At 47.3% G+C, this 71,465-nt stretch overlaps 1 protein-coding gene and 1 long non-coding RNA gene across 15 annotated transcripts; one reads left to right on the top strand and one right to left on the bottom strand.

Annotated features, from left to right (window-relative positions):
* Positions 1-5,545: 5,545 nt before the first annotated feature.
* Positions 5,546-10,931, bottom strand: LOC149122443 (uncharacterized). The gene is made up of 2 exons (XR_016220885.1): positions 9,867-10,931; positions 5,546-8,072 (listed from the first exon to the last, which is right to left on the bottom strand). It is a non-coding gene; the product is annotated as an uncharacterized LOC149122443 (long non-coding RNA).
* A 15,676-nt stretch (positions 10,932-26,607) lies between these two features.
* Positions 26,608-49,046, top strand: LOC108175803 (uncharacterized). Of its 14 annotated transcripts, XR_016220882.1 has the most exons (4): positions 26,608-27,982; positions 43,021-43,118; positions 46,328-46,461; positions 46,577-49,046. XR_016220882.1 is itself a non-coding variant. In XM_070056860.2 (3 exons), the coding sequence occupies exons 1-3, from the start codon at positions 27,586-27,588 to the stop codon at positions 46,343-46,345; spliced, it is 513 nt and encodes a 170-aa protein (XP_069912961.1). In that variant the 5' UTR covers positions 26,608-27,585; the 3' UTR covers positions 46,346-49,046. The 14 variants fall into 14 exon arrangements, 10 of the variants coding, with proteins under 10 accessions (XP_069912961.1, XP_089169437.1, XP_089169438.1 ...); XM_070056860.2 differs by having other exon boundaries at positions 46,328-49,046; XM_089313311.1 differs by having other exon boundaries at positions 43,799-49,046.
* Positions 49,047-71,465: the final 22,419 nt, after the last annotated feature.

The following is a 71,465-nucleotide window of genomic DNA, read 5'->3' as shown; positions in this document are numbered from 1 at the left end:
TCCTCATTTCTTTGTATCTGGAAGCTCTGAGCTGCTCTTCTAGTTCTTCATAATATATAAAACAGGTTGTTGTAGGCCACAGTCAACCTACTGTGCTATAAAACACCAGAACTTTTTCCTCCTATCTGAATATGTTGGTACCCATTGTCCAATCTCTCTCCATCACCTTCCACCTACCCTTCATGGCTTCTGGTCATCACTGTTCTCCTCTTTTCTTTGTGATCAACTTTTTTAGCTTCTACATGAGTGAGAGCATATAGTATTTGTCATTCTGTATTAGTATCTGTCATTCTGTATTAGCTTAATTCACTTAAAATAAAACTTACAAAGACATTCATTTGTATTTAGCTTCCTTGATGATACATTTTGTGAATTTTATTTTATATTTTAAAAAGCCTGTGGTTTGGCTGTTTCTGTTCCAGTGATTTCCTTTACAATTACAACATTATATAGTACCTTTCATCCTTAATTAGGCAGTATCACTCACCCCTCATAATGAGCAGTGATAGCGTTAGCATGCTTACTTTGTCTTCCCTAACTTCCACTGGCTCAGTCAGTAACATTGTATTTCAGTCATCTGGTCATTAATGTTGTATTTTAGCATTACAACTACTTTGTTAAATAATTACACTTGCCTTCACATTCCACCTGGAAAGGCATCCTTGTCCTAAGTCATACTATTTCTTCTGTCTTGGCAAACTCTGTGGGTGGCTTTATTTGTGCATCCTGAAAGCATCTGAGAGATTCAGTCATCTTGGCTGCTGAAGGCATCTCCCCCAGGTTCAGTCATCCTGGTGAGTCACCGGTGGCTCAGCCCCAAACATGCCAGATTGACAGCTAATTTTGAGGGTTCGGTTTTCAGAGTCATTTCTTGACTGTCTGAAGTCAGTCATCTGATAACTATGGAGTTTACGGGTGAAAAAAATACCTTGGTATTTACAAGCCTAACAATAATTTTGCTAGTATAGATCTCAACTTTTGGTGGAATTTTTCCTGTCATCAAAATTTGGCCGCTAAAAATATAATTTCACCTCTTCTTTCAGGAAAACAAATCCTCAAATGGACACATCAACAGGAAGCTATCTCTCTATGGCACATTTAGTGAAACATTTCGGATTTTATAGTCTGTAACATCCCTTCCCACCCCAAGGAAAAATATTCTCCTGTTCCTTTCTTTGTCTCATAGTTTTGGAGACTCCTTTTATATTTATATTGGATATCCATATAAATTTTACAACTGGTGGTTGATTTCAACAAAAATGACTGCAGGGATTTCGCTGAAGATTATTTTGAATCTATAAATCAATTTAGAGAAATTGACATCTGAATAAAATTCAGACTTGTAATTCATGAACCCTATATACATTTTTCACCTAATCTTTTTATTGTTCTTTTTAACAGTTCTGACTACAAATCTTGAACAGATTTCCTTAAACCTATTCCCAAGTATTTCAAGCTTTTGTTCTTACCACAAATTGTCCTATGAAAAATTCAGTATCTACTTAGGTATTCATAGCACATGAAAATACAATTGACTGGTACCTACTACCTTTCTATACAGCACCACTGCTGAACTCAAATGTTCTATCTGGAAGTGTTTTTTGTAGGTGTTTTGGGGCTTTTTCACATAGATAATCAACCAGTCTCTGAATGGACACAATTCTACTGATTCCTCCCAATCTTCTATTATCTTCTTTTTCTTTTCCTGTTTACTATACTGGAGAGTTCTTCCACGGTGATAGTGCAGAGGCAGAATAATATCCCCTCCCCAAAAAAGAGGCCCACGTCCTAATCCCCAGAAGTTGTAAATCTGACATTTCAGTAGTGAAAAGGCCATTGCAAATCTGGAAAAAGCATGGGTCTGAGGATAAAGAGACAGTGACCTAATCACACAAGAGAGTCCTCTCAGGTAAGATGACATAGGTGAGAGAAGAAAGAGGGGAAGACTCGCAATGCGTGAGGTGGGCATGGCTCGCTGTCCGGTGGCTGGGAATACAGGAGAGGGGAGACATGAACCAGGGCCACGGGCAGTCTACCAGGGCTGTGGGAACGGCCCCGGGTGCACAGCCCGTGAGAACACGAAGTGCTGGTGGTTGGAAGACGCTGTGGTTATTCATTGCAACAGCTAGGGAAAACCCAGAGACACTGAGTAGGAGCAGAGAACGGACTCGCTGGAGTCCCGCCTGAGAGGAAGAGCCCTCGCCAGGAGGCGCGGGTTGGCTGTGCATTCTTTCTGGATGGCCCTCCTCAGGCTGCCTTGGTTTTCTTCCACCCACTTAGCTGATTTTTATCAGGAAAGCTGTTGGATTTCTGTCAAGTTTTTTCTGCACCTCTGGAGCTGATTCCGTGGCTTTTCTACATGAACACATCGCTGTAGGGAACTACGATGATTAACTTATAAATGCTGAACCAGCTGTGAATCTCTTGCCTTATTTTCCTTTTTATATATTACTTGATTTTATTTGCTTATGTTTGGTTAAATATTTTTGTGGGTATACTTGTGAAGGTTATTAGTCTATATTTTTCTTTCCTTGTAGTGTCTTTGTCTGGTTTTTGTATTATAATACTGGACTCATAAAAGTTAGGAAATCTTCTTGCATTTTCTGGAAAGGTTACAGAGAACTGGTATCATTTCTTCATCAAAGGTTTGAGGAATCTGCCAGTAAAAACACCTGGCTCCAGAGTTTTATTTGTAGAAATACTTTAACAAAAATTTTCATTTCTTTGATATAATTATACTTGTCAGCATATTTATTTCTTCTTAAATGATACCTATTTTTACATATTTCTAATAATATTCCCTGATTATCCTTTAAAGATCTGCATTTTTAGTGATTTCACTTCTCTTAATCCCAATATTAGCAATTTATATCTCTCTTTTTTCCCCCGTCACGCTGACTAAAAGATAATCAACTTCATTGATACAAAAAAAAAAAAAATTCCATTGATTTTTTTTTTTTTTTGCTTCTTTTCTTGTTTTTAATTCGCTTGACTTCTGGTGTTATATATAAGAACTGACTTCAAAAAGTTGAGGAAAAGTGGAATTAAAAGCTAAGTTCACTTGGGTAGCCCAAGCACGTGAAGCTGTTTTTTCACAACACCGTGACCTCTGAAGATTCACGTTATGCCCTTTTGGTGCGTAACTTAGGTACATTTTTCTTTTCCTCTTTACTTTCTCACTGTGAAAGCTTTAGCTATTGATTTGTGACCTTTCTTGTTTTTAACTTAGTTCTTTAATGCTATAAATTTCCCTCAAAGCAGTGCTTTATCTATGTCTCACACACTTTTATATGATGTATTCTGATGACAATTCATTTTAAAAGCTATTCCAATTTTCTATGAGGTTACCTCTTTGACACACAGGTTATTTAGAACTGCATTGTTTATTTTCCAAATGTGAGGACATCACAAACATACTGGACATGTATTTCTGGTTTAATTGTTTACAGCCAGAGAATACGCTGTGAAAGAACTAGCTGTTTTAAATTTTTGAGATTGAAGTATTTATTTTTTAGAGGACTACCTGGTTTCCTCAATGCTACTTGGCAGACAATCTATTTTTCACACTAATTAAAAGTGTCAGCATTATGATGCTCATAGATGAGCACATTGATTTCATATGTTATTGAGCCACATAAATAAACTGCAATGCTGAAAGAAGCTCTGCAGAAAACCTGCGCAACTGACTTCTTGGTTTTTGCACGGGAATTATAGTCCACCCCCCAAAAAAAACACCATGGGCACAAAGCCATGAGAAGTCCTGTGGACAAATTTATTTTTTCATATCCTTTTGAATCAGGCTGAAAGATTTTTCAGGGATTTAGTCACATCCTTCAAAATAATTATTTTTTTTTGCCAAGTTCACTTGTCTAACATACTTTCAGAAATTCTCGGTTCTTTCATACAATACAAATTCAAGAACGTCTGCATCATTAAAGGAGGATATTGTTTTTGATCTTGGCCTGACTTGCAGAATTGTGAATGTCAAGATACTGCAGATCCTGTTGATTTAAGGTTGCACATGTTTCTGTGGCCTGCGCTGTGCTCAGAAAGAATGTTCAAGTGAGACTTTAAGATCCAAGGACAAAGGTGAGTATCTTCTCAAAAATTCCTAATCATTTATTTTTTAAAGCACTTGACAAGGATAGTCAGTGATACACAAAAGGCACAAGAAAAGCTGGACCTGCCCCCGGGGAGCAAAGACAGAGAGGCAGGCTCCACAACCACTCTCGCTCCATCTATATATATCCACAAAGGGCACAAAGCAACCTTCTGAAATAAATTCTCCCTGCGAAAGAGAGGAAAAGCATTCCAGAGAAAGGGCTTTTAAATTCATAGTAGCTCAGGGGGTCTCTGAGAATCTACCTTGAGAGAGAAATCCAAGCTCCTGACAGAATGAAGGAAAGCGACTCTGAGCTAAAAATCAGTTTATTGTCAATTGAAATCCTCCTTCCAGAAGCAGATGCATGAAGGGAAGAAAGCAGTGCACGGAGAGGAGTGTCCCTGTGGTGCCCTGGCTCCTGTGTGTGTGTGTGTGTGTGTGTGTGTGTGTCGTGCATTTGTTTTAAGTGGAAGACACATTTCAGGAAGTGAGGGAGTAGACGGAGAACCTAGCAGGACGTGCATTCGTGGAAGCTCCTCCCTAGCGAGTGACCGTGCCCCTGGGTGTTCTCTGGAGGTCGGCCTTTACTTCTCTGAAGAGCATTTCCAACAACTCCTCTCATCATTCACACACACCTCCCAGTATGTAAATGCAAGTGCACAGGCAGGGGTTCCTGGTTCCTTTTGTTTTTAGTTCAGGAAAGCATCTCCGCCTCCGATGACATTTGCCACCCTGGTGCCCTCCCCAGATCTGCTCCCCACCGTCAGGAGTCCGGAAGAGGGAGAAAAGCTTTTCCTGGGGACCCCTGGGCATGACGATCTGGCATCTTCGCAAGCGGCCCAGGGCAGAGGACCCTGGCGCTATCTGTTAGCACCAGAAGGTTCTGCATTACATATTTTATGTTAAGATGCAAAGCAGTGTCACCCAGGGGCCTCGGATCTTTGAGGGAAAACGGTATTTTTGTAATGAGTGTGTCCTTTCCCTTCATCAAGGCACTTTTCCAAGCACGAAGAGATGTTAATTTTTTGCCCCTTCATCCACAGTCATAGTAAGAGGAATTTTCCATAAAGGATTTATTGGATATAGTTAAAGTGAAATCCATGCATGAATTAAGTGTTAAGAAAATGGAAAGCCCTCGTTGTGCGTTGCTTTATAATTAATGTCTAAATATAGTCTGGGTAGCACAGGTCCATTTATCTATTATTTCAGCTTTCACCAAAAGTGTCCACGACTCACCGCCAGGATGCCTACAGCCCTTCTCACAGGAAGCTGAGGACAAAACTGCACTCTGCTGTTTGCAGACAAAACAGGCGTGGACCAGCTACGGAGCAGCCACAATCTCACCATGTTGTTCTAAATATAATATCACCTGTGCAAAAAAAAAAAATCTTGGGGCGGGGGGTGGGGGGCGCAAGGAAGCCACAAATGACAGTTAGTTCTGACTGTCAATCTACACTTTTAATGAGAAACTCTGCCCGATTTAATGAATCCGGGAGCTTCGCTCTGGCATCATCTTAAGCAGAACTTGTGCCTGCGACGTGCCGGTGTCAGTCTGCGGCCTGCATGGTGGCAGCTGGATGTACCCCTAATGGAAAGTGTTCTCCTTGTGAACTACCACTAGGCACATATAAGCAATCACTGCTAATTTACTCGATGGAGAGGCCAAGGAGGGGTGGGCGTGTGTGTGCGTGGCTGAGCTGTGCAGACAGGCAAAGGTTTAATCAGGACCGGGAGTGGCCTGCATGCGCTTTAACACAGGGAGCGAAAACAATGCATGAGAGGCTGTCGCGCTTTATGACACAAGAGCCGTGAGACAGCAAAGCCTAATTGGGTCACAGCCAAAGGTGAAGCCAGTGCGCCGCCTGCCGCCTGCAGGTGCGCGCCAGCCAGGGCAGCCAGGGCTCCGGCCGCGGATCTCATCTACCGGCTTCCTCCAGCCCCTGTGCACTGGAAGGAGGAGGACACTGTTGTCTGTGACTTTGCCCCCTGCGATCTGGGGAGCTTGTTTTGCTTCAGCCCGTCATGATGTGACTCCTGTGCGGCCCTCTGCGGGTTGCACATGACCAGGGTCAGAAAGAGCAGAAGCCGCGAGGCCTTTTATCACAAACACTTACAGCAGACAAGCAGGAGTGGGGAGGGGGGCTCCCTCCAACACCGCGGTCAGGGGTCCAGGGTGTGACAGTTTCTCAGCCACACTTCCCCCTGGTCCTCCCCACCCTCCATTCCACCTGGCTGATTTTTGTTGTTATTTTCTGGCTCCTGGGTATTTTGTTTTCATTCTTTTTAAAATTTAATGAACAAATGAATGCATTTCTAAATGGACACATAATGGGCTGTCTTCACAGGTATGCTAATTACCTTTTTTTTTAAGCTGTGGGGGAGGTGGTCTCAAGACCTCAGTCTGGCAAATCCCAGGAGAAAGAATTCAGGCTGCGTCAAGCAGGGAAGACAGTGAGAGGAACAAGTAATTCAGACAAGTCACTTCCAAGTGCTGGTGACTCTAATTACTGGGTTCAGTCACAGGCAAACAATGGAGCCCTGGAGGAGGTGACAGTACATTCACAAAGGTCGAAGTACCCTCCACACGCAAAACTTCCTGCAGGGCAGGCGCGTCTGCCAGCAGCCGGGCTGCAGCCTGGGCAATGCTGCCACCTGCTGCTGCTGCGGCTGCTGCGGCTGCGGCTGCTGCTGGCGGAGGCAGCAGGCAGGGAGGCCGCTCCACGCGCCTTCTTCAGAGCTGGGCGCCTTTGTTCAGGGCGGCTTCCGGGTATCTCATCTCTGCCTGCATCCCAGCCTGCAGGGCTGCTGAACTGCTCTGTTGGGGGAACTGTTAGAGGGCCCCTGCCCAGTCCAGTTGCAACCCCCACGTTAGGAGCCACCATGGTGCACACCCACAGACACTCGTGTTTGAGGCCGGGCGGCCGCCTCTGCTCCCCTGTGCAGATGGAGCCGCAGCTCGGCTCTGCAGGTGGCACCTGTACCATTCCCACGCTGAGCAATGGGAAAAGCTGGGGCGGCTGGCATTGTCCTCCTCGACAAGATGGAGGCAGCGCTTGGAGAGTTTGGCTCCTGCTGTCTTGGGATGAGGCTGCGTGGCTGTAAGAGACACTGTGTGACACACTCGTCTGAGAGATGAGGTCAGCCTGGGTGGGCGCGTGTCAGCTTCCCGGTCTTCTGCTCACTGAGCGCTCTTTCGCCCACCTTTCCTTAGGAACGAACTCTGCTTCCGCGCCCTCAGGTTACTTACACAGCGACGCTCTCCCTCTCTTACCAGATGCTTACTTAGAATGATGCTTGCTATCAACAGTCAGATCCTTCTGACAACAGATCAACTTCGGTATTTTCTTTTTAAGGGCTCCGTTCAGCCCCTAAGCGTCCCCAGGGTTGGTGCAGAAGACGAGACTGATGTTCCCAGCCACTGAGAACAGAGAGAGGACATTCAGAGTGCCTCCGCTGCTCTGTCTCACCAAGGGCTGGCTTATCCTCAGTCAAGATGATTTACCCATCCAGGGTCCGGGCAGCACACTAGACAGAGCGGATGGGTAACGAGGGGCAGGCAGGCAGACCCAGGCAGGATCCAGCAGGGAGCAAGAAGAGGGGAACATTCTGACATCACACAGGCCAGGAACACGGACTTTGGGCTTCCCTGAGCTGGGGAGAAATCGGGCTGAGCGCATGGGCAGGAAGTGTGAGGTCAGGGCAGGATCTGTGATGGCTCTCCCAATGTTAAGTAGGGAAAAAGGAAGCCACAAGTGGCCACATCAATCAGCTGCCGGGAAATCTGCCTGAGATCCATTTCCAACACAGACGGAGGAAGCGTGTTCCCAGCTCGGAGAAGCCTGCCCCGGCCAGCACGCCTGCGTTTCCTGGGCAGAGAAAAGACTCCTGCAACGCTGGTTTCGGAGGAACACTGCAACATAAGAATGCCGTCTTCCCTTCTGGTAGGAATGGGTGCTCAGGAAGAGGTTACCTGAAGAGACAGATGCTTATTCCATAAATGGGACATTTGCTAAAAATTAGGGGCCCTAAATTCATAGTTATTCACATCAAAAGTTTAATGATTACTGGATAGTATTGTTAGGAGTGAATTTTTGTGATGGTTTTTCTGCTTGCCATGAGAGCAGGATGCCCTTTCTTCTTGCTCATACCTCCGTACTTCCCATCATGTGATCTGTTTTGATTTTAATAAGCGAGTCAAAAATAACACGAACTCCCCAAAACTCTATCAAGCTGCGTTAGGAGCTGCCTCTGGGTTGGGCTACAACCTCTTTAACCCTCTCTTTCATCTCTAGGCTTTTAAGAGACCCTGCCCTGCAGACACACACACACTGTGGCCACTCTCACACACACAGGCACTTCCCTCTCAAGGCAGGACCTGCTTGTGTCCAGTCACCACGAGAAGTGTTCAGCGGACTCAGCTTGCAGGGAGGGGTCTGAGAACCAGAAAGGGGATCACTTCAGAGGGAAATTGCAAAAAATCACCGCAAAGCACTGAGCACTCTGTTTTACAGAAACACATGTGCTCCTGCAGCACTGCACGTCAGTGAGTAAACAGGGCTTTTCTTTGTTTCCAGGTGTCAGCAAGTATCAAGCCCCAATTGATATTTACTTGATTCCCAGGGGTGAGACTGTCAAATAGTTATCCTCTGTAATAAAGTGTGGAGCCAAGTGCATAGAAGGGGAAAATGATACTGATTGCCTCCTGCAAGACGCAGCTCTGACTCTGATCCCGGCCAATTCTCTGCTGCGGCTTCCCTCACAGGTCTAATGGGCTGAGGCTCCAACTTAGGATTTACATAAATCACTTATGTAGTTTCCAATTGGCTCTTTACAGTGCAAATATATAGTGTTCATTCATTTTCACTTAAAAATAATGTTCTGTAATGGGTCTTCCCCCGGGTCCTCCAGTGATGACTGTGATTTCAGAATCTCAAAATCAAACAAGAAGCTTCCCACGGCAGCTAGCCACATGGTGCTTTTTAAAATGCATTTCTTTTCACTTCTTTCTAAGTTTTCACGGTGAGGAAGAGTCAGCCCTGTTGTAGTTTTCCACCTATTTTTTTCCCTGCATTCTTCTGCCAGTGTCCCCATTTAGCATTCCCCGAAGGCTTACCTAAGACAGACCAAATGCAGCTCACTATTATCTACGGTTCTTTTCATTCTTTCTCATAAATCAATCCTTTCAGCTCCTTCACCATTTTTCCTTCTCTTCTTTGTGCTCCTGAGTTTGCTGGCATCATTTAGATAATGAAGGGCACGGACTTGGCGGGGGTTACTGGGCGATGGATGCTGAGCTCTCCCCACACAGGAACATCAGGCAGAGCTTCGTGATGTCTCTCTCTCTCTCTCTCTCTCTCTCTCTCACACACACGCACACACACACACACACACACATTCCTGCAGTCCAATCAATCTAAAGACCTGTCTTGCTTTAACTCTCAGTACAGACGGAGGCCCCTACACTTCAGCGTCATGCCAGAGGGCTTACCCATAAACCCCTCTTGACTTGGAAATCAAAGAGAGGTGAGAAGAGTTCAGATTTTCTCCTGCTGAGGTATGAGGCTTGCCACGAGACAAGACTGGACTAATAAGGTCTGGAACCGGTTTTATCTAGTTAATAGCAGCCTTTGACATCACAGGACAACACGCTTTCTCCCTGTGTTTATGTCCTTAAGAAGGGCCGTGGTGAAGGTGAGCATTAAAGACGTTAATCTGTGCACTTATATATTTAACAGAGATGTGGAGTGAAAGCAAGAAATCTTACAACTGCTCCGGGCACAGCCGTTCGGGGAGGCTAATTCACGATTCTGAAACTGCTATGAAGGAGTTTTGCCATCTGCGTTTGTTTCTGATTTCTCCTCTGCATCTGAAGGCTTCAATTGCCCTTTGAAGTTGTTCACTTCCTCCTGAAATATGCTCCCCTCCACGGCACAACTGCCCATTCTCTCCAAGGCACGTCTGGCCTGGGAGACTTCAGAGGACTTCTGGCTGGGCCTGGTTGCTCCCTGTCCATCGTGTGCAGCACTTGGGGAGAGACCGTCTGCGTGAGAATTTAACCGATCATGGCATATCAGGCAGAACACTTACTAATGCTAAGCCTGCAAAAACACACTTCCCAGATGTGCACAGGACAATCCCAGGACTGCAATCACGCTTGCTGTGCGCCATCCACGAAGTGTGGAGCATAAAGCCGCCCACGCTGCAGCCCCGAAGTGGAGGACCTTGCCCTCTAACGGGATGCACAACAGTGCACAGAGAACAAGTGGAGGACCTTGCCCTCTAACGGGATGCACAACAGTGCACAGAGAACAAGTGGAGGACCTTGCCCTCTAACAGGATGCACAACAGTGCACAGAGAACAGCTGTAACAGGGAGACGACACGAGACGAGAAAAAAAGGACCAAAGTCGCGCTCCAGGAACACTTTAAGCACGTGTTGACATCTCTTCTTTTTACACACATCTCAGGAATGTATTTATTCTCCTGGTATCTATGGAATGTCCAGTACACGGAAGACTACATGGAAATTCTAGGCTTAATACTCACACATATGCACACACAGTAAAAAGAGTCTGACATTGCTGTTACACATGACAGCGCTGGATACATCACCGCAAGGCCAGTCAGTTCACATCCCTACCACAGGCCCAGGTCAGTTCAGGTCTCAGGGGTTAAGATTTGGCTACCAGCGCCGGGAGGTGTGAATTCCTACTCTAGCTCCCTACAGGGATGGGCTTGCAACTCTGGGACAGTTGATCAATCTATGTCAGCTTCATCACACTGCAAAGGGCTATCCTGAGAATTTAATCAATTCATTCTTTTTTAAGTTACCTGGGTAGATCTTAATGTCTTCTGTTAAAAAATAAATAAATAAGCCTTGAGATAATTAAATGCTTAGCCTTGGTTTGCTTAATATAAGAACTCCTCTTCTTTCCTGTTTTCCTTCCTTTGTCCCTTCCTGCTGTGCTGTGGTGGCAGTGGTGATGATGATGATGATGGTGGTAGTGGTGGTGGTGGTGACGGAGATGGTGATGATGATGGTGGTGGAGGTGGTGGTAGTGGTGGTGGTGGTGGTGGTGGTAGTGATGGTGGTAGCTGTGGTGGTGGTAGTGGTGGTGGTGGAGGTGGTGATGGTGGTAGCTGTGATGGTGGTAGTGGTGGTGGTGGAGGTGGTGATGGTGGTGGTAGTGATGGTGGTAGCTGTGGTGGTGGTGGTGGTAGTGATGGTGGTAGCTGTGGTGGTGGTAGCTGTGATGGTGGTGGTGGAGGTGGTGGTGGTGGTGGTGGAGGTGGTGGTGATGGTGGTGGTGGTGGTGGTGGTAGTGATGGTGGTAGCTGTAGTGGTGGTAGTGGTGGTGGTGGAGGTGGTGATGGTGGTAGCTGTGATGGTGGTGGTGGTGGTGGAGGTGGTGGTGGTGGTGGTAGTGATGGTGGTAGCTGTGGTGGTGGTGGTGGTAGTGATGGTGGTAGCTGTGATGGTGGTGGTGGTGGTGGAGGTGGTGATGGTGGTGGTGGTGGTAGTGATGGTGGTGGTGGTGGTGGTGGTAGCTGTGATGGTGGTAGTAGTGGTGGAGGTGGTGATGGTGGTAGCTGTGATGTGATGATGATGGTGGTGATGGTGGTGGTGGTGGTGGTGGCAGTGGTGGTGGTGGTGGTAGCTGTGATGGTGGTGGTAGCCGTAGTGGATGCCCTACTCATCCTTTTATACTGCTTCTTATCTTGAACTGTCAATGAGCACAATGTTCACCCTCCAACCCCTGCCACAGAAGCAGAATTAAATGACAACTACACTACTCAGTCACCCTAACTCCCAACCTCATTTCAAGAGAAAAAATGTAAGATAGAAGTGGTTCAAAAGTGCATCACGTCCCCATGTTTTACATTTTTCTAAACGTGTCCCAGGTGCACGTTTGGTGAGGCAGTAGGGCTGTATAAACAGAAGTGAATCTGAATTCTATTTATAATGAAAAAGGTGTTAGTTTCTGATGTTACTTTAAAAATAGCTAAAATGCCTCCAAATTGTCTTTTTCTTTATTGATTCTTGTAATGAAAATCTGTTTGGCTAAAGTTACATTAAAGCCAAGTGGCCAGAAAAAGCGTTTGTTCTGAAAACCCCCCAGAATCATTTCCTGTCCTGAGGCCGTGCAGACCTGGAGGATTTCCATGTCTAGGGGCTTGCCAGGCTCAGGGCTGCAGCCCTGGGACAGATGCCCTGAGTTCACACTTCCTTCAGAGCCCACAGTCAATCTCAGGGGACCCCATGCTCTAGTGGGAGTGACCGGCACACCACAGAATCCTGGAAAATTTGCCTCTTCACATCATAGCACACAGACATTTTCAGAATCCCGAGAAACCTTCAATTTACAAGAAAACAGTGAATATTTCCTATTTTTCATAAATTGTATATACTTGATTGTGATGTTTGTGAAGCAAAAAATATTCAAATGATTACCTTATAAAAACATTATCATCCACTTAACTAAAAACTTTGGCTCAGGTGGATTATTACTAAATTTAAACATATAATTTTATCAACAATATGAGAACTCTAAAGGTAATTTGATAGAGAGGCACAGTCGGTGTTACTTATTTAAAGAACTTTCCCTACATGTTTTGTACTTGAAACGTAAGCTGTAATTTCAGCATAGCTAACAAATTAATTAGGACATTCACTTGGAATATAGTTGCCTGCTAATGAAAATGCTTAATTTCAATAGTGATTATTTGTTTAAAGACTTACAGGATTTATCTATAATAGTAACATAAAAATTACTTGATTGCATCATTTAATAATATTTTATAGATAGAATTCCTAATTGAAAGTTATAATTTAACTGTTAAAACACACATCTACAGAAAAACTTTGTAAAGTCAAAAGCAGCCTAATTAATGTTGGTGTTTTCAATATAATGTTTCATTAAAGAAACTGCTCATATTAAAAAAATACATACAATGACATCATTTGAAAATCTGACAAAATCTATGCCATAATATGTACCCCAAAATTTAATCTACTGATTTTTCTTTGTATATATTTCAAATATAAACAAGTCCTTCCTTTACAAAATTAGTTTAAATATTATTTAAAAATATGCAGTCAATTATCTATTTTCAAATCAATGATAATAATAAGACACCCTTTTCTGTTCCACAAATCTATCAAATTACAGAAAAATGAAAATTCTTAAAATTTACATAATTTGATATTTTACCTCTGTAAAGCTAGTCATCTTTCCCATTCAGAATTTTTATTTAATAAAGATTGCACTGCAGAACAACCAAGACGTCCCTTTCATGCTAACTTATAAAACTGCACCAGAGAAAAAGAAAAAACTCAAAATTTCCGTGTGCATCATCCTGTCAGACACTGAACATGTGAGTCTCCTCAGTCAGAAGGGCGATCCTTTGGAAAACCCTCACTGCCAGAATCACGGTAGAAACTGGGGATGAGAAGGAACTTGTAAAGAGACCGCGCTGCCCCCAAATGGCACCGAGCCCCTCTCTGTTTTCTCCTAAGCAGCCAACAACTGGGATCACACTATAACCTAGCTTCCTTAGTGGATGACTTTGCATTTAAAATGGTATTAGAATAGCTTCCTAATTAAAAAGCACAAATCATACTCCAACCAAAAGTCTAAATGGAGAAGCACTAGGCTCTTTCACATTGGTGTGGGAGTCCTGGAGAGCATCTATTGCATTTTAAGTGGTGTCATTATACAGGCCCCTCTGGTCATTTGGGGAGTGGCATTCCCAGAGACCTTGGTGGGGGGGGGGGGGGCGGGACTGGGCTTGGAATAGCATGAGGGGTTACAGAGGCAGTTTGGTGTCCTTGTTGCTGATTTCTGAATTCAAATATTAGCATACACAGCCAACAATCAAAAATAGCATTCTACTCTGCCTTCTCAACAGGAATGAGATTTGGAGCAAACTGGTTAGAGTAAGATGGAGATGAGAGTGTTTTCAACTCAAAAGAAAAGGGCCCCCACCCTTCCTGAAAGTGATGTGTTGGGGAAGAGACAGATCCTAATGAGAAGAGAAAAGTCACCTGGCATTTGCATGGCTCCCTCCAACTGGAGCCCTGACTTGGAGATGGTGTAATTAGAGCTCTCTCTGTGAGGGGAACAAAGGCCTGTCACGATGAAGAAAAGCCCCAAGCTAAGCAAAACCCTCACTAGTTACATCTTTCAGTTCCTTCTCACTGCCTTGAAAAGAGGCAACATAGGAAAACAGGTGCAGGAGGCCTTTCCCTAATGTTTGGACTGGAAGGATCCCTCTTATATTCATCTCATTACAGAGAATAATTATACGTTTTTGAGGCCAGAGGACAAGTCAACATTCACCGGGCCAAATAACTGTGGTAATAGGATTAGGGGGTAAATCACAGCACAGCACACGCCTTCGTCTTGCTAATTTTTCAAGATATTGAGGACTGGATTGATTAATTTGTCTCATGAAGTCACACAGGGTTTCCCTTTCCCTTGACCCAGCAGCATAAAGTTGAATGGCACATCAGGGACAGATGGCAGTGGGAGCCACTCTGCCGTTCCTTCTTCCATGCTTCAAACGGAGGACATGGAGAAATAGGAGTGACCCAGAAAGTACACATTTTCAAACAAAACATAGCTTGCTTACTCCATTAAATAATAACAACATAGGCTTCTCCAATGACTCTGATATCTGTTTTATTTAAGTAGTCATGATCTCCCTAAATTCGTTTTAATTCTTACATCTCTCAGGACAAAAGTCTTGTATTCAGAGTACATAGATGTCACTATTGGGGTTGAATAGTTACATTTCTAACTCTAGTAAATTTCATCAGGAACAACGTACTTTCAAAGGACAAGAAAAGATGATTCGGCACAGCCTCAAGGCAGTCATAACCGGTTAACAATGCAGGTGATAGTCTCTCCAGGTGTTCACTGCACACACAGATCAATCAGCCCAGCATTTATACTATAATCTCACTTCACTTCCAAAGCAGCTGGCCAGGTCCCACACAGAGATTTGTCTCCTGAGTGCTTCAAAAGGTTGTAAGTAACAACATGCAACGGTTTCTGGGCCTGGAAAATGTGCATCACCAATGGGTCTACCATGGGTTCAAGTGCAATCATTATCCGATTTGCCTTTTAAATTCCCGCCATCTTGGAAGGGAAACTTCTCACTCATTTCCATCCCACTATTCTCATGAAAGAGATAACAAGATATAAGAGCCTAATGGTGATGGTATTTAGAGGCTTCGGTGACAGAATTTTCACATTTTGGTGACAAGACACACTAAGCTGGTCTTCACTGATCAGACATGCATAGTTTTCTTTGGCAATGCTCCTAGGTGGCAGGGTGACAAAGAAAGATGTCCTCAGTTCTTTGTCTCCTGTGAAAGAATTTCTACATAGACAAGGCAGAGAGAAAAGCAAGATTTATTTAAGTCAGAAACCTCCTGCCGAAGCTGCTTGGAGGGTGGCTCCAAGAAAAGCAGACCCCCTGTACTGTGAGTGTCTGAGTCTTCTAAGCACACTTTTTCTGGGGGGAAAAAAATAAAAGAACAGCAGCTAACAATCAGTTAGAAGGTAGGGACAAAACCCATCAACAATCTGGGTTCCTATTCGTGCCTGTCCTGGTAAGACAAAAAAAAAAAAAAAATCATCAGAAGGGAAGCACCACTTCCTCCTATTCTCATGCACACTGGAAGCTCCCAAGGAGTGGGACAGGCACTTTGGTCTCAGAAGAGAACTTTTGGGGGAAGCAAGCAGCTTGTACCCTCTTGGAGGGACTTCCTTTCCCTCAGTTTCCACCAGATCAACCTAACTGCCTAGGGACCCATCTGACTCCTCATGGCATTACAATACCTGAGTTCTGAAGACGCTCAGTATCCTAACCTTAAGAGACAGAAGATATCTAGAACCATCAACCTTGAATTTTGACATCTCCAAAGATACATAGCAGGTTGGCTAGCAGCTGGCCATATGCAGTTCCATCACCAACACAGAACCAGGGGATAAATTTGAGTGTCCCACAAATTGAATTAATGGGACAAAGTTGCTCTTCTGTATTGGAAAAGAGGTGGGAAGAGAAGAGATCTTAAAGCCAATTTTCTTCCCATGGTATCAAAAGGCCATTTGTGGGATTATAATTTCATTCAACAATATTTCATGTAATTTATTAAGGTCAACTACATAAAACCCAGCATGACAACATGCAGGATATAGGGCATGAGCATTGATTATATTTTTTATTTTTGTCAAAGTAAATTTTTAGAATACTGTAAAACATTTTTTTTCATTTAATTATGATATAATGCTCTTATAAATTAGAACATTCACGTGGGAAATTGGTTTGGATATATGGACAAAGAAATCTGTTACACTGAGGAATACTGACCCAGTGCTTCCGTTGTGTAAATCTATCCTGAGGAAGTGATGTTAAATGCAATAGCAGCAATGACCCACATGAGTGACAATGTACAAATGTACCATATGTTATGCTCATGTGACACAATCCTAAATAAAAACCAAAATAATGAATACTGTCTAATAAGCTAGGAAACTCATCACATTAAGTGCAAAATCAGCACTAGAACTGCAAAAATGGCATTTACTCATGTAATAATATATTCAATACTTTGAGACCAGAATAAACTACCCTGAAATATGCACAAAAGTCTCATCTAGTTGACAGAATTTTGGATAATATTTTCTTTGTTCAAGTGTTAAATTTTTTCCTGTAAGTTCATGTTTTCAATGTAATAAAATTATTTTAGTTAACATACCATTTTGTTTTATCAAAAAAATAAAAGATTGAGATACACAATGAATCTCAATATATATGTATACACATACACACACATGCACACACACGTGTTCATATGCATAATGAATGAGAAAATTTCTGGTTCCTTCTATACCAGTATTCAGGCTAACGCAAATCACTGAACTTCTCTAGTTGGTACTTCTGTTTTGATTTTTTTAAATCTAAATAAAGTGAAGGTAAAACAAAATGATTCTTATGATTTTAAAATTCTAAAATTTAGAAATTAACAGTGTAGTATAACACAAATCTACAAGCAACAACTTATAAAATTTGAATTCCTATACACGATAATCAAAACTTTACACATGAGATGTTTTATAGGTATGTGTGTTAATCATTTGCATGATATCATTCAGCAAGGTACTCCTCAACTATATTATACATATATTAGTGACTACTAATGAAATAAAAAGTTCTTAAATTTTCAATTTGCAAAATGCCATAAATACATTTTCTCCACAATGACTGAGACTTGTTTTTAGTCTAAGAAACCACTCAACAAGTGCCTGGGTGTGTTAGTGTGATGCTGCTGCTGACCATGTGACTAGGAAAGGTCAGATGTGACCCTGTCCTCAGGGAGCTTCCCGGCAATCAAGGCACAGAGACCTGATGGAGGCTGCTGCCGGGCACAGCCTTGGACAATCTCGGGGTAGACCAGGGAGCACCACGCACCTCGTGGAGCAGGTGGTATCCGTGTTCAGCTAGGAAGGTAGATCAGGGTTCACTCTGCAAACGGGAAGGGACAATGCTGCAGGCAAAAAACTGTGGTGATGCCAGGGTTATTCACACATGGAAGATTCCAAAGACTTGGAGTCCCTTCAGTGTCAGGCAGGGAGTGTGGTGGAATCAGAAGGCTGTGCCAAGATGGCCGCTGGCAAGCGAGCATCAGTTACCCAGGAAATGGCTTCGGAACCCACCTGGTAAAGGATCCTATCTGGCAACAGGCAGTGATTGGTTAGGGCATAAACCACCCCTTGACCAGATTGGCTGCCTTGGCTATATAAGCTGCTGTACCAATTGAAATAAATGAGTCTGCAGGCTGCTCACCTCTGGCCTGCTTTCACCCAACTCCCGGGGTCTGGGGGTGACTCCATGCCTCTTGTCCCCACCATGCTTCTCCTCTCAGAACGAATCCACAGCAACAGGGGAGGACTGTGTTACCTGCCTGACAGGGCTATTTTGAGGATTACATGGGAAAACAAGAAAGCACTTGGAACAGCACCTGCAATACAGGAATATGCAGGAGATGTGAGCTACAACAGCAAGAAGAGGAAGACAAGAAGGAAGAGTCATGGGAAGGCACAGACACCAAAACACAACTTCCTCAAGGAACTGGAGGGAGTGATGGAGCTGGAGTAAGGCTCTAGGAAGGGGGGCTGCTGAAATCCAGGGAGACAGGAGGGCAGCCAGTGGTGTATACAAGTGGCTTCCCAGGTAGTGGCATGAGGAGCAGGAAATCTAAGAAATATGCAGGAGGGGAAGTCAACAGAGCCGTATACAGAGAAGGAGCAGGCGGGAGAGCAAGGGCTCCGCGGGAGCTCCTACATCTCTGGTTTGGGCAATGGCAGGGCCTCCGGTCCTGAAACGATGCTGATGCATTGATGCATCTGTCCTCGGTTCTGGAACACAGACTTTGTTTCAGGACGTGGCGTGCATCAGGTTATTAAGCGAGGCACCTGCGGGGCAGCCAGCCATGTTTGCCATCTGAGGAGTGAACTGGATGTTTGTACCTTGAAAGAAAGTGAATTGGTGCCACAGAGGTGGGTGGGGACACTCAGAATCTATCCTGAAGAGAGAAGAAGTGACACAGGACACAAATGGTCCCAGAATAGAAGCCAGGGCTACAGGAGTTCATGGTGGGGAGGGGATGCAGAGGTGCAGAACTAAAGTGGGGTATGTGATGAGCAACCAAGAAAAAAACAAGTGTTTGAAGAAGAAAGGGATGGCTGACGTACCCAACGCAACAGAGAGGCCGAAGGAGCAAAGGAACAAGAATTAGTCAGTGGATTATGCAAATAGCGTCACTGAAAGAACCATTCCACAAACTAGTGGAGGCTAGGAAATGAATGAGAACTGAAGACAGCTGTAAAGCCAGCCTAAGCCTACGTCTGCATGTGCAACTGTAAGGAGACTGTGAGTGTGACTGCTGTACCTCTCTCCATATCATGTCACTGTACCTGTGCCTGTATTTCAGAGTGTCGAGATGAACTCCCAGTTAGTGCAGTCATAGTAGACAAACGCTCTGGTAAGGATGGCCTGAAGAATGGCCTCTTTGGTGCCATTAACACATATATTCCTCCTCTGTCATTGATTCTGGTTTCCTTTTCCTCTGCCCTACTTCTAGTTTAGGGTCAAAACTGTCCCATAAGCCACACCAAGGGGCTTCATTTTCCACATATTTCAGATCAGCCTCTTTCCTGGCTGCATCCTCTTTTCCTAACTTTACTCTTGTTCTACTTACAGTTTTTCCAATATTTGAAATTCTGCCACTTTTCACATGCAGTAAGGATGGAATTTGTAACCACTCATCACCTGCCTCGTTAAAAGGCGGGAGAAGTACGTAAATGAGTTAGTAATGTTAGCTGACGTCACAAGCCCACACTGTGTAACAGGTAAACACAGTAAAAGCAGCTGCTGTCTCTCACAGGGAAAGTCCATCCAGCTGGACCTCACCGGGAGCAGGCTGTCCCCAAAGCTCAGGGACCCCCTCAACTGCATCCCCTGGTTTCCATGCTTGTTGAGCTTTTCCACCAACTGACAGGAAGGAGAAGTGCATGGAGGTCACCTGTGGGAGGTCTGGATGCAACAGGCGTGACTTCCCTCCCTTTCACCAGCCCAAGTACAGTCCAGTGACCACACAGATGGCCAGGCAGGCCAGAGGAAGGCTGGAGGTTGGTGAGAGCTAATCAGACACCCAAGGACACTACCCATCAACACTATCAGCACAACAACTAATGTCCCTCCATGACAGAGAGGGAAAAGAGTCATCAGAAAACTTCATCAAAGCCTCCATTAAAAAATTTAATTTATTTGAGAGACAGAGAGGGAGAAAGAAAGACACAGAGTGGGGAGGGAGGGCTCTGGTGTCCACTGGATCACTGCCCAATGCCTGCAACAACTGGGGCTTTGCTAAGACTGAAGCGGGGGTGGGGGGCCGGCACCGTGGCTCACTTGGTTAATCCTTCACCCATGCACTGGCATCCATATGGGCGCCGGGTTCTAGTCCTGGTTGCTCCTCTTCCAGTCCAGCTCTCTGCTGTGGCCTGGAAAGGCAGTGGAGGATGACCCGAGTGCTTGGGCACCTGCACCCGTGTGGGAGACCAAGAGGAAGCACCTGGCTCCTGGCTTCAGATCGGCGCAGCGCCATTTGGGGAGTGAACCAATGGAAGGAAGACCTTTCTCTCTGTCTCTCTCTCTTACTGTCTACAACTCTGTCAAATAAATAAATAAAAAATATTTTAAAAAAAAGACTGAAGCAGGAACCCAGAGCTCAACTCAGGCCTCTTACGTGGGTGACAGGAGCCCAACTACTCAAGCCATCACTGCTGCCTCCCAGGGTCTGCATTAGCAGGAAGCTGGAGTAAGAGCTGGAGCTGGGAGTCAAACCCAGGAACTCAGTTGTGGGATGCAGGCATCCTAGGCATTATCCTAATTAAGCCAAATGCCCACCCCACCCTCAGCCCTTTCACCCTTTTCCATTCTCTAATTCAGCTGCAGCACTGTGTTAGCACTGCCTCAAAGACCGGTGTCATAATTCTCCCAGCTTCATCAACGCAGGAGATGATGGAAGCTACATGGTGAGAGTTGAGTATGAGGGATCCCAGGTCCTGCTCACTGGTTTACTTCCAGTTCCACTCCTTCAAAGTGCTGTGACCTTGTCCAGCTCCCTCTGCTTCAAGTCTTCAATCATAGATTGGACAAGGGAAGCACCTGTGTCATAGGCTGTGAAGCCCCAACAGAATCAGAAGGGCAACGATGTAACGAATCCAGGCTAAATATGTTAGAAGCTTTTTGTACAAAATTTAAGGACTGAGCAGTGATACAATCAAAGCCTACACAATGATGAAGCCTAGAGACAAAGAAGAAAGGGGAGTTCGAGGGCAAGGGCAGCCCTTACACAGAGAGAGACCTATTCTCCACCAAATGAAAAGAAACTCCACCGTGACCAGCAGGCACTGGCAGATTAAGCATCACTCTTCCCAAGAGGATGCAGGGCTTCAGGGCCTCAACATCAGAAAGCGACTGATCATCCCAACTCACAGACAAGGGATTAAAATGGAGAATTCCTGAGAGATGGGAGAGAGGCTCTGAGTCCCTTATCCAGCTTTCCAACTCAGTGATCAGACTGCATATAGAAGCCACTGTCTGAGCAGAAGACCTGAAGCACTGCATGGCCTGATTATTAATGACTGAATATTCACTTATGTATTTGAGACAGACAGACAGAAAAACAGAAAGAGAGAGCCTTCATCACTGCCCAGATGTCTACAATGGCTGGAGCTGGACCAGGGCCTGAGCCAGGAACTCCAGGTTGCCCACATGGGTGACAGCAACCTAACGGAGCCATCCCTGCTGCCTCCCAGGGTCTGCTCTGGCAGAAAGCTGGAGTGAGGATCTAGGGCCAGGAATCAAACCCAAATACTCTATTAGTTAAACAGCTAAATACTCTAATAGCTAAATAGCTAAATACTAAATAATTCTCTAATACTCTAATAGCTAAATATTAAATAATAAATACTCTAATAGCTAAATAGCTAATGATGTGCGAAGTGAGCATCCTAACCACCAGACAGACATCGATCCCAAGACCTTATGTTTCTGTCATTTGAAAATGCAGTATTTGTGCCTAATGTTTTCATGCTATATTTGGCTGAAATAGAATTTAACAGCTACGCTGGACACCTAGAGATGTCTGCAAAAAGTTCACGCAAATGCGCATTATAATAAAACTGCATAGATCTCTAAAGTTTTTTTTGCATCAAACTAAACATCTTTTTCCATGAACTTATCAAAGTCATTTAATGCAAATATATGACAAAGCTACTTAGAAGCATGTGTGTTTCTGGGGTGGGAAGCTTGCATTTCATTAACATCATAAATGAAATGGCATCATAATAAAGTTCACCAGCATTTTTAATATTTATTTATTTATTTATTTGAAAGGCAGAGTGACTGAGAGAGGGAAAAGACAGAAACAGAGAGAGAGAGAGAGATCTTCCACCCCCTGGTTCACTCCCTAAATGGCTGCAACAGTCAGATCTGGCCCAGGCTGAAGCAAGGAGTCAGGAACTCCATCCTGGTTTCCCATGTGGGTGGCAGGGGCCCAAGCACCTGGACCATCATCTGCTGCCTTCCCAGGGGCATTAGCAGAGAGCTTCGTTAGAAGTAGAGTAGCTGGGACTTGAACTGGCACTCCTGTTTGTGATGCCAGTGTTGCCAGCTGTGGCTTAACCCACAGTACCACAATGCCAGCCCCACCACCAGCAATTTTAGAACAAAATCAAAATGATCCCAAAGTTCATCCAGAAAGGAAGTATATGACTATACTAAGGAGACTCAGGAAGGGAAATACAAGGAGGATCACAGGACTTACCAGAAAATAAAATGTATTTTAAAGCTAAATAGCTAAAATGGGGTAGTATGGCATGAATGTACTCAGAGATGTTGAGACAAGCAGTAACCAAAGAGTCTCAATGTTTCCTATGAACATGCTTCCTATGCAAATCTCATATTTCACAGAGAAGGCCTTTCGACTCCAGGGAAAACAGACATACACCCCTACAGGGGATCACATAGACTATCAGGTACAACACGCAGCTGACATTCACAGAAGACACTTCCAAATGCCTAATTTAAAAAAAAAAATTGTTTTGCGTGATTCTTTATTATTTAAAGAGGGAAACAGTTACACAGACAGAGATCTCCCATCCACTGATTCGCTCTCAGAATGCCTTCAACAGTCAGGTTTGGACCAGGTTGAGACCAAGAACCTGTAACTCCACGCAGGTCTTCCATGTGGGTGGAAGAGGCTAACTGCTTGAGCCATCACCTGCTGCCTCCTGACTGCACCTCAGCAGGAAGCACACACCTTGGCCTCACTGCTGCTGGCCAGCTCTACCACGGGGGAGGCATTTGTCGGGGATCAGCTACTTCACTTCTCTATGCTTCTGCCCATAAAATATTAGTAGTAAATAAAAATCACTGTTGTTGCTACTGTTGTTTATTAATTATTAATAATATGGCAATCATTATTATACTCATGAGTATCTATTTAATAAGAATGTGGCCAGAGGTAGATAATAAACTGAGTCACCTCAAGAGAAAGTTTCCATTTTCGTGGAAAATGGAAAGAATTACTATTGTATTTTTCTATTTAAGATGTTATTATAGGGGCTGGCATGATGGCACAGCAGGTCAAGCCCCTGCTTGGGACATGGGCATCCTGTACTGGAATGCTGGTTTGAGTTCCAGCTGCTCCATTTCCAATCCAGCTTCCTGCTGGGAAGGCAGCAAGAGATGGCCCAAGTACTGGGGCTACAGACACCCATGCAGGACACTAGGATGGAGTTCCCGGCTTTGGCACGGTCCAGCCCTGACTGTTGTAATCATTTGGGGAGTAAGGCAAAGGATGGATGATTCTCTCTGTCTCTCTCTCCTTTCTTTTTCTCTCCAACTCTGTCTTTGAAATTAATAAATCTCTTTTTTTTTTATTTGATAGATAGAGTTAGACAGTGAGAGAGAGAGACAGAGAGAAAGGTTTTCCTTCCGTTGGTTCACCCCCTAAATGGCCACTACAGCCAGAGCTGCGCTGATCTGAAGCCAGGAGCCAGGTGCTTCCTCTTGGTCTCCCACACGGGTGCAGGTGCCCAAGCACTTGGGTCATCCTCCACTGCCCTCCCGGGCTACAGATCAGAGCTGGACTGGAAGAGGAGCAACCAGGACTAGAACCTGGCACCCAAATGGGATGCCAGTGCATGGGTGGAGGATTAACCAAGTGAGCCACAGCGCTGGCCCCTCAAATTAATAAATCTTTTAAATAAATCTTTTAAAAAATCAAGAAAAGTCAGTAACATTTTCAAAAAATATAATATATAAAATTTGTTGTTGTTGTTTTAGACTACTTGTCTCAGAAAACCTTACCATAGAGAAGGTTCTGGTTAAGCCATCATCTCCTTCTTGGTAGTGATTTGCTGAACATACAGGCACAATGCAAGAGAAGGCAGCAGCTACATAGGTTTAGACTAAAAGGAGATTCCATGTACTATATTTTAACGTTGTGCTTCAGAATTTCTCTTCCACTTGAGTTTGGTATTAAAGATATACTCTCTCCTGATGTTCCAAAATTGTTGAACACGTGGGAGAAAGAGATGAGAAGATGAAACCAATTCAGACTGATAAAAATGTTTATGAAAAACAAGACCAACAGTTGGACACTAGACTATCAATCATGGCTTTTCCTTTGTCTTAGAAGACTTGCTCTATATGTGGCTTCCCTGAGGCTTTCATTGTAAACATCTGAATACTGCAAATAAAGTAGTTGTCATTATGGGTTGGTCAACCAGTACAGACAATATTAATTCAACTCTTTAGAAAATTTCGTGAGATTGAGATCATCATCTCAATAAATAATAAGGAATTTAAAATTAGAGAAGTTAACTCCAAATCTCATACCATCCTGCGGCTGACTCCTGGCCCATTGATTACTAAAAACTTGATTTCAAATAAATATTCTGAGTATTTTAAATTCAACCCACTCACTGTTGACCATTTTCCTTCAGCCAAATGGTGAAGTGGTCATATTTGATTACTGTTTGTAGCCCTGGACTATATTCCTTGCAGAACTAGAGTCCTTTCACTTTTTTTACTTGTTGAACTATTTAGCTCAGCACTAAGTCTTTGACTATGATATAAATAAAAAATATTATTTCAAAATTAAGAGAGAGAGGCCAGCACTATGGCATAATGGATAAAGCTGTCTCTAGGGCCGGTGCTGTGGCATAGCAGGTAAAGCCACCACCTGCAACGCCAGCATCCTGTATGGGCACCAATTTGAGTCCTGGCTGCTCCACTTCTGATCCAGCACCCTGCTAATGTGCCTGGGAAAGCAGCAAAAGATGGCCCAAGTATTTGGGCCCCTGCACCCACATGAGAAACCTGGAAGAAACTCCTGTAACCTGGCTTCAGATTAGCCCAGCTCTGGCCATTGTAGCCATTTGGGGCGTGAACCAACAGCAGATGGAATCTCTCTCTCTCTCTCTAACTCTGCATTTCAAATAAATAAGCCTTTAAAGGGGGAGGGGGTATTGGGGCCGGTGCTGTGGCTCACTTGGTTAATCCTCCACCCATGCACTGGCATCCCATATGGGTGCCGGGTTCTAGTCCTGGTTGCTCCTCTTCCAGTCCAGCTCTCTGCTGTGGCCAGGGAAGGCAGTGGAGGATGACCCAAGTGCTTGGGCACCTGCACCCGCATGGGAGATCAGGAAGAAGCACCTGGCTCCTGGCTTCGGATCGGGAAAGTTCCGGCTGTAGTGGCCATTTAGGGGGTGAACCAATGGAAGGAAGACCTTTCTCTCTGTTTCTCTCTCACTGTCTAACTCTATCTGTCAAATAAATTAAAAAAGGGGGGTGAGGGGGTATCATATTCTTAGAACTGTACCTAGAACTATATTGAATCTGTTGTTTGCATCAATATCACATTAACCTGAGAATTGATAAGATCTGTGTTGCAGTAATCATGCATTTGCAATGCCCCTTAGAATCTAATGTATTAATAAATTCTTTAAATAAAATTTAAAAATAAGCCAAATAGGTAACACTCTGAGCCACAATGCCTTTGATTTTTATAAAGTTATTATGTAGAAGATAATACACTTGTGCAGTGGGGCCTAGACTCCTATTCAGGTCCTTGCCTTCTATCTAGATAAGCACTCTAAGTACAGGCACATACACGGTGCACAAAGTGGTAAAGTTTACTTAAAAGGTGAGAAAGCATACATACATGTGGGCATAGTTGAGGAGTGGAGTGGCCAGGAAGGGGAGGGGGTGGGGGAGGGAAGTAGACAGCGCCTCAGCACCCTGCCCTGTCTGCCTCTGTAGAAGAGAGCCCCTCCCAGTTGCCAGCCTCTTTTTATGAGGTTGGAAGGGGAGTGGTTCCATGGCACCTCCCCCAGGTCCAGCAAAAGGGCTTCTTCCACTGACAGGTAGGCAGATAGGATTACACAGGGTGGGGGAGGTGTAGCTTCCAAAACATGGCCCTATTCTAGTTACCTGCCATATCGCCTATCACTTTCAAATATTTCCAGATAACTACAAATTCACAAAGCTGGATTACGGACGATTTATGAGAAGATGGCAATAATTTTAAAGAAATGTCGTTACGGGATCACTGAGAGCTCACTGAACCCCACAGTATGCGTGATCACAAAGACAAATGTTCCTTCAAAGGAGCAGACACCGGAATAAAACCAAACTCCTGTGCCGCAAAAACAGGCCCCAGCTTCTTGTGTCTGCCTCAGCCCAGGATGTCCATCCCTGTCATTCCTCCAAAGGAATTCACGGCTTGAGAGTGGCCCCGCTGGCCTCCCAAGGTTCCAGTCACTGGACCCGCGGAGTCTCTTGCCTCTCCCGTGGTGAGAACCTTGGTGGTCAGTACTGTCCCGAGTGGCTTCTCTGGGGGGATTCCAGGTCCCTGCAGAATGTAAATGCCACCTCCAGGTAACCACAGACCCGCTGGAGCCCAGCGGGCCACCACGATTCCCGGAAGAGCAGAGCATCCCCACCAATCAACGGAGGAGCACCAGCACCGGTGACCAGCCAGGAACGTGGACACGAGCCGACCACGCTCCTCTCGGACCCAATTTCCGTCTACACGACCCTCAGCCGACCACGCTCCTCTCGGACCCAATTTCCGTCTACGCGCCTCAGCCGACCACGCTCCTCTCGGACCCAATTTCCGTCTACGCGACGACCCTTAGCCGACCACGCTCCTCTCGGACCCAATTTCCGTCTACGCGACGACCCTTAGCCGACCACGCTCCTCTCGGACCCAATTTCCGTCTACGCGACGACCCTCAGCCGACCACGCTCCTCTCGGACCCAATTTCCGTCTTCGAGACCCTCAGCCGACCACGCTCCTCTCGGACCCAATTTCCGTCTACGCGACCCTCAGCCGACCACGCTCCTCTCGGACCCAATTTCCGTCTACACGACAACCCTTAGCCGACCACGCTCCTCTCGGACCCAATTTCCGTCTACGCGACGACCCTTAGCCGACCACGCTCCTCTCAGACAAATTTCCGTCTACGCGACGACCCTCAGCCGACCACCCTCCTCTCGGACCCAATTTCCGTCTACGCGACGACCCTTAGCCGACCACGCTCCTCTCGGACCCAATTTCCGTCTACGCGACGACCCTTAGCCGACCACGCTCCTCTCGGACCCAATTTCCGTCTACGCGACGACCCTCAGCCGACCACGCTCCTCTCGGACCCAATTTCCGCCTACGCGACCCTCAGCCGACCACGCTCCTCTCGGACCCAATTTCCGTCTACGCGACGACCCTCAGCCGACCACGCTCCTCTCGGACCCAATTTCCGTCTAAGCGACCCTCAGCCCCAGCTCCCCAGGGAGCCCGGGGGCCTCAGGTCAGCGGCAGGTCTCCCTGCTGGGCACCTGGCGATGAACAGCGACTTCCTGCAGCACCCGCACGTCAGAGGGCGGCTTCCGGCTCCCGGGCTGCGGCACAGGCGCCGCAGCACCGCCTCACCCAGCGCGGGCGTCACTGCGGTCTCCGGCCGCCACCGTCTCACCTTCCCCACAGCTGGGAGCGCCGGGGTCGAGTCGGCCCTCGAGGCCCCGCCCCCGCGGCACCGCCTCGGCTTACGTCACCGGGCGCGCGCGAAGCCGCCTCCCGCGCCGGTCCTGAGGAGGGGCGGCTGCCGCACGCGGAAGGCCGCGTGGAGCCCAGGGGCCGGGACGCGAGTCGGCGTCGGCCCGCCGTGTGGGACGGGTGCGGGTCCCGCAGCTGCTTCTCGGAGGAGAACGGAGCCTGCGCCTCTCCGGGGCGGGACTTCCGGTGAGCTGACGCGGTCGCCTCCGGGGCGGCAGGCCCGCTGCGGGTGACGGCAGGCCCGGTGCGGCAGGCCCGGCTGTGGTGACGGCAGGCCCGGTACGGAAGCCCCGGCTGTGGTGAGGGAAGCCCCGGCTGTGGCGGTGGCAGGCCCGGTGCGGGTGACGAAAGGCCCGGCTGTGGTGGTGGTAGGCTGCCCGGCTGTGGCGATGGCAGGCCCGGCTGTGGTGAGGGAAGGCCTGGCTGTGGTGAGGGTAGGCCCGGCTGTGGTGAGGGTAGGCCCGGCTGTGGTGACGGAAGGCCCGGCTGTGGCGGCGGCAGGCCCGGTGCGGGTGACGGAAGGCCCAGCTGTGGTGAGGGAAGGCCTGGCTGTGGCGGCGGCAGGCCCGGCTGTGGTGGTGGTAGGCTGCCCGGCTGTGGCGATGGCAGGCCCGGCTGTGGCGGTGGCAGGCCCGGCTGTGGTGAGGGAAGCCCCGGCTGTGGTGGTGGTAGGCTGCCCGGCTGTGGTGGTGGTAGGCTGCCCGGCTGTGGCGATGGCAGGCCCGGCTGTGGTGGTGGTAGGCCCGGTTGTGGCAGCGGCAGGCCCGGCACAGTTGGCCTCAGGCCCCGGCCATCGCGACGCCTCATTAGGGGTGACCTTGACGATGCAAGCTGGGCAGAAAAGCAGTTTCATCTTTGAAATTACAGGCCACTGTTCTCATTCATCTTGATAAGCACTTTCAAGGAATAATAATAGTAAAGAAGTGGAATATCGCTTTTCTCAGGGTGATAGAGGCCGGCTGGCGACCCGTTTAAAGTGAATTTAGATGTTCAGAGATGCATTTGATTCTGTTATGAGGCTGAATCAGCCAATTTAGAAGGTTTTAAGAAGGAAAAAATTGGCTTTAAAAACAAAATTACATTGTATTCTGTTTTTAAAATGCAAACATACCCTGATTGTAATGTTTATTTAAGCTGTAGCTAGCTAGTTTGTTCTACTTGCAGTTGAGACAGTCGTGTGTCTGTGATCCTTGCCTTGAGAACCAAACCCATGGAACCTGGGTCTCTCTGGAACATGCCCAAAGGACTGCAGCACGGGACACAGAATCTGCACTCCTCCCTGTGGTCTGGAGCATTTTGCTGCTATGGGACTAGGGTGCGCATCTCTCAGATCCAACACTGGACAGTCCTTTCCTGCTGTTACCATGATTGCTTAGAGCAAGAACCTGAAGACTGTGGTTTTCTTTTATCCAAGGGGAGACCATGCAGGAGACACCAAAAATAACAGCTTTAAGCAGCTCCTGCCCTGATTAGAGGGAGCAAAGCCATCCCTGAACTCCTGCTGAACACAGTGAAAAGCCTGCAACTGGCCTATATATGAAAGACAGCAGGGGTTCTATGCGGAAGTCTTTGTAGTTCAAGAAGAGAAGGAAAAAGGCAACTCCAACAATTCTCTTTCCTGAATGGTTGGAAGGAACTGTGATGACCTGCCAGAGTTCGTAGTCATGAGGCAACCCCAGAACCTGCCTGCTCCACTGTGTACCATGCCCTGTACTGGAAGAATCGGAACACATTCAGTGACAGCATAGAGGACAAAAAAACTAATAGGTTCTGGAATCTTCCACCTCCTGTGCAAAAGTCAGGAAGGTGGCAGAACCTCCTTCTGGACCTATCTCCTGGTTTCCCCTGCCATGTGCATGTGAGGCATTTTTGCACAGATCAGTTTGCTGTTCCTCTGCAGAAAGTTTCACACCATGGACAGCAAATAGGCAGAGCAGCAGGGCAGATAACCCCTAGGCCAACCAGATCTCAGGGAAGTTGATGTTGGAAGCCATCCTCCCTGACCCAAAGTGGTGCTGATGGGTGTGCAGGTACAAAGAGCATCTTCATGACCTAGAAAACAAAGTACAGAATGATTTCTTCACTGATATTTACCTGAATTCTCCTGCCAGCCATAAGCTTTGGGATTTGGTGTAAAATCTGTCACTTCTTCACTCTCTTCTTTTTGTGTGTGTAATGGGTATAAAAACAATTCATGTCACACAAAGTCCTGAGGGTTCGGGTCATCTGGGGTAGTGCAGAAAGCAGGTTCATAATAAGAGTATCATTACTTTTCTTATGGATATGCATTAAAGAACTTTGCTCTTCTTTTTAAACTCAAAACTTTTAGCATAATGATAGTAAGAAAGATAGTAAGAAATGATAGTAAGAAAGATATGATCAGGAGAAGAGCCACTGGGGCAGGCATTGTGATGCAGCAGACTAAGCTGCCACTGTGACATCAGCATCCCCTATTGGAGGCTGATTAAGTCCCAAATACTGTGCTTCTGATCCAGATTCTTGCCAATGTGCCTGGGAAGGCTACAGAAGATTGCCCAAGTGCTCGGGCTCCAGCCTCCCACATGGGAGAACCAGGTGAAGTTCTTGATTCCTGGCTTCAGCTTGACCCAACATTGGCTATTGTGGGCATCTGGGGACTAACAGATGGGAAACAATATCTCTCTCTCTCTCTCTCTCACTTTCTCGCTATCTCTCATTCTGCCTTTCAAATAAATCAATAAGTCTTAGAAGAGGCAGAGAAAAGAGCAGAAGGTAGAAAAGGAGAATTAGAAGACAAAAGAAGAAGAATCACAATTGTGAGCCTCTTAGGAGACACCACCCTTGTACATCACCATTCTACATGCCTCCCCAGCTTTATCTGGTAACCCTTATTACATGGTAAGGGGTGTGTATATCCATACTTAAAAATATGGAGATTAATTTAATGAGCTCTTGTATTCAGCTCGTTCTTGTCTACTTAAGAGACTTTAGATTTGAAGTGAGAAGGAACACTGTTACCCTCCAGAACCACAATGCCAAAGCTTAAGAATCTGCTAGCATCAGGGTGTCCTCAGTGAAAGAAGTCATAATGGGGCCATTGGCCACATCCCAGAGGACTCCGGGAATTCCCCACTTGCTTTCTTTACCTGGGATTTGTGTTGACACCTTGAAATTTCTAAGCAAGTCTTCTCATAGGAGAAAAGAATGAAGACTATTTACTGTTGGGAGAGAATTTATTTCCCCTTTGAAGATAATTATCCTTTTCAAAAGCTAAGAAGCTGCTCTCTCCTTTAAAATTGCTGAAAACCCATTCCAAGATCTCTAGACTTGAATAGCTCACTCCACGGCAGACGTCGCTGATGAGTGATTCGTTTTCCAATTAAGAATCTCAGACATGAAGAACAGATGCTCTCATGCTTCGAATCCTGAAGCTGGTGCAACAAGCACTTTATGAATTGACTGAAGTGATAATCTGTAGATAGAATTGGAGAGATTAGGGGAAAAAGCTGACTTCTTGGATAATAGGATATTAATTCAACATTACTGGAGCATGTTTAATACCCAAAGAGATATTTTCAGTAATATTTTTAAAATCGTTCTTCATTTAACTTATCCACACAGTATTTCATCCTCGACGACTGATTAGAGTAAATTGGAACTGGGACTTGATTTCATGTAAAACTGAGTGAGTGTGCAAAATATATAAGGCAGAATTTGTTCCTAAAGAGTTGGTCTTATGTGATATAATTATGGTGTGAGCAACACAGACCTTTGCTCAGAGTGGAGTCTGGTTGTTCCAGTGGCACAGTGGAGGCTTTGGAGGATGTCCCAGTGGGAAGGAACAGACTTGCCCATGCAGAACCTGGGGTTTGGAGATGTCTGGTGGAACAGTAGACACAAACACTTGACCCCATTGACTGCCAGTGGGGGAAAGGGACAGGTAAGGGACAGTAGCTGTGTGTGAGCCAGGAGGCCTTTCTGAATGCATACAAAGAATTTCCTCTCTTGAAGGGAATGGACAGGAAGTACTAAATACTGAGTCTAGGATGCAATTGCCTGAGTGGCTGAATTTAAAAAAAGAAAAATACAAATGCCCAGCCAGAGCTGGTGTGTTTTGCTAAGGTAAGGGTCCTGGCTGGAAAAGCCTGGGGCTCTGTCCTGTTATTTAGAGACATACCTTGGGAGTTTTGACGTGTTTTGGCACCCTGAATCTTCAGATGGCAGATTTGTCCCATTGTTCACCAGCGGAAGGCAGCACAGGGAGAAAATGCAGGAGCTCCTCCCATAAGGCAACTAATACCCCTCAAATTGTGTGAATATCTGTGTCCTCCCAAAATTAATATGTTGAACCCCTACTCCAAGGTGATGGTATTTGGAGGTGGGGCCTTTAGCAGGTGATCAGGCAGTGAGGGGAAGCCCTCATGATAGAATTAGGGCCTGGATGTAGGAAGGAGCTGCCAGCCACCAACCAGGAGCAGCCAAATCCACTCATGCCTTGATCTGGGACGTTCAGCCTGTAGCACTGTGAATAACAGGTGTCTGTTGTTGATAAGCCATCCAGTCAGTGGTGTTGCATAGGCATCCTGAAGGGACCGAGGTGACTTGTACAGCATAGGATCTACCACTGCTTTGCATCTCATCCACTGTGCTTGTGACCAGGGTTAGGTTATAGCATAACCCACCTAGGAAGTTTCTAGGTTCCATGGATAGAATTGTGTCCACCAAAAAGATACATGGAAGTCATGAATACAGTCTTTGTAGACACAATAAATAAAGGTAAAATGGAGTCTTCAGGATGGCTCCTAACTCAGTGTGACTGGTATCCTTATGGGAAAAGGAAAACATGTAAAAACACGTACAAGGAGAAGGTCATAAGATGGAAGAGGCAGAGACTGAAGCACCTGAATCCTAATGAATGCCAAGGATTGTACTCAGAGGCTCAGGGAGTATGCCCATAGACACCTTGATTTCAGACTGGTAAACTCCAGCACAAAGACAAATAGATTTCTGTTGTTTTAAGCCCCCAAGTTTATGGAAATTTGTTACAGTACCACAAGAAACTAATACAAGTGGAAAAAGACTAAACCTCAAAGAATCTTCAAGTCCTTGTTCCAACAGGTACCAAGGAATGTACATAGAATTGGATTGTGAAGGAGCTTGGTCCAGGAGGCTGGAAGGTAAAACAGCTGAGATGCCAGAATTGACGTGGTAGACTGTGGAAGGCTCAGAAAGTGGGCAGGCTATAACGGATGTGTTATACAAGACAAATGACTTATCATGGTTCTAAGAAGCCAGGAAGACTGGCCTTTCTCCAGAACTGGGAAGGACACAGCATCAATAAAGGGTTCAGTGGTGCCTCTTACTTTGAGGCCTGGGCTAATTACAGGCACAGACGACAGAGGATAGAGATGGACTTGGTAGGGCCCTGAAATAGTGGCGGTGAAGTGGCATCCTCTGGAGCCTGGCACACAGCTGGTGAGATAGTTAATAGAATACAGCTGCCCTGGATGGGCTTCTGGCTAAGTCTGGTCAGTGTATAACAGGGAGGGTAACAAGCATGGATGACAGGGAAGGTGAGGACAGTCATCTTGCAAAATGTCTTAATCCCTTGCCCAGTTTCCAGACCTGAGTCAGGTTAGGATCTAGGTTGCCCTAAGAGCTGGTAACTGCCTGGGAAAGAAGAGCCTGCCTCACCATGACAAACAGCAACGGGAGATGCATCTTCCTGACCTTCCTTAGAAGACGTGTTCATCCTTAATCAGGTGACCATATGCTGAGAAAAGGGGAACATACTGCAACTCTGATGATGACTGGATGTTGTATCTGAGATCATATTGCTATCCAGAGACCAAAAATGTCGCCATGCCTCTTCCACATCAGAGTAGCATGTGGTGTTAGCTAAGAAACAGAGTCTTGTCCAAGATCCAGATTACAGCGAGTCTATTGGGTCAGTGACCCCAGTCTGTGTCAACAAGCAAATCTGTAATTGGGATCAACAACCCTGGCAGTTGATTCCCATGCCAAAACCTGTCCTTGGTTTGCAGAGGAAAAGGTATGATAATAGGAAGACCAAGCGAAAGCCCTCCCTCCTCGACCATAACCAAGATAGAAGAACCAAAAGCAGTGAGCAGTGTTGCATCCAGAATGCTTGATGGAAATCAGTGACAACACCAAGGTCAAAAGGATGCAGGGACAGTGCTTCCTGAGCTCTGTAAAAAACGAAAGCCTCTGGAAAATGGCATAGACTGCTACAAGCTCAACCATGCATTCAACCCAACTTCAGTCACTCTATCATGTTTGCCAGAGGAGGAATGCATGGCCCAGGTACATTGTATGTGGCCACTGATTTGGCAAATATTTTTCCCTATCACCATCAAAAAATAGCGTGAGAAACAGTTTATTTTCATATGGAATTGACAACAGTAGGCATTTACATTTTTCGCCCTACAGCTGTATTCACTAAACCATCTGCCAAGCCGTAGCCCAAAGAGTCCTGATTGCTTTGACATTAATCTGTTACATTGAGACCATTATGTTGACAGGGCCAGGCAGAAAGGAGGTGGTTAGCATACTTAAAGCCTTTGAAGACTTGCACACCTAGGCTGGCAGATAAGCCTTGCAAAGCTCCTTGGACCTGCCACACCCAAAGCACTTTACAGACTGATGGCCGGGGACACCTTAGGACAAATGCTTACATCTTGCACTCCCTTCCTTGAATAAGCACCATGCCAGTGGGCCTGTTTAGTTGTGTAGGGGGCATATTCCATTCCCCACCAAACTTCTTTTGTTCATAGCCTGAGTGACTCGAAAGGCTGCCAGCTGTGAGTGGTGCCAGGAACAGGATTTAGATTTAGGGTTTAGAGCAGGTTTAGATTTCAGCACAAGAAGCCTGCTGTGTAGGTCATGTGATAGGGCAGATAGCAGTGATGGGAAAATTTACTCTGGGAAGTGCACAACATATGCCAGTCTGAAGTTCTAATATATCAGGGCTCTGGTGGGGGCAGGGTGCTGACCCAGAGCCATGGCCTGTGCCACAGGACAGCATATTTTTCCAAAGCAATGGATGTGCTATCGACTCTGGCAGAGAAACAACTCCTGACCTGGTTTCAGTGAGTGACCATGCATCCAGACTGTCCAGGGACCTGTTAGGCCATTGAAGACTCAGGCAAGAGAAAACCAGCAGCAATTTGCCATGAGACAGAGGTGGCAAATAAGGATGGGGCATGGATAGACTGCCTGGGCAGGTGGCCTGGACTGTGGCACACAACGTTATTCCAAGGCCCTCCTCATCTCATCCGTGGCACTGGGGGATTCTCTGACCAGCTGAAGAAGGAACAAAAACCCCATCTAACTTAAGGATGTGTTCATGAGCAGCAGTCAAATTTCACACCCATTCAGGAGCGACTTTGAAAAAAATCAAATGGAGAATGACCTCAGTAGGTCAAAGCTGCCCATCTCTTCTGTGTGGAAAGAGAAGTGGCTGAAAAGAATGCAAATGAAACCGTGGGCCATGCCCAGTGCACCATACCTAGACAGAAGAAGGCTGTCAGACCAGGGAAGACCTGTGACAGAGACATGGGGTGGACACAGAGGAGTGACCCATCAGAAGGGTCACCTGCGGAGAGGATCTTGAAACAAACTACCGGTGCTGGTGCTGTGGTATAGTGGGTAAAGTCACCACCTACAGGGCTGGCATCCCATATGGGTACCAGCTTGAGTCCTGGCTGCCCCACTTCCAATCCAGCTCTCTGCTATGGCCTGAGAAAGCAGTAGAAGATGGCTCAAGTCCTGGAAGAAACTCCTGGCTCCTGACTCCTGGCTACTGGCTTTGGATCAGCACAGCTCTGGCAGTTGCAGCCATCTGGGGATTGAACCAGTGGATTGAAGACCTCTCTCTATGTCTCTGCCTCTGCCTCTCTGTAACTCTGCCTTTCAAATAAATAAATCTAAGGAAGGAAGGAAGAGAAGAAGGTAGGAAGGGAGGGAGGAAGGAAGGAAGGAAGGACGGACAGAAGGACAGATCGACTGGAAGCAGTTTCCTCCTGGCCACACTGGCTCTGTGCTGAGTGGTCAAATCTGTCCTGGTAGGAGATATGCATGTCCCAACTGCATGGACACTGCTGAAACTGACCTGGCTACTGCTGCTGCTGCTGCCAGTCCTAGAGCCCAACACTGACTCCTGATGAGGCAGATTCCTGAGGAGGCAGATGGCTGCACTTGGTCTACACTGGGCCCTTTCCAGGCCAATGGGCCAGCAGTTCACCCCATGGGAGTAGACAGAATTCTGATGTGCACTTGACTTTTCTGGAACAAGTCGTCATCCAGCACCACTGTGCTAGGCTCACAAAGGGTATGACCCACTGATCTGCACTTCCACATAATACAGCCCCAAACCACAGTGGTCCTGTGAGCAGGGCAGTTGCAGTGGCAGGCCCACAACTGTGGGATCTGCCATCACATCTTGGGTTCCAGAAAGCACTGCCCTATGAGGACTGGTGCCACCCTCGAGAGCACAGTGTCTGGACTGAACAAAAGATCCATGGTGTTGATGTGTCACCAGCAGGAACATTGAATGGGCTTGGCCCTGAGGGGTCTGAGCCCTCTAGCCATCCCTCACAACAACCCAGCCCCATAGTTCTGAGCTATACAAAGTTAAATGTACTTGTCCTCGAAGGTGGCACACATTCACCAGAAATCTCAATGAATGACAAGTTTCCTGGATACTTTAGGGTTGTTGAATTCAAAGGCCAGTGGGCAAGAAGAGCTCTCACCATTTTTGGCAAAGGGTAGTGGATTCTTTACCAGAAGACGGAGGAAGAGGGGCTGAGGCAGATGGGGAAAGAGATGAACATGCGCAGAACTGGGTCATCTGCTTGGTGCCTGTAGGAATCCTGGGGGCAAGTGGCTCTAAGTGGAGAGGTATGGCAACACCCCCTGAGGGGAGCCTGGAGGTCCTGGAAGTCATGCTGACATGCAGAGGCTTAGATCTGACCCCAGGCTGCCTGGCTGCTGGGCGAGCTCAGTGCTCCGGCTATGCTGGGGCACATATGTAAAGAGACTTGCAAGTTCAGTAACCTCACACAGACCAGCTGTCAGAAACCCCACACATCTCTCAGGTACAGCAGAATTGTCATCTCATTCTGGGCATCTCGTTGGAGCTCACACTCACCACTACCTCCCAGCAGGAAATTGGAATCAGCAGCTGGCACTGGGACTGGAAGTCAGGCACTGGGGTGTAGGACATGAGCACCCTAAACTGAGCCTGTAACTATGAAGATAAATGCCCTCCCTCACATTGCACATGTTGTTTAAATTCCAATTTTACCTGGAAATTACTTACAGCAATCTGAAGAGTTTTCAAAAAGTTTATGAAAAAATACATATTCTGAAAATATTATGCAGGAATTTCAAGCTTGTTTTGCACCAAAATCAAAGTATCTTTTAATTCCATTTTCCATGAACCCTTTGAAGTGCCCTCATGCTAATCCCATAGGGATTTTGGGAAGGAAAAAGATGTTTTACATTATATTTAGCATAGCCTATTACATACACCCAATATTATACTTTCAAATATTATATTATTTATGCATATTATAATAAGATCTGTACGTACAGCTCTATAAGGAAACAGGCACTACCAACTTTGACCCAAAACAACGCGAGTGGAAATTGAAGCCTTCAACAAAACTCATTATTTACCATCTCATTATTTTTTCGACTAAAACACAGGATTGAATTACATCCTGTTTTCCTTTCCTTCTGTTCTGTGAAAGTCACTTGCCTGTGAAAATTTCCTCTTAGCTTTTCTCTGTCATACAGGCCTCAGGCCAATCTTCCCAAGACTCCAGCCCACGCGGGACTTCCAGTGAGAACAGGAAAACCCAGACACTTGGGGAAGCCAAGCCAGGAGGTCAAAGCCTGCCACATGGGCTTGGGGCTGCTTCTGCAGAAACCCAGCTCAAAGACAGCACTGTTTGCTGGGTTCGGGAGGTGGAGAGAGGGGCACAGAAGGGAGGGGAAGCCAGTTTCCTGATGAGTGAGGGGTCCGGTGTGTTCTTTCCTCAACTCAAATCGTCACCCAAGCTGGAAACAGGGGCCATGGGGTCAGTTCCTGCTCTGGAGAATGAACTCAGTGTTTTCCTACGGTAGCCAGGACTGGACATGAGCTTCTGCAAAAAAAACCCAAAATGCTGGCATACAGATACAACTTAAGACGTGTCCAGTAAGAGAGGCCACCTTACTGTCGAGCGCCTTGGTTCACCATTTCCCAGCGTGCAAACACGTCTCACACTGTGCCCAGGAAAGCCACCGGGGTGTTCCCCAACTTTGACATTCTCCCACGACAGCCAGGGCGCGGGTGAAATGATGGTGCATGGCTGGATGGAAAACCATGGCCCCAAATGTGATTTATGCAGGAGGGATGCAGACTGCCTCCTGTACCCCCAGGAGGAATGAGTGTTTACCTTCTGGAGGTACAGGTTCCAGCTAACAAATGGAGCATTCTCTGAGCGTGCACTCCAGGCCTCTGGAGGAGGAAGCCCTGGTGATCCTTCCTAACATTGGACAAGGACACATGGTATCTCAAGTGTGTCTGGATTACTAGCCCCATGCTCGGACGGGTTGATCTCAGATTTAAGTGTAGACAGCATGTTTTCGAAAGGAACTTGATCCCTCCTGATTTTACTGCAAACCAGGGAACCATGGTCACAAAAGGCTCCTTTCACAGACAGGAAGAGTTTTCACCTGGAAAAATAAACTGACAAAGCCAACATTTACATATTGCTGATGATATAGTGCCCTCAGAGGAAACCCTACCCTGCCTTTTAGCTAATGGTGCATTCTAAAAGATGGAGACGTATGGTAATACATAATCTGTCTGTTTCCTGTCCCAGTGTCTGTGCGATTCCCACCGAGTGCTCTCTGGGAGACTGCCTCCCTGCCTCTGTTCTGCTGAGCCAGCCGCTGTTAGAGAACAAGACCCGTGCCCCTCACGGCAGATCTTCAAACACTTGGCCTTGTCCCGTGTTTTCATGCTTCCTCCAAAGGCTACACAATGATTTTTCACTACCAAAATCTTGAGGAAAAATAAAATACACAGGAAACAGACATCGTGTAAGCCGTCCTTGGAGAGAGGGCTCATCTTGAAGTGGCCTCCAAGAAGACAAACGGAAGTGCTGGGTTCTCCTACCAGAGGTGACATCTCGGATGAAAACCTCTCATCTTACACGTTTTTAGCAGACTTTGATACACATCAACCAGAACAGACTGGCTTGGCCTGATTCTGGCTACTGGGATGAAAGCAGGTACAGCAGGTCTAGAGTGAGAAGGACCTTGGTGTACATGTCTGGGAGGGGAGGATCAGCTGGGTCCTGTTGGAGGGGGGTGGGGGAAGGTGTCACAGGTTAATAGACACCACTAATAAGGCCATGATCCTGAGACTCAGCCTGATCTTTCCAGGGAGGTTCTGTAAAAATCCACAACCACGCTGAGAGATGGGGTGCCATGGGCTGGCACCTGCCCTTCCCATAGACCTGAAGCTGGGGGTTGAGGCAGCATTCTACAGAGGAAGCCACAGGAACATCGTTATTCATCTACACTCATCAGTCTATCCCTTACCATATTACAAGATATCACATGTCCTTTTGAAGAGTGCTACCTGAATTCATGAATTCATGCTGTAAAAAATTAGCACAGGCTTGTTCGGGGTGTGATTTGGAGGAGAAGGGGTGTGTAACCGCTCTGCGACCCTGCTGGCCCGACTCTGACCCCGGAAGCCCCGTGCTGCTCTCCTCGCTGGCACTCTAAGGCTCCGTGCACAGCAGCCAGTTCCAACGTGGGCCCCGTAGGAAGCCTCTGGAAGCTTTCAAAGCTTACATCAAAAGCCCAGGTTAAAAATCTACACTGCCTGTTTCCAGAGTGGCAACAAAAGTTCTTTTTTATCCCTTGATCACGGAGCTCACCTGTAGGAAATGTTACACCTTTTTATTAAACCGATGAATTGTCTCTTCTGCGTGAACTGGAGACACTCTTGACAGGCCGAAAGTCATTAACACCTCCCAGGAATGCCGGGTAGAGCCGGGAGCACTCTCCCGCCCTTGCCTCTGCATGTCTGGAAACCAAGCCCCTCCACTCACAGGACCCTCGAGCGTATTTTCCTCTTGATACTTACCTGGCTGATTTATTGAAATGAGCAAAAGCTTCTCTGTTGGCAGGATGGTCCCCGACACAGATGTGTACAATAAAACACATTTGCTGTTTTCAAATAAAGACCTTGCCTTAAATTAGCAAACGATTGGATTACTCTGACAGGTTGGCAAAACAAACCGTCATTCAACGGTTGTCACGGCCTATCTGGACGCATCTTCCTGGGGTCTGGCCAAGGCGCTCACCAGAGAGGAGTGAGCGAACAGTCAACACTGTGCCTTTGTTGCCTTCCTTTAAGGATACTTTGGAAATCAAACTTGCTTCATTGTAAAGAACCTGATGAAAACAGACATTTTATTTTAATCTACTCTCAGCCAATAAAGAGTGGTTTGTTCTCCCCCTCTTCCTTCCTTCCTCTCTGCTCCCTTTAAAAAAAATCTAAGCCTTGAACACTTTCCAAGGAACAATGACCTACCATTGTGAGCAATACTCATCTCCCTTTTCTTTGCCTAACAAAATAACCTCCAAAATCGGCAAATACATTTATGAATTTTACTTTCAAATATTCAATTCAACAGGTAGAGTCTGTTCGTTTCTCCTAGGCACAGCCTGTTGGAATTGATTGGGATTTTTTTTCTTTCTATCAGGAAAGTGATTGGAGTAGTGCTCGATATGACCAGGTGTGGACTTCAGAAATGTTTGCATCAAAATGGTTCTATCTTTTATTTCCATTCTCCAGGGACTATTTTCCTGTACCTTCAGACATTGGAGGAGTCAAGTACTAAAGAGCATGAAGCTAGCTGACTGCACATCGTGCACCGTTTGCTACTTCCTTTTCAGGTTCACCTACTGGGCCCTTTCAACTCATCTTTGAGTTTGTATAGTTCATAAATCTCTTTCGATGATGACAGGACAGGCAAATTGCATCGTTTTCAGATGATGTTCAGAAGGATGCTGCCTTGTTGGGGGTATTCAGGATGCCTTCAGTGCTGCCTCTGAGTACAGGCTGTGCTAGAGGGACATTGACTCCGTCACAGCAGAGTGCTGGGGCAAAGAGGTGCACAGTACACGTTCCCTGAGTGAATGAAAACACACAGCTAGAGTGGACTCACAGGCAGACAGCCACCAGCAAACACCAGCTGCTGTCTTGTACGCACCATCAGAATACAGTGGAAAGGGGTCGAATCCAGAGGCTGCTTCCTTCTGGGTGTTGAGGAAATGCCGTCCAATTCTAAAGAAAGCTCAGACAGCCTGCTGCTCCAAACTGTAATGTCTCGGAGATTCTGGAATGAATGGGAAGGAGAGAGGAAGGTGGGGAGGGGGCAGCTCTCCCCTCCCAAGCAGCAGGTTCCACAGCAAAGCAGAAAGACAGTCGGAGGCTGGGTCTGACCAAGAGGAAATGACTCGCTGAGCCTGGGAGGAAGCAGGTTTATGCACAACCTGCCACTCCAGCGCCCCAGGTGCTTGCAGAGGGCCCAAGCAGTGCGAGGTGGGGCTTGAACTTCAAGGACAATTCCAGAGGCATCCTCAGGCAGGCACCACCCACCAAAACCTGCCGGTGGGAAAAGGCTCACTTGCCTGTGTTGTATGCACACTGTTTATTGCAGAGTGACATCATACCTGTGGTAGTTATTTTATCACTGCAATTAGTTCATTTGACTGTCAGGTCTGCATCTAGTATTGGGGAGGGCGGAAATGATGATTTCAGCAAGTTGTAATCACAAGGGAGCATCTTAGAAGATTTCCCAGCCCCATACCCAATGTAGCACAAAACATGATAAAGTCAAAATAACTTCAATCAATGCAGCCTTGCAAGGGGTATAACAGGGCTGTGTTTTTGTGGTTTTCTTTCATCCACTTTGCAGCTCAGTCTCCCCTGCCAAGTTTAAGGTCAGAGTCCATATGGACCTGACCCTCAGCCTGTGGTGTTCACACAGCACCTGGGTTTGCCATGCTGTGAGTCCCAGCATCTAGCATGTGTCACTGTGCTGTCTGGACTCATGCATGTGGGTTACAACTCTACTCTGCAGCATTACTCTAAACTCACTTGAAGGCGAAGGGAAGGGTGGAGGACTGGGGGGAACCGGGGCTGGGAAAACACTGCCTTGCCTGAGAGGAACAGCACAGAGGATACAGGTAACCCAGCATCCAACGCCAGCCACAGGCTCACTCTTGCCTTTCCGGCTTCCTCACACCCCGCAAGGCTGCTGATCATGGATTCTCTGCGAAGGGAGTTCTGTCTGCTCACATGCCTGATGATTTTCTCTCCCTCTTGCCTGTCTCTGCCTCTGCAATCAAACCCCAAGAGGAGGAGGCTGGCCTTCCTGGGCAGGGAGCTGGATGCTGGCACTTCTTATGTTGAGCAGATGCAGAAGCGCCCCTGCAGCCTCTTGGCATGGAATGGACAAGCAGCTCTTTTTTTTTTTTTTTTTTTTTTTTTTTTTTTTTTTTTTTGACAGGCAGAGTGGACAGAGAGAGAGACAGAGAGAAAGGTCTTCCTTTACCGTTGGTTCTCCCTCCAATGGTCGGTGCGGCCAGCGCGCTGTGGCTGGCGCATCGCGCTGATCCGAAGCCAGGAGCCAGGTGCTTCTCCTGGTCTCCCATGGGGTACAGGGCCCAAGCACTTGGGCCATCCTCCACTGCACTCCCAGGCCATAGCAGAGAGCTGGCCTGGAAGAGGGGCAACCGGGACAGAATCCGGCACCCGACCAGGACTAGAACCCACTGTGCCGGCGCCACAAGGCAGAGGATTAGCCTATTGAGCCACGGCGCCGGCCGCAGCTCCTTTAATTGAGTGACCTGTGCCAGGGAAAAGGAGGAGAAGAAGGAAGAAAAGAGAGAAAGGGGGGAGGAGACAGAATTTATTCTGCCTTTGGGAAGGACCTGGACACTGTGCATACCTGTTTGGGCCACAATTAACCTCAGAGGGACTGTCTTAAAACCCTTGAGGTTGTCAAGATGGGATCCTGGCCTGATTATCAGCCTGATTCCAAGGCAGGGTTCTCTGATGGAGACTCCAGTGTTCACTTCATTATGACACAGGTTAAAGAGATCCCCTTGTCCCAACCCAGTGACACTGACGCTAGTCCTTTCTACTGCAGAAAAACATCCCATAGCAAGTGGCCCTGTGAAGAGTGGCAACATGGCAGGTGCTGCCTGCTCCTCAGGCACCCCAGAGAACCGATGTGTGTGCTTGCTGGTGAGTGGACCAGGGGCCCAGGGTGGGTGACAGGCAAGTGCTCTGGCCTGAGCCCACAGCGTTTCTGACTCCAGGTTCCCCCAGAGAGGCCTGCAGACAGCCTGAGTCAGGTGCTGCTCTTGGCGGGCTGCATGGTGCAGTGTCTAAGGGTCCTGCGTCTTGACTGTAACTGAATTCTGAGAGGACACAGTGGTCCCCTTTTAGCTCAGCTTTCAGAATTCTCCCCCTGGAAACCTCAGAAGTAAAATGCAGCTTGGACAAGATGTTCTCAGGGTGCGCACCCTACTCCCCTTTGTGACGGCAGCTTCATATCAGGTTTAAGGCTGCTGTGGTCTGCATGTTGGTGCCTCTGCAGTTCTCACTTGGGGATCTTCACCTCCCTTCCAAAGTGATGTTGTTAGGAGAAGTGGGCTCTGGGAGGTGGTTGGGTCAGAGGGTTGTGATGGGATCAGTACAGCTGGACATGTTCATAACGAAGTGAAGTCTTTGTTGCCTGCCGACATCTTCCTTGCTAGAATTCAAAGCAAGTTCCTGCCAGATTTACACAAACTTACAGACCTAATTATTTTAAGTTTAGGGAGGAGATTAGGTAGAATTTTGTAGCTAAACTTGTTTGGGAAACACTTGAAAGGTACAGAAACAACAGGCCAATTACACAGGAAATTCTTGTCCCTTCAAAGGCAGAGGAGGAGAGTGGAGACCAGGAAAGATGGAGGAAAGGGGCACTGCCCCCATGAACAGGCAGGAGTCACCGCCCCCCAGTGGGGAAGACCCAGCAGTCATCGCTCCGTGAGCCTGTGTCACTGCAAGCCTGGCGGCCGAGGCGTTTCACAGCCTGTCCCGCACTTGCTGCACTCTCGTCTGCAGATTCCTGTTCTCTGCTTTCACTTCATGGCTTCCCTGACCTGGAACAGGTAGCATCAGCCAACATTCCCCGAGTGTGAGGTTCGCCCCGAGGACGTTAGCTTAATTCATCTGCAAGTAATACCTTGGAGAGACGTGGATTTATTTAGACCTCTGTGCATGAGGAAACTGAGGCATAAGGGAGCGGTGTGCACACCCCTGGGCTACACAGGACACAAGAGCGTGTGCTCACCCTGGATCTGGAGCCAAAGTCCCTGCTTTCCAATCAAATGAACGCGCTTTGCACGGCATTTGCATAACGTGTGTGTGGGATGATGGGCTCAGCTCAACAGAGCAGGAAGAATTCTGTCATCCACAGCGTTTTGCTGAAGGAATGAACAGCTCTTCCATAGAAATTTCAATGAATTGAAATCCTAAGATTTTTTTTTTTTCCTCATGCATGGGTGTCTTTTTTCCACTGTTCCTGTATGTGGCCCACTTCTGTCTTAAGCACATTTTTAAAAAATTACAGATGTGTAATTAAGTGGTCTCATTGGTGACACATTTGAGGAAATCTTGAAGTAGGGTATTAATTCCTGAAATTAGTGCCAGAAAATCTCCAGGCCTTAAGGATTTGGTTACCACCCTAACCAGACGGCATCTCAGCCTGTGAACATAAATATGCCAATTAGCGTTTCACAAGGAAATGCATGGCTGAAAATCACAAAACAGCAGCCAGCCTGCCTGCCTGCTTCCTGTCTTTCCTTCCCCAACCCAAGTATTATTCAAACGAGGGGATATGGTCACGAGCTGCTTCCAATAAAGAACTCGCATCAAAAACTGCTTCTCAGTCACCCGTGACCCGTGCTGATGGCCATTGTCAGGCCGTGCGATTAGCCGGACCATGGAGGAATGGTGATGTGGATTCCTCAGTGCAGGCCCCTCCGCTCTCCTCCCAATTAACACCAAGAGCCCCCTGGCCACAGGCGATTCTGAGTGCTTTGCCTGACTTAATTTTGCTTTTAGCACTCAGTGCCAGGAATACCTAGAAAATTATCTACTAATTATCTAGCATTATCTGTGTTGGTTCATGTCTAAAAAACAGCTCTTCTAATTACAAGCCCCCGTGCTATTTGCCTCCAAAGAGTGGGTTTAGCTGCGAATTTCTCCAAAGGGGCTTGCACTAAAGGCTGGTAATTATGTGCTTGGAGTTCTTCAGAGGGCGTCCTCTCGGGTATCACAACAAACACACTGAGTCGAAGGATGCTCTCACAGCAGGTGAGCGGCAAGCAGTAATTACACCTCCACACTGCCAGTGTTCTCTTCTGGACAAGAAGCAAAGACATGCTAACTCATCCCCAACATCCTCGGGAGAACTGCGGGCTCACTTGGCCGGCCTCCACGGGCCGGACACACGGTCACAGCACAAAGCCCTCGCACCTGCGCGTGTCCAGGGGTGAAGAAGGAAAGAGCGCTGGTACTGGGGGCTGGCTTCCGGTCCTACTCAGCCATGCACTGATGGCTGGACGTGTGGCCGCCTCTGCACGTCCCACGAGCAGGCCAAGCTAGCAGTCCCCACGCCTGCCGTGCTAGGAAATGCTGACGGAGCAGCTGCCGGAAGAAAACGTCTTTCACTTCTCAGGGAAATGATGCCGCAACTCCTTTCTGTTTTTCTTTTCAATTTTGAAATAATTACAAACCTTGAAACAAGTTACTTTTTCTTGCAAGATTTGAGAGGAACTTATTGACCTAGCGCCTTACCATACTTGAGTACGTCTGCACATACTCTATAGAAGGGCACCCTCCTACGTAGCAGAAACCTGCTCATCTGGATCACAAACCCGGCAGGGCACTCACCCAACCGTATTTTTCCCATTTTTAATTAGTTTTTTAATTAATAAAAAGAGAACAGATTTCAAGTGGTTCATAGATAGAATTCTAAGAATATAATGATAGCTTCCTCCCTCCCTCCTCCTTTCTTTCTTTTTTTAATTTTTGCAATAACACATTTTTTAATTGACTTTATAATCCCACGCTTAATGCTTCACTAAATCAGGAGTTCAGCAAGCAAAAAGTAGAAGGATGACTTCTAGTCCTCATGAGCTCTCTCAGTCTCACCAAATGCCCCCCTAAAGTCTTTTTAACGAAAGGGCAGTGCACCCACGGGAGCTCCTTGGCCTTACAGAAGGGAGTCAGGGAGCCAACAGAAAATGACAGCACTGAGTGTGGCCACTGGGCAGTGGGAGGGGCAGCCCCCTGGGGCACTGCTTCACCAGCTGGGATTAGGAATGTTTACCTGATAGCACTCAAATGCCCAAAGAATTATGATTATTTTAATTATTATCATGATTGATGGTGGCATAAAGGGAACTACAGGCTCTTAGAAGATCTCTGGGCACACTGGTGGCTCCAAGTCCTCGACCATGAAGAAGGCAGTGTTTCCCACATTAAAGTCGGCGTCGGCAGGCTGGAGAATAAGCCGCATCTCAGCAGAACTGTGGTGAGAGGCTTACCAGGGGGGTGGGAGCAAGGACCAGGGATTGCTAGCGCCATCTGTGCCCAGGGCGCCACCCCAGTGTCCAGGCCCTTGCAGAGTTCCTGCCCTTCTGTCCCAGGCCCCCAGAGGTGACCGGCTGCTGAGCGGTGGCTCACCCAGATGGCTGAGAGCATCTCCTACCCCGCAAACCCTGACAGCCTCCTTCGCATCTGCCACCGTCCATCCCACCCAACGCCCCACACGCTTCCATTGCTCCTGTCAGACTCCCGGAGTGTGTTCCGCCCAGTGCTGCAAGTTCATTCCTGCTTCTCTCAAAGCCGTGGGCTTAGTCCATCCACCTCTCTGCTGCCCGCCCTGCATAGCATTTGGTCCAGGCTGCCATTGCTGTCCACTTGCACATCTGTGGCAACTTCTCCAGCTGCTGTCCTGGCTCCCGCTCCCACCTCCTCACAGTTCACTGCGCATGCCCCACACAAAGTGCCAATTTGAACAGATTTCAGCCCAGTCGTGGGGCTCACTGCTAAGCACTGTCTACAGGCCCCCTAAGATGCTTAGAGTGAAACCCCGATGTCAGACTCTCGGATGGCAGAGACCGACCATGTCAGCTGCCTAATGCCCGTTATCCTTTTCGGCTGCAATAAGAAATATGCTCAGTTTACCTTTTTAAAAAGCAAGACAAACAGCAAATAAAACCCCCTGATTTCCAGTCTTTCTTGAAACCAGGAGTCGTCAGCCTTGTGAATTAGTTCTGGCCAATGATAACAGAATTCTACTACAGAATCCTGGGAGAATTTTTACTTTCCTGATGCACATTGTTCCCCAGTCAGGTTGCCTTTTCTTCCTTTTTTCTGACCTGAATTACAACTGTGATGGCAGGACCTGGAGTAGCCATGTTGGCACCTTGAAGTGAAAGTCTAAGAGAATCCCTCAAATCTTGGCATCTTTAAACTAACATGAACAGTGATCCGCCTTTGAGAAAACTAACCCATCAGTACGTAGTAGTCAAGTTGCTGCTAGGCAAGGTGACGGTGATTGACAGATGTCCCATGGAGATCTGCATCTGCTGGCCTCCCCCACCCCGGTCCTCCCTCTTATTGTGTACCACTCTGGTTGGCCACAGTTGCCCCCTCACACCATCGCTTTCTTCGACGTTCTCTGTAGCACTCCTCTCCTCTTTATCCTCTGACTGCTAACGCTAGGATGCAGCCTTCCTGGAGATAGGAGCTTTATCCGCGTGTTTTCCTACTCCCTGCTCACTAGCTGGTGTTGCAAACAGTGGCAGAGACTTGGTAAATATTTGCTGCATCATGCAACAGAGGGATTCCGCTCTCAGGTACAGTGTCTCTACTAACCCGTTCCTGAACGTGAGCTACAACTGTAGTGAAGATTATATGTGGTGGGGGCATCGTCATGCCTGGTGCGTCCTCTCTCTTGTTCCATCCTACAGGGAAGGAGAAGGACACAGATCTCCTGAGGAGAATGAAGTGACCAAGCTAACCATGCTTGCTTGCTTGCTCGTTCTAGTTGGCTTCATTTATCTGTTTAAAATTTGTTTATTTATTTGAGAGACAGAGAAACAGAGACAGACAGAGAGAGCACTCCCCATGTGCTGGTTCACTCCCCAAATGCCTGCAATGCCCAGCGCTGAGTCCCTGGTCTCCCACTGTGTGGCAGAGACCCAACTGCCGCCTCCCAGGGTGCGCACCAGCAGGAAGCTGGAACGGGGAGCAGAGCTGGGATTCCAACTCCGGCACTCTGATGGGGATGCAAGTGTCCGAGTGGTGGCTTACCCGCTACGACAAGGAGCCACCCAGCTCTGTTTATGTTGGGTAGTTTAGGGAGAGTTCTACAAGGAGAATGAGTGAGTCCCTACTCTCCCTGCTATTTTAGGACCACCCCCTTTCAAGTACATCACATCTCTAATTATTCTTTATAAAAATTGTTATGTTTAATTTTCTCTTACTATTTCTGTAATTATAATTATAATAAACCAAAACTAATTTTTCTTTTTAATCTCTATTTCTCTCCTAATGTTGTTTATTGTCTTCAAATTATTATGCCTCTTTCATTTAATTATTTTTCCCTAGATTTTCAAATGGATAATTAATTCTTTTATTTAATTCTCAATTTATTAATAACATCTTTGAACGGTAGAAATATAATTACAGTTTCTGTTTTAAATGTTTGCTACAAAACTTGCATGCCTAAAGCTACTTCTATTTATCATTCTCCCACAATATTTTTATAATTAACCTAGTGTTTTTCTCTTTAGGCTTATTTAATAATTGGCTCAGTAACTTCCATATATCAGAAAACTCTCTATTGTTGCTGGCTTTTGAGATTGAAGAATAGAATATGATATTGGTTATTTAGAATGCTTTGGTCCATCTTCTGTTGTTTAATTCAGTCTGTTTTTGAACATATGCCAAATGCATATTCTTTATTTATTGAATACAAATTTCTACATACTTCTAGATGAAGCTTATTGAGCATGTTATTTACATCTTGTATCTCTTTGCTTCTTTCATCCTTTCAATATGGTGTTACAATATCAGCTCATTAAAGAAACTAATTAATATTTCTCATCCATCTCCCTTGTCTTGTTTGCTAATTTCAGAGACACACATGTAAGTGCATTTGTGCTGGAGATTTTTATATATTCTGATCAATTTTTGCTTCCCAGTATCTAAAGTCATTTTTTCAGTCCTGTGATTTTCCCTATAAGAATGTGCAGAAAAAGAACTAAGTAGCTGAAGCAAAGTAATAACAAACCAGAAAAAGGGAGGCATACATTTATCGATCTTTCTATTTTAGTCTCTAACTACATCACAGCAAGAGAGGAAGGTGAACAAATGCAAAAGAAAGAGGAACAAAGGAAGCCAAAGTGAGACTCAGAACATCTCAGAATGCGGGATCTCTCTCTCTCTCACACACACACACACACACACACGCATGCAGCACCAAAGACAACTGAAACTTAAAACACGGTGATATTCATGCAAAGGTGGATATCAGAAATACCATGAAGCATAGGCTCTAACTCTCAAAACTGCATTAGACAAAAGCAAGGAAATTCTAAGTTTAGAAATAAGCTTTAAGAAAAAAAGAGATATGAATCAGAAATTGAGATTAAATTACAGTGTGCCTGAGGACAGGCTTTTAAGCTGGAAATACAGAGTTAGATATGGATGATATAAAAAAGGGCCAATTAGAATTAGGAGTATTATCAAAAGAAGTAGAAAATTAGGTGTGGGAGATATGCAAAGACGTTCCAACAGAAGTATAATTGGAGTAGTTGCCACCCCAAAAAACCCTCTTTTCCTTTATTTGAGGGAAAAAAATAATGAACAAAGTTAAATGTAAAACTAACATACACATATCCATTTTTAAATTAAAAAGAAAAACCTCGAGTTTACATATTGAAAATTTTTACCCAGATAGGTGAATTATAGAATATATCATAATACAACAGAAAACCTGGGCTGGCTTTGTGGTACAGCAGAGTAAGCCTCAGCCTGCAATGCTGCATCCAATATTGGAACACCAGTTCTAATCCTGGCTGCTCCACTTGTTACCCAGCTCCCTGGAATGTGTCTGAGAAGACAGCAGGTAATGCCCTAAGTACCTGGGCCCCTGCCAACCATGTGGGAGGCCTGGAGGGAGCTCCTGGCTCCTGGCGGCTGGCCCAGACCTGGCTGTTGCAGCCACTGAAGGAGTGAACCAGCAGATGAAAAGATTCATTCTCTCTCTCTCTCTCTCTCTCTCTCTCTCTTCCTCCCCCTGCCTTTCCCTCTGTCTCTAACTTTCAAATAAACAGCTGTTTAAAATAATGCAAAACCTAAAACATGCAATACGTGAATCTCCATTTGTGAAATCCAGGTCAAAGCAGAGACAATTAAGTTGTTCTCTGACAGCAAATACAAAAACAAGAGAAAGATGAAGTATGAACAAGGGACTATTTATTAAAAAACACATGTGCATTCACTCAACATAGAATGAGGATCACGCTGCTGTAAAACACTGTTATGAGTGGTGTTCATAACACAGTTTAGGCTGAAAGATAAAGCAAGGGACAGAATGGCTTGTTTATTATGCTAAACTTTGTGTAAGGGAGCGGGTAAAAAGTACACACATCTCTGATAGTTTCTCAAAGGGGAACAGTGGAAGTCAAACCAGTACAAATGGAAGCGGCTGTCTATAGCGAGAGCTGTGTGAAGAGGGACAGACCTGAGGCATGTGGAGCATGTCTTTGACATTTGAAGAGTGTGGCTGTTTCACATACTAACAGATACAATTAAATTTTATAAAGCAAATGTGAGTCATTAAATTCAGTGAACAAATTAACTTAATTGTATATAAGATGTCAACATGCCACACAAATCAGAGGTAAATCCACCCACTTGTAACATGTAATTCTGATAGTACATCTTCGATGCAATATTTTTCAAGGAACAAAGGAATTGCAAGTAAATCAAACTTCATTCAGTGATTCTACTTTTAATGGTGATAATGGTATTTTAATTTGACACTATTTTCTGTAGTCAAGCATACATGCTAATGATGTACGAATTGAGATTTTCTGTCTAAGAAAAAATAGATAAAAATAGAAGATCAAAGAGCTAAGACAAGTAGTCCCTAATGTTTAATGTCTTTGGAAATGTCATTGCATGATTTACGTTTGAAATGGGTGCTTTCCCTCCTCATTCCACGGAGGAGCCTGGAAGCAACGGTGCCCTCATAGCGCCTCTATGGTGCCTGAGGCCCAGTCTGTCTGCTTTTGCTGGGAGAAGCGGGCATTCCTGAGACCCAGGCTGGTTGCATCCACACTACAGGGGACATCCAAGAGGCTCCGAGTCAGACAGAGAACAGCCAGCAGCTCAGACTGGCTAACTTGGGGAAGCTTGGTTGTCAGCCAAAAATCATAGCTGTAGCTGAACGTGTCGTGGAGAACATGTGAAAAACCCGTGAGTTCCTCACAGAGCACAGACAGAAAACATACACACACATGTCTGTCACTGTAGGCGACTGTTACAACCTCATTCTCTGTCAATAGAAAGGGCTGAGTCCTTCCTCAACAAGCATAGGAAGAAGTGTAGCCAGCCCTGTTGGTGAGTTCAAACTGCCCCTGATGGAATATCAATGGCTACATTTAGAAGCGATGATTTAATGAAAATGATTTGCAGAGGCAAGCCTTGGCAGAGAGGTTAATTCGCTGCTTGGGATGCTCACGCCCGACTTTGGGGCTCCAGGGGCCTGGTCCTGGCTCCGTTCCTGATTTCAGCTTCTCACCATGAGCACTGTGAGAGACAACAGGTGGTTGGGTCTCTGCCACCCACACAGGAGGTCAGGATGAAGCGTTTCTGGTGCCTGGTGACTCTGCAATGGCTTCACCAATGGATGCTAAAGATTTTAGGAGGAACTTTGTCACCACCTCACCCAAGCGATCAAATGTCGCATGCCTATTAACACGGTCACTGGACAGGAGGCACCTCCTGCTGTGCTGATGCCAAGTAAGTCCATAAGGTTACCTAGGAACTGTTAGTCCTGAAAACACTGACTGTGAATGCAGACTGGATCTTGGGCACACAGCAAATCCAAGATGTCAGTGTAGCACTAAAAAAATTAATTGTCTTGGTCTCTTTAAAAAGTTAATGCAAAAGAAACTAAAAAAGGCTTTGAGGAGAAGGGGGCTATTTTTAATTGGAATACACAAAGAAGATACAGCAATGCAATGCCCAGCCATGAATCTATTTGGTAGAGCAAGCTGTAAAACGTGGGAAAAATAAAGATGTGTGAATGATCTGGGATAAACTGATAGTACAGAACCATTGTTCATTTCATCTGGTGTGAAATGGCATCCAATGACAAACTTGGAGATAAAGACAGAAAAATCAAAAAGGTAAACAGAAGAAATGTAACAACTCATTGTTGAAGTGATTCTGTTATCTTCTGATTTTTTTCTGGATTTTTAAAAGTTTTCATTAATAAATTAAAACTTACATATACTTTTCAGTTCAGAATTGAATTCTAGGCCCAAATGAATACAGTTTTAAAGGATTCAGTGCTAGCCAAATCTTAGGCTTACCAAAACATAAATTTCGTTCAAGTACCAAATATAATTATATTAAGAGCTAATATTTACAACTCAATAGTTAAAATAACAGAAATCATTATTTTAGAGTATTGATGATATTACAAAATTACTTTATATATCAGTTAATACATCTCTCTAATAAGGCACATGTAAAAGCTATTTCAGAATTCAAATATTTCAAACCATTAAACTCTAGAAAATTAGGAATCCATCTGTCTCCAAGATATATCTTTCTTATCTTCAGATTTCTCGTTCTCTTATGTCCAGCTACTTATTCATTCAAGTAAACCTTTTTTTTAATACAGGCACAGTTCTCTCTACAAGGGTTGGCTCCAAGTGTGTTTTTAAACTGCACTAGGATAAAAATAGCTTGTGTGCATGTGTGTGTGTGTGTGTGCGCGAGCATGGCACTTCTGTCATTTTAGCGAGTCTATTTCCAAACCCCTGGCGGTGAATGACACCAGCTTGGGCAGCGTGGCCTCTCCACAGCACGGAGGCCCGTGTTTCTCTCTTCTCCTTCCTTGGGGTCTCTAGTTATGGTCATGTAGTCAGAAACATTTACACTTTGTAGGTGAAGGCAGCTGAGATTCAGTGGAATAATGGAAGTGACATTAATAACATTAAATGTCACAACTCCTGACAACCTGATGCAAATGAGCACCTTACTAAGCAAGCCAGAAAAAAAATCCCTGAATATATCTTTTCTTTAAAGTACATTCAGCATTTAAAAAAAAAAGTCTTGGGCCAAGATGGAAGCAGGAATGCCAGTTTTGGTAACTTCAGCTACATTCCTCCGGGCACAAATTAGTCAAATTTTCCAGCTATAATCATCCCAGTGTATGAAACAGAGCAGTTCTGATGTTGAGAACTATGCAAATGTTTCTTTTATTTACGCCTTTCTCCTCAGATTTGGCCCCCACTTCTTAATCTTCTATTTTTTCCTCCATGCTAATGTGATTGACAGGCAGAGGGGACCTGCTAAGCCCTCCCTGGCCCCCGCCCTCACCTCCTCCCCTCTGAAACACAACAAAGGTTCTTTCAGCCATAAATGAAGCAAGTCCTAGCATTCCTTCCCTGTTGTCACAACAGATCCAGCACAGCCCTCTGATGTGGCTTCCCGCTTTCTCATCTCCCCAGCCTTGTCAGGGCTGCCGGCATTTAGAAAGGTACACCGTATTTTGAAAGGATTAGAGGATAAAACACAACTCAATCCTTTATACCAGGGAGGAGGGGCGGGGGGAGGGGGCAGAGTCAGATGTTCTGGAGCAATTGGGCAAGAATGCCGCATGCCTAGAGAACCAGCAGACACCGGAAGTCGCGTTCCTGAGGAGTGGGCCAGGACGGCACCTGGTAACCATTTGCTGCCCTGAGGAGGCGCGGCGGGAGGCCCGCAGCTGGGTTCTGGCCACTTCTGGAGTTAATGGGGAAACTGGCAGACACTCGCATAGTGCCCATCTTCTTTTTTTTTCTCAACATGGGAAGAAAGTAAGTGAATGTCATTATTTTTTAGCACCTTTCCCATGAAACCAAGTGCAGGGGCCAGTGCTGTGGCATAGTGGGTTGGGCCACAGCCTGCAGTGCCGGCACCCCATATGGGTGCTGGTTCGAGACCCTGCTGCTCCACTTCCGATCCAGCTCTCTTCTATGGCCTGGGAAAGCAGTGGAAGATGGCCGAGCTCCTTGGGCCCCTGCACCCACATGGGAGACCCGGAAGAACCTCCTGGCTCCTGGCTTCAGATCGGTGCAGCTCCTGCCATTGCGGCCAATTGGGGAGTGAACCAGCAGATAGAAGACCTCTCTCTCTCTCTCTACCTCTCCTTCTCTCTCAGTGTAACTCTGACATCCAAGCAAATGAATAAATCTTCAAAAAAAAAAAAAAAAAAAGGGCAAAGTGCCATAGCCCCTGTCAAAGCAGAGCTGAGTGAGCTCAGCCAAGAACCTCACACAGGCTGGGTTCCGTCCCTCCTGAGTCAGGAGGTCCCAGGTTCCTGGGGGTCTATGCAGCCCAACCCCTCCTTTCAGAGGTGAGGAAGCAGAAGCCCTGAGAAAGTCAATGCTTTGCTGGGGTCAAGCAGCAGTGGGTCTGGAAGGCCCATTGAGGTTAGATCTACACACCCACCTCTCATTCTCATTCCTTCTTTGCTAAACAGTCCTGGAGCCAACAGCGCAGCCTCCCTCCGCCTCTCGATGTCACTCTGGCTCTCACCTCAACAACACTGTAACATACACACTTTTTCCCCTCAAAATAATAATTTACGAACTGAGCCAGGAACAAACTCTCAAGCGATGGTCTAGCACTAAACATCCACAAAACTGCTAGGAGATTTTACAAGCAATCTCAGAGACCCTGCTCAGTGCACTCATTCCCAAACAGTGCCGACCTGCATAGAGTCGCATGCATTTCTTGCATGTCCTGAAGACAGGGTCCTGGAGGACAGACAAGCCAGGAAACACCTGACGAAGTTTGGGGACTGTCAACAGAGAGCTGGTTATCAAACAGCTATCAGACAAATGAGAGCAGTGGTCACAGAACGGTACCCTGACCTATAGGGATGCATGTAGCATCCAAACTGTGTTGTCCAAGGTCGAGCACACTCTCAAGTAATGGCAACGTTTTCCAATGTCCTCATTCCAGAACCACAACCAGGTGTGAGGATCTCTTGGTGTGGAATCCATGTGAGAGAAGTCCAAGATGAACTGGTGTGTTTGACTAAGTCACTCCAGGTGCTGACCTGGAGACGGAGATGTGTAGGAACTCATGTTTAAGCCAATACACACACGCTGTCACATGCATAGATGAGGAGAGGCAAAAACAATTCCAGACATGCGTGTATGGATGGCACGGCGCAGACCAAGATGCCTTAGAAGCATTGAAAACCCAATAGCAACAAGCACACGCAGCACTCAGATCTTGTTCTCTAAATTCCATTCTCTAATAAAAGGAATAAGCTCTTTGAAAACATTTTTAGCATTTTAAGGGCTATGGCAAGAACAACATAAAAAGTGCCTGGATTAAGTGCTATAGATAGATAGAAAGATAGATAAATAGATAGATAGATAGATAGATAATAGATAGATAGATAGATAGATAGATAATAAATAAATAGAAAGATGGCATGTCCCAAAGCCTTGGAGACTTGAGGAAAAGAGTTCTTTGTGGCCCAACTGGAAGCCTGCTCTTCAGTATGGATTTGTTCGGCACCATCAGACAAGGGGTTATCTTCTTGGTTAGTCTTTTACAATGACTGAATCCATGCCCATGGGGCCCTGGGGACCCCAACACAAACTGCCCAGGGAAAGGGGATTGAGAGAAAAGGGCCTCGTCCTGGGCGTGGGACAGTCAAGGCTGGAGAACAGGGAAAGAGGGGAGGGACCCAGGATGTTATCACAGCAAGGAGATGGAGAAAACTGTCCATTGAACTTGAACAAGGCTGTTGTGCGAAGCTTTAGATGAAAAGGTATGTCAAGGTTCATTTAATTATTTGGAGAAAAATGCACCCAAAGTGTTTGAGGCAGTGCTAAAAATGAAAGCAATGTATCTTAATCAACTCTAGCTAAGCTTATTAAGAGCAAACCTAAGCTGGTGCCGCGGATCACTAGGCTAATCCTCCACCTGCGGCACCAGCACACTGGGTTCTAGTCTCGGTCGGGGTGCCGGATTCTGTCCCGGTTGCCCCTCTTCCAGGCCAGCTCTCTGCTGTGGCCAGGGAGTGCAGTGGAGGATGGCCCAAGTGCCTGGGCCCTGCACCCCATGGGAGACCAGGATAAGCACCTGGCTCCTGCCATCGGATCAGCGGCCGTGGTGGCCATTGGAGGGTGAACCAACAGCAAAAGGAAGACCATTCTCTCTGTCTCTCTCTCTCTCACTGTCCACTCTGCCTGTCAAAAAAAAAAAAAAAAAAGAACAAACCTAGCAGTATGTAGTAGAGGTTCCCTTTTTAAGGACCACCCCAAGGAGAGAAGATTTATGGTTCAAGTAACCATCACCTTTTGACTTAGCACATGTCTTAGCTAACTGCCGCATCTTGGGTAACCCCCACATTTTGGGACCTCTCTAAGAGTTCTTCATCCTCATAATATCTTCCTGGGTTTTAAGCTGAAAGTTCAAGCTGGGATGAGCACTTGGCACAGGGGTCAAAACATTGCCTGAGACACCCGCGTCCCATGTCTGAGGGCTGCATCCACGTCTCAGCTCTCCTCCTGCGTCCAGCTTCCTGCTAACGTGATTCCTGGGAGGCAGCAAGCAGTCGTTCTCTGGATGGAGCTCCAGGCTCCCAGCTGCGGCCTGGCCCCACCTGGCTGCTGTGGGCATCTGGAGAGTAGGCCAGCGTGGATGGAGCTCCAGACTCCCAGCTGCGGCCTGGCCCCACCCTGGCTGCTGTGGGCATCTGGAGAGTAGGCCAGCGGATGGGAGAGCCCTCTGTTGTCTCTCTCTTTCTGTTTGTGTGCCTTTCAGAGAGAATAAAAATATGTCATGCAAATTGCTAACGATGTAAAATCATGAACCAGGAGGAAGGGACGGGCATAGGTTGCACAGGTGCCGTGTGAAGGTCCCTGAGAGGTATGAGCTGCCGTGCTGCCCGACCCACGCCGGGGCTCACTGTGGACTCAGAAGCCCCTCTGCTTCAGAACGAATTTGGGGACAGTTCCATCAGTTATAAAGTTATTAATCAGAGCATATGGCATGTGTGTGTATATCATAGTGTACAAATACCTGTTACATCACCTTGAACATACACCAATATTTTAGATTTATACATTCTTCTTTTAGGGAAAATAAACTTTTATTTATTTGTTTGACAGGAAGAGAGACAGCCATGCGGATACAGTTAGATCCTATCTGCTGGTTTACTCCCCAAGTATCCACACTGGTCCCCTGATCGGGCCCGAGGCTGGGAGCCGGGATCTCAGCCAGGCCTCCCATGTGGGTGGTGGGAACCCAGTTACCTAAGCCATCACTGCTGCCTCCCAGGGTGCGCCTTAGCAGGAAGCTCGCGTCCAGAGCCAGAGGCAGGCATTGAACCCGGGTACCCTCAACGTGGGACACAGGTGTTTTAACCCCTACACCAAACACCTGCCTCCCAATTACGCATCCCTAAGCTGATGAAAGGAGCTAGGACTTCTGCTTAACCCTAGATGTGGCTCTTGCAAGTGAGCAGCCAAACCATAGTTTCTGTGCGTCTGTTGGGTTTAAGAAATTCAAACATAACCACTCTGCTAGGACAAATGAGGACCCTCGTGGGATCATGGGATGGATCAGAGAGTCACTGAAATTATTATTTTTTTCCTGCTTATCCCCATAATACAATTCCCCACCTCCTGCGAGACAGGCTGAAACTACTGCCGATTCTGTATCAGAATTTATAAGATTAGAAATTATAAACCTTCTACATTTCCTATTACCACAAAGGAGACTGAAAAGTGATTGAGAGTTTTAAGTGACGTTCCCAGTGCCCCAGCACAAGCCTGTCTGTTGTCACAGGAAATAGCCAATCATTCATCAATGCTTCATTCAGAGGCACTTGGCTTGTCTGACCTGTAGGGCAGTGTTCAGACCGGTTGAAGCATCGGGCCCTACGCATTCACTCAGCAACCGGGGCATGCAGTTTCCACCCGAGAGCTAAATGGAGAAAAACGCCCTTCTTGCCTACAGAATGTCTTGTTCCAAACGACAGAGAGAGGGCTAGATGACTCAATTCCAAATTGAGGCAAATTTGTCATTCAAGATTTGAGAAGCAAATTGACCTGCAGAGAATTGTCCGGGCCATTTTACCCTAAACGCACTGAGATTTTTGTTCTGGAGAACGGAAGATGAACAGGGAGAGGGCTCCACGCACCTGGTGTGATTAGGTCTTCCAGCCAGTGGACAAGGAGGCGTGCATCAGAGAACATCCCATCAGAGGCAGCAAAGTGTTTCCTGAGCAACTGGGTCGTGCAAGATGGAGGGTTTAGTGCCAAGATGCCTAGCCTGGGGACATGGCGAGGGAGTTATTAAAATCAGCTGCGGGGTTAGCGGGAGGATTCTGAGGCGGGCACATTGTCCAAAGGAGGGCTGAAGGCAGGTGGGTTTGCGCTGTGCCTGGTGGCAGCAATTACTGTATGGCAGCCCTGAGCGAGCCAGGGGCATCCATCAAAGGCGCAGCCACTCACTTCCTGAAACAAGTTGTACTGTCTGTTTATCACAGCCTCCAATTCCCCAACGCAGGGAACAAAGGCAAGTATCAACAGACAGCAAATGGTTTTGACACTAGGAAGTGAAGCAAGGGACTACCCTCTTCTCAGTCCCATCTCTGTTAAAATAAACTCTCGCCTTCGCAGCTCATCCCAGACGTCAGTCAAACTCCACACGTCCGCACTAGAGAGAGCCTGCGACAAAAGTCACAGAGGAAGTAGAGCAGAAGGTGAGGGGACAGGTGACTGCAGGTGACTTTCCTGTGACAACAGAGCCCGTGCTGCTGCTGGGGTCAGAAAGCCCCACAGTGGACACCCTGGGGCTCACGTCACCAACGTGCCCTGTTGGGAGGCGTTCCGTTCTCTGATTGGTTGTTGTTGCTGACTGTCAGTTAGCAGATGCTGTGATATGGGCTTGTGCACGTGACCACATGCCGAGGTTATCTGTAACCATTAGTGGTTGTTTTACAAAGGGTGTAGGATACTCTCTACTCTTATCTTCTCAGTTCAAGCCACAGCCACGCTTTTCCTAGAGTCTTGTCTTCCAAACTTGGAAAGTTCACATCTAGCAATTTTTCCTTTAAAAATATCCTTCCTGTCCATGTACTAGTTACTGCGGTGGGGGAGGGTGCCTGTGAGGCCAGGACTCAACCCCATTACATGGTCAACGTTGGTGTGCCAAGGATAGTTCCAGTTCTCACTCCCAGGGGCTAGTCTTTACAACATTTAAGGCTGCTCACCACAGGCGGCATGAAGGAAGTGTGGCACAATTACCTTACTGCATGGGAAGGAATAGATGGACAGTGACCGAAATGAGTGTCAGAGCGAACGCTGGCGGAAACTCATAGCCCAACAGCTTCTAAGCAGCTTATGTATGTAGGTAGCATGTCACTCTGGCGTCGTGACCCCACGGGAGGTGTGATGCTCTGGTGTAAACACACGGGAAGGAGGTCCGCTAGCTCAGTAACTGCGTGGAAGTAGCCTAACCTCGTGTAGTTACTGCACAAGAAGCGTTCACTATCAGAGGCTGCTCCCCTGTGGTATCACACCCAGAAGAAAGTGCCTTCCGAGCTTATCAAAATGCCCGTGTCTGGGTGGGTCACCGACGTTTGGCAGCCAGGACTCTCTAATAGGTCCCAGACACGGCCGTAACGAAGTCAGGACAAACCTGGCCTCACCTCTGGGTCACAACGCCACGGATGCTGGTGCAAATGTGCCTGGTTCTCGTGGTTCTCCATGACTTACCTGATTCCTTATAGCAACCCAGCCTCTCCCAAGAACGGCCAGACTGGATGCCCCACCATGCGCCTGTCGTCTGGAGTTCCTCTGTTCATTCCAAGCAGAGTAAGCCCTGAATTCACGCAGATGGAGAGCTCCCGTCGTTGGAGCACTTATTTGTTCCATGCACTACTTTCGCATTTGAGTCAGCACAGGGCTCCAAGATGCTCAGAGCTTGTGGGGATGGCGGAGTCTCGCTCTGCACCCCTTTCTCAAGAGCCAAGTAGGAAGGCTGCCTGGAGGTGTCGGTGGGGAAGCATGCTGACAGGCAGGCTGTCTGCACGCTCGGAAAGCAGGGAAATGGGAACGGGAAGTGCACGCAGGGTGTGCGCCAGACTCAGCAGCAGCAGATGCGTCAGAATGCGCAGACCAGCAGACTCTGCACGGTGCGCATCAGGCAGGAGGCAACAGGAGAACCTGACTCTGCTCCCTGTGCGTGCTGCGTGCCTGTGAGGGGCAGAGACTAAGGGAGGTGGAGATGACGAGTTAAGGAGAAATGGTTCTGGGTGGTTTTCAGTCCCCATATTAGGGGGATGTTGGGGACCCAGTAAGGGAACGCACACAGTCTCATCACTTGATAGATTCTACTGCAGAGGGAGTTGGCCACACAGCCCTATCCTGCCTTCGTGCCAGTGGGCAGTGAGTGCCCTGCAGGGTCCAGGTTCCCTGACAAATGCACGCACAGTCTGCCCACACCCGTGCAGCGGCCGGCTCAGTCTCTCATCAGCACTGACACCACCCGCCGAGACGCTTCGTGAGCTGTGAAGAGCCCAGCTCCGGAGCTCCGTCCCCGGCTATGTGTCAGTTCTCACCTGGTCTTGCTTTGCCTCCATGGTGCAGGACGGCTGAGTCTGCCCCAGGCCATTTGCCACAGTGGACGGAGGGCTGCCCGTGTGTTAACTGCAGAGCGTCCCACAGGGAATCCTTTTCCCCGCACCGCTCCTCTGTACTTAACAGGAACCAGAACCCCCGGGAGCGACTGATAAGCGCGAGGCCTCGGCACTGTGTCTCCCAACCTCCCTCTCTGCTGTAGGACCCCAGAACGAACTTCAGGGACTGAAAATCAAAGCTGACTCAAGTTCAACAAGAGGAATCTTGCTAGCGATTAGAAAGCGATCGCTGTGTCTGGGTAGCCCGCGGTGTCGGGAGGACGAACTTGAAAAGGGAGCTGAGGGTCTGAGCCCTTTGAACAGCTCTGCAGTCATAAATCATCGCGCCCTCCCGAACCGCCACAACTCCTTACTTCCCGGGCACTCCGAGACGACGCTCAGGTTTGGAAGTCAGCTTTCAAACTGTCAAGACGTCCCTCCAGTTGAAAGTGAACTTGATTAAAGGGCAAACAGCTGCATATCCGGATCTGGTTCTGATTTCTTGCAGGGATGGAGAAGTGGGGAGGCGTCAGAAGGCAGGCAGCCTTCTCAGCAGCGGAACGGGCAGAGCCCGGGCTGACGACCGTGTGTGCAGGGAGAACGGCCCTTCCTGATCTGTGAGCTTTCGTTCCCCAGCCTGTGGCCCTCATGGCCGCAGCACACGGCCTGTATCGTCTCCTAGGACGGCCTCAGCTTGCAGCGAGGGGGCAACATCCCTGTGAGACCCCAGCGAGCAAGCGGCACACGCAGCGCGAGAACCCGGGGCTGGCTCCGGGAAGCCCCTGCTCACACGCAGGAGGACCAGGACCCCGGGGCGCTTAGGTGGAAACGCACTCGGACAACGAGCGCTCCTCTGAGATCTGGGACCATAGCGTCTGCGCACAACCAGGGTCTCCTTCAAAGCCTGTTATATAACGGGGTGCAGTAATCCTCACCTGAGGCCAGGGAAGAAGAATGTTCCCCAGGGGTCTGTGTGCCCATCTGACTGTCCCCATGCATTCCCAGGCCCGTGCCGATGAAGATGCTGGAGCCAGCCCCAGGAACCCGTAGAGAACGTGTTGCCATCACACAAACACCGACTGCTGGCTACCTTCTGCTTAAGGAAGGGAATTCTTGAGTGTTTTAGGAACACATGGTCCTAGACTCATTAGATGTACGGAGCAAGGTGGTGAGAATATTTGTAGCCAAAGCCGGGGGAACAGGGGCTTGGCAACCAAGCCTGTCAGCCACACAGCTGTGCCGCCCCAGACCTGCCAGCCAGCACTTGACAGTGGATCCAGGGCCCTGCTGGACGCTTTTTTCTATGGAAACAAAAGTTTGCTTAACAAGAAACAGCTTGCAGCAACGCCTTCTGCAGGTGATGTGCTTGTACTTACTAAAGGGAGCTGCAGGACAGGCGCACTCTGTAGTCGGGAATTCTGAAGGGATAAAGAGAATCATCGCCATTTTATAAAAGTGAGACCGGCACGCCACTGGATCGGTGGGTTTTTCGGGTGCTTGTCTCCTCAAAACAAAACGTACAACCTTTCACTCCAGTGTGCTGTGGGAGGTTCAGGCTACTTAGCAGGAGTTGTGCAGTCCCCTCAGAGCGGCCTCCTGCAGGGACCACAAGCAGCGCCGCTTGGGACGCTGGCATCCCAGGGCTTGCTTGGCTTAAGTAGCTGGGGTCCTGCCACCCACATGGGAGACCAGGCTGGCGTCTGGGGCTCCTGGCTTTGGCCTGGCCCAGACCTGCTTCTTGTGGGCATTTGGGAAGTGAACCAGGAGACAGAAAATATATCTCGCTCTTTCCCTCTCCCTCTCTGTCACTCTGCCTTTAAAATAAAAGAAAATGCCCACTGTTCATTTCTGCCTTTCACTAAAATACAAAGCCAACAGCAGGGCCAGGCATTTGGGCAATGGTTAAGTAGCTGCTTGGGATGCCAGGATCTGGTATCTGAGTGCCACTTTTGAGCTCTGGCTTCTCAAACGTCTGACCCAGCTCCTTGTTAACGCACACCCTGGGAGGCAGTGGTGGGAGGCACGTGCTTGAGTCCCTGTCACCCATATGGGAGACCTGGATGGAGTTCCAGGCTTTTGGCTTTGGCCTGGCCCAGCCTTCGCTGCTGAAAGCATTTGAGGAGTGAATCAGCACATAGAAGATCCTCTCTCTCTCTCTCTCTCTCTCTCTCTCTGCCTTTCAAATAAAATGAAAACAAGCAAACAAACAAAAACAACCTGACAGCAGCCAGCAGTGTAAAACCCCACGTTCCTGCTGTCACCGGGCAGCAGCTCATACAATGGTGTCACGGTTTCCTATTGTGTGGACGGTGGCTGTTCTGGAGAACACACGTTAGTTTCTGCATGTGCTCTTGCTGGGCTCCACTCAAAGGCTATATTGTGCTTTCTTGTAGCTTAAACACACACACACACACACATACACTTTGTCTCCTGGCTGTGTGCTAGATACTAGAGATCCAAAGGCAAGGAACAGTGGCCACTCCCTAGCTCAAAGTTCTGGTGCCACGTTGCATTCCCTGACGGGACCAGATAACAGCTCTCCCTTATCAAAGAGGAATCGCCAAGTATGTGTTTGGTCCAGGGGAATGTTGAAGGACTATCAGGACACAAATTCACATGCTATGCAAACTTGAGTCTTCCCAGCAGTCCTCCTGAAACGTGTATGGATCTTTGCACACACATGTTGGAGACAGCCCATTGTTCTTCACAATCCATCCTTGGCTACTGTCCGTAGTTACAGGTTTCTGAGTAGACATAATTCACAAAACAATCCCACTACATCAGACGTGGAGGCCAACAGTCGTCACTTGTTGTGTGGCATCCTCAGGAAACTATTGTAAGGTCGATACCACCTGACAAACACAAAGCCATAGAATGGCTTGCAACAGGTCAGCACAGGGCAGGGTCTGCCTGCTCAGTATGTAGTAAGTGTTATCCTTTTCCTTACAAGCCCTTCTGTATGGAGGTGGTATTTAGAGGATTTAAGACACCTGCTAATGGGGCCGGCACTGTGGCATAGTGGGTAAAGCCTCCATCTGCAATCCTGGCATCGCATATGGGCTCTGGTTCAAGTCCCAGCTGCTCCACTTCTGATCCAGCTCTCTGCTATGGACTGGGAAAGCAGTAGAAGATGGCCCAAGTGCTTGGGCTCTTGTACCCATGGGAGACCCAAAAGAAGCTCCTGGCTCCTGGCATCAGATTGGCCTAGCTCCAGTCATTACAGCCATTTGGGGAGTGAATCAGTGGATGGAAGGCTTCTCTCTCTCTCTCTCTCTCTCTCTCTCTCTCTCTTTGCCTCTCTGTAACTCTGCCTTTCAAATAAATAAATAAATCTTTAAAAAAAAAAGACACCAGCTAAGGATGTGAGCTGATTAAGAGACAGAGGTGGGATTTGATGCCAAGCTCTGTCACTTCTAAGTTACAGTATGAAGTTGAAAGAATCATCAGAATCTGCCATTAAAAACTTTGTATAAAAGGCGGACACCCAAAGTATGATTTAAATAGGTCTTAAGTAAACATTTAGGGTGGATGTTTCTGAGACACTCATTCCTGGCTGAAAAACTCCCTAGAGACCTTGTGTCTAGCCTGCTCCTTGGAGTAAGTGGTTACAACACACACAAGAAGACTCACTGTGTTCTGAGATGAAGACGGTGGTGAGGGGAGACACCTAGCTCTGGGTGAGTCTCTGGGTTAGGAGCTGACAGCAAATGGTAAGTGGAGGTGACACCCATAAGAATTCAAAAAGTGCGTAAGGAGGGAGACTCCAAGCACGTGAGTGCGGACAGAGTGCCCCCAAGCTTGGAGTCTTGTTCTTCACAGGCCAAGCGTGGGCTCTGATCATTTAGATCTGCAGGGCAGGACCATGGCAGGTGTCAGCACGCAAGGATGTGTGCTACCAAGCAACTGCCACTTTCCATGGTAAACCACTGGTGGTAGGCCAGTGCAGGCTGTGGCTCCTTCAGCTGCTCCAAATTCCAATCTGCCTTGAGACCAAGTGGCGCCCATGGAGGGGCTAACTTGGCAGTAACCTGAGTTACTGGGAGACCTGAGCAACCCTCAAGTGCTCACAGCTGCATAATCTCTCTCTCTCTCTCTCTCACTCACACATACACACACAGCCCAGCATGGGCCAGATTAGAAAGGACACATGCATGATCCTGGCTTTGGACTCTAAAGAGACACTGGGCGTCAGCAGAGCCCCACCAGTCAAGCAGGAGCAACACAGCTGGGAGGAGACACATATTGAGGCAGCTGCTGTGGGGAATTGCTTTATGAGATTTGTGGGCTGGCTGCGCACTAGCAAAACCCAGGGCCGGCCCCAGCCAGAGCAGGCTGGCACTCCAAGGCACGGCGCGGAATCTGCAGGTGGAATTTCTCCTGGGAAACTTCAGCTCCGCTCTTACAGCCTGTTCACCTGATGGAATCAGGCCCACCCCGATCAACTAGGATGGCTTCTTTCCCTTAAAATGCACCCATAGTAGATGCTAATCCCAAAGCTAGACTAACTTTGATAATGCCACTGTGTTTGATAACGTTTGCTGAAGTGACCGGCCACTCCTAGGCTAAAAGTAACCGTGGAGTGGAGACCAGCCGTGCTGATGCAGCAGACCGACTGCCGCTGGCCCAACTTCAAAATCATCAGCTGCTGAGGTTCAGGAACCTGCTTGGAGTTACCGGCGGCTGAAATCAGTCGGGGGAGGCAGCTGGTGAGCCCCTCCACCGCAGACCGAAGCCGTGGCCTGGAAAATGCTGGCCTCCCTGAGAGCGTGGGAGCTGTCACTAGACAGCCCACTGTGGGAGAGCACGGGGGAAAATGCGACCAGAGGGAAGTGGAAATTCAGAGTTTTGGATCGTGTATTTTTTGGATCGTGTATGCTTTAACAGATCTATTTCGACGGGGACCTGTTGACATTTGCCACCACTACAAATTTGTCGACTACACGGGGAGTCAGCAGTGTCTCAGAGGTCAGTGTAGATGCCTCTCTCAAGTACGGGCATCGCACAGAGGCAGTACTGACCCTGGAGGGGAGGGGAGACTGTCACTGATGGATCACACGCTCTGGCACAGAGAAGGGGAAGCCTGCTTTCCTTTGCCCGCTGCCCGCTCTTCAGCTAGCCCCGAGGCCGTATCTGTGTTGCAGCAATGCGCCTGAGCTCTAACGCCCTGTATACCAGAGAGCGGCTCCTTTTCTAATTTGGCAGGGGCCACGTCGGTTCTCTGGTATTTGTGTCACCTGCCGAGTGGTTTGAACACCGAAGTCTATTTAATTTGATACTGGGCTAGGAAAGAGGGGGCATTGTCTGATAGAACCGCCCTGGCCAAGGGTAAGACAGCCCGACCTGCTGCTGCTAACACAGCCCTGGGTCTGCACATCACGGAGAAGCCCCCCAGCCACGGGTTGTCCCAGTAAGTAAGCAAGCAGTCAGCGAGTATGCTCGTCCACACTGGCCCCTGCACCACTGGACATCAGCCTGCAGGGATCTGGTCTTTTTTCCTACTCCAATTCCTCTTTTATAATGGAGGGGGTTATAGGCACACATGGTTAGCATTATATTATTGCCATTTAGTCTCTTTGAAGAATCTCTGAAGCACTGCATTGACAAAATCCTTAAATCTTAGATTAAGAAGCAGGAAGGGGAGTGAAATATCAGTACCTTCAGGAACAAAACCACAGTGCGACATTGGAAGCCTCTTTCAAAGAACAGCGTTTGGTTTGAGGGTGGTGGTAAGGTTGGCACGCACAACACCTCTGCCTGGCTGGAAACTCGGTGGTTCGGCCCAGGAGGCTGCTGATGGGGAACCTTGCTTCTCTTGGTCCACGTTTCCATATGCAGTGACCGCACGTAGGGTGGCACATGTGGTGCTTTTCACTGCTCTCTGGTTCTGCTCTGGGGAGTGTGTGATCTCCCTGGAAGGAAGAACTGGGTTCCCCCGTTCAGCTACTTTGTTTCTCCTTGAGGAAGCAATGCTCAGCGTGTGCTACACACTCTGCTTTTCTTCAGGCCTGAAGTTTGAAAGGGACAGGAGACATGATTTCTCTCCTCCATATGGTGAATTGGAAAGGGGGAAGGCCCTGGCCCTCAGGCACAGGAAGGGGGGGGGCATGGTTCTCTGCGGCCACCAGTGGAGCGTGGAGCGCAGGTCTGTCACTGCTGGCGAGCCCCCAAGCCGTATTTCCCCCAAGCCCGATTGGGAAGAAATCTGGCCCTTTGATGTCCCTGGGCTGAACCTTTTGTTCTTCAGTCCGTGCCATGCTTAATTGGAAGGCAAGCACGTTACACATTAAAGGCCTCCAACCCCAACCCATCCTCTCACAGAACTGTCATTGCCAGGCTAAACCTTGGTTACAGACAGGTCTCTACATGCCCACCTCCGCACGGTATTCTTCCTCTACCTCCCTTGTTTCAAGTAAAAGCTGCTGTCTCTCCAAGGCACAAACCTCCTGCCCCGAGCGAGCACAGGGCAGGGCTGCCTGCTGCTTCTGCACGGGTTCAACAAACCCTCTCTTCTCACAAGCTCCAGGGTCGGGGGAGGCGGCAGTGCAGAGTGGGAAGGTGCTGTTTCCATTGCCCCCTTCCCATGCCAGAATGCCTGGTCCTAGTCCCAGCCACTCGGTGCTTCCGATTGACTCCCTGCTAACGTGCCTGGGCAGTAGCAGATGATGGGCTCCAGTACTTGGCTCCCTGCCACCCACATGGGAGACTTAGAGGGAGTTTCAGGTTCTGGCCTCCAGCCTAGCCCAACCCTCACTGATTCAGACGATTGGGGAGTGAACCAGCAGGTAGAATGTCTGTCTCTGTCTCTCCATTGCTGACACTCTGCCTTTCAAATAAATTAAAAAAATCTTAAAAAAAAAAAAAAAACGCTCAGCTGTGTCACGTTATTCACAACCACAGTTCCCACTGTCCGTGGGAGATAAGTACCCAGATTGTCTACGGATGCCTGGACCACGGATGGCACCAACCCTGTAAGTTGATGTTGTTTTCTTTTATATACATGTCTATGGTTGATGTTTAATTCATTAGCTAGGCACAGAACGAGATTAGCAACAACCCAGTAATAGGTATACTATAATAATATACTACAACAGAAGTAATGTAAAACTTGGACTGTTTTTTATTTCTGGAATTTTCCATTTAACATTGTCAGCTGATGGTTGACCACAGGTGTGGGACGTGAAACCACGGCCAGAGGGGGCCGCTGCGTAGAGTCCACCCTCCTAGATTCCCTACTGCGGAGCCCGTGTTTTGCCCAGGCGGCTGTCCATGCTGGGAAGGGTCGCGCTGCTCCCTGCAGCTACAGCCCAGGGTCCCGTTCAGCGTCACTCCTTTCCTGGGGCCTTGCCATGTTCTTCTGCTCTGAAGGGAGGGTACAGGAGAGAGGAATTTGTAAAACGCTTGTATGTATGAAACGCGTCTTCTTTAGCCTCACAATGGAGAGTTTGAGAATTTTTTTTGAATTGGAAATAAATTGTCATCAGAAATTCGAAGCCAATCATGTTTTATCCTCTGGTGCTAACTCATGCCGTTGAAAACCCGTATGTCTGATCTTCATCCTTTGTTTCTCACTCTCTGCAAACACTGAGAACTTTGGTTCAACCCTGGCTTTCAGTCATCAGGCTGCTGTTCCCTGTGCTGATCTCTCTCCTCTCTGTCGGGCTCCACACTAGCTGCTTGGCCAAGCAGGAGCCCAGAGTCCTTCCCAGGAAATCCTTGTGTTACCGAGAACTTATACCCTTTGGGTTGTTTTCTTCCACTCATCCCACATCTGCACATACCTTCTCGATTCCAGAATAAAAGCTGTGATTTTGCTTTTTGTTACAAAGAACAAAGATGTCAGAGAGTTCACCCCAGCATTGACTGACCTTGTGCCTGACCGGTCATGGGAGGTGCCCTCTGCACAGAGCCTGGCGTGTCCCCAGGAGCTTGTCCTCTCTGTCCCTGCCATAATCCTGGGTCTGTGGAGATTCTGTTTTTGATCTTATGCAAGGCAGGTTTTCCCACAATCAGACACCGTTTTGTGCCCCATAAGCCTAAAAGGCATTTTTCCCAAACTGCACCACTCCGTATAAATTAAGTAACACAAAAATGCTGCATGTTTGTTTAAGGTGTTTTTTGTTTTGTTTTGTTTTGTTTTGTTTTTGGCTTAGAAACCCCCCCCCCCCCACTCCACACCCACCGCAAAGATCCGACTTCTGTCCCCGGGAGCGGTTCTGGCGCCCTGTGGAGCCAGCGCGGTCTGAGCACTCAGGGAGGCGCGTGCTGGTCATAGCCGGGACGCGGAATGTTCACTCTGTCCCCCAGGAAGCCCTCGCACTTCGGAACATCGTCACCCCCAACTCCAGTCTAGAGATTCGCTAAGACACGCGAGCTGGGCTCCAATCCACACGTCAGAGAAAGCAGAGGGTGGCAGGGGAAGCCGACCGAGAGCCGCCGTGTCCTCTGACAATCTTTCCCCCGGTTTTGATGCTTCCTTTCCTCGGACGACTGCTTTGGAATCTTTTCCCCTCAAATTCGTATCTGCGTTTGTCTTGACCCCCCGGCTCTCTCGTCGTCTGTAAGGTTTCCTTCTCTCAGTTAACAACTTTGCCTTCTGTTGCTTTGTTCTATTTTTTAAAGCATTCTCACATAAAAAACATAAGTGTGCAACATATTGCCGGTTCCTGGGATACCACATTTTAGATAGGAGATGAAGCCTTACCTTCTGCTCTCAGCATCCCCGGGACGCACGTCATTGCCATACCAAAGAGGAGAGCGCACTCCAAATGCGCTCTGCGCTCTGTGAAGGCACTCCATCTCTCTGTCGGCCAGGAACACCATCCAGCACCACTCAGCCTTGTCAGTCCTCATCTGTCTTAGTGCTTAGTCCTTGGTTGTTAGAAAACTTCTCTCTACTTCACTCAGCAGTTCAGTTTCCAAACTCCTCCCCCAGGTTTGTCCCACCTCTGAGTATCTAGAGCTCTCAGTATAGGATTCTATCACCATGAAAAAAAACTTCTGTTATACTGCACTCGGGTTATAACATCACTCAACTGTGATCCTGCTGGATTGTGTACAACTTTGGGACAGGAACTATGTTATTCATTTCTGAGTTTCCTGTGTCTACCTCCATCCCAACAATACACTCTCTCACATGCCTGTTGGACCATAGAACAGACAACTGACTGATGAAGACCAAATTACTTGATGGGAGAAAAAAGATAAGAATTAAAAAAAAAATACCTGCTGATGCAAATGGTTGACTAAATAAGCATGAAATGCTAACTACTCAGAGTGAATCATAGCCTTTCAAAGATAAGCTAAATGCTTCCACAGCAAGACTTGCTACTTAGACCTCCAAGACGCATTTATCTGTTTTATGCAAGCCGACGACGAAGAGCACAGCTCCTCATGATGTGCCCATAACCCAAGCACATGGCCTTCATTTAAACAAATGCTATTTGATGTTAAAAATTTGTTCTCTAGAGTAAACGGAAGGAAGTGGCAACACCGGGAAGCCTAAGACAATTATATTTGGCAATGATCTTGCTACTGAGTACATCCAAAATGATAGCATTAGCAAGGAAAGTAGAGCCCTACCATTCCCTTTCTTTGGTTTTGTTTTGGAAGGTAGAGATTTTGTCAAGCTTTCCCCCAGTGCTGCTCATTGACTGTGACTCTGTGTTAGCAACCTGTCACTGACTCACATAATTAAGAGCTGGGAAGGATCTTTAAGATCAATTATGTTATTCCAGCAGAGAAAACACCTACCGAAGGATGGTCTGTCTTCGACAATAATGTTTAGAAAACACTCAAGCAAAAACATTCTAGTTTAAGCATTGTAGGGTAGATTTTATTGATGACTTACTGTTTTAATTAGTAAGAAAATGGCCTTTGCTCAAACTTTACTGTTTTTTAAAAAAAATTCTTGGAGCACGCCCAAGGATCATGATTAAATATTAAAAGGTGAGAAGGAGCCATCTGGTCACCTCGGAGGGATTTCGAGATCTTGATGGCACTCCATCTGCATCCCTAGCAATTCACTCATTACATCAAGGACATGCAGAGATTCGAGAAGGGGCACTTTGGGGCAGGCAGCTCAAGGCTGAGCAGCGTGACGCTACACATGCTGTGCTGGGGTCGCCTTCTCCACTGAGAGCACATGAGCCATCTCAAACTTGCTAAGCACAGCGCGCCAGCAAGTTCTGAGTTTACCCAGCAAGGTGTGCCTTTCCCTTTGTGAGGAGAGCTTCTTTATAAGGTGACATCGTTTGCTTTGCAAAATAGGAATGTATTGATTTATTTTAAAGATTCGCTTATTTATTTCGAAAGAGCTACATAGACAGAGGTAGACACACACACGCACGCACACAGTCTTCCATCTACTGGTCATCCTCCAAGTGGACGAAAGACCAGGGCTGTGCCAAGTTGAAGCCAGGAGCCAGGAACTCCATCTGGGTCTCCCACAAGGGTGGCAAGGGCTCAAGCACTTGGGACATCTTCTGCTGCTTTTTTCAGGCCATAGCAGGGAGCTGGACTGGAAGCAGGGCAGCCGGTACACAAACTGGTGTCCACATGGGATGCCAGCATTGCAGGCATGGCCCACCATGCCACAA

The sequence above is a fragment of the Oryctolagus cuniculus genome, chromosome 14 (genome assembly GCF_051225735.1).
Source record: "Oryctolagus cuniculus isolate XC-2025 breed Fujian yellow rabbit chromosome 14, ASM5122573v1, whole genome shotgun sequence".
Lineage (NCBI taxonomy): Eukaryota > Metazoa > Chordata > Mammalia > Lagomorpha > Leporidae > Oryctolagus > Oryctolagus cuniculus.
The sequence above is the reverse complement of the archived record's forward strand: the minus strand, read 5'-3'. Positions and strand labels throughout refer to the sequence as shown.

Coding starts and splice junctions, on each gene's coding strand:
- LOC108175803 (XM_089313311.1), top strand. CDS start 27,586: ATGAACAGCGACTTCCTGCAGCACCCGCACGTCAGAGGGCGGCTTCCG. Junction 27,983..43,020: donor TCTCCGGGGCGGGACTTCCG/GTGAGCTGACGC, acceptor TTTCTACTGCAG/AAAAACATCCCATAGCAAGT. Junction 43,119..43,798: donor ACCGATGTGTGTGCTTGCTG/GTGAGTGGACCA, acceptor GTCCCTTCAAAG/GCAGAGGAGGAGAGTGGAGA.